The sequence below is a fragment of the Somniosus microcephalus genome, chromosome 10 (genome assembly GCF_052327205.1).
Source record: "Somniosus microcephalus isolate GS21.2 chromosome 10, FLI_Smic_1.0, whole genome shotgun sequence".
Lineage (NCBI taxonomy): Eukaryota > Metazoa > Chordata > Chondrichthyes > Squaliformes > Somniosidae > Somniosus > Somniosus microcephalus.
The window spans coordinates 173609695-173681783 of record NC_140996.1 but is presented as its reverse complement, the minus strand read 5'-3'; the positions used below and the strand labels follow the sequence as shown (position 1 = coordinate 173681783).

The 72089-nt window shown below is 50.5% G+C and overlaps 1 pseudogene; it reads left to right on the top strand.

Annotated features, from left to right (window-relative positions):
• Positions 1-25187: 25187 nt before the first annotated feature.
• Positions 25188-68490, top strand: LOC147111864 (uncharacterized; annotated as a pseudogene).
• Positions 68491-72089: the final 3599 nt, after the last annotated feature.

The window sequence follows — 72089 nt, the reverse complement described above, 5'->3', positions numbered from 1 at the left end:
GAGAGAGAGCGACTGGGGGGAAGAGAGGGAGGGGAGGGGAGGGGGGCGGGAGGGGAGGGGGAGGGGAAGGGAGGGCGGGGGGGAGGGGAGGGGGAGGGCGGGGAAGGGAGGGAGGGGGAGGGCGGGGAAGGGAGGGCGGGGGGAGGGGAGGGGGGCAGGAAGGGAGGGAGGGGGGGAAGGGAGGGCAGGGGAAGGGAGGGCGGGGGGGAGGGGGAGGGAGGAGGGGGAGGGAGGGCGGGGGGAGGAAGGGAGGGAGGGGGGAGGGAGGGCAGGGGGGAAGGGCGGGGGAGGGGAGGGGGGATGGAGGGAGGGAGGGGAGGGAGGGCGGCGGGCGCCCCCCCCGAGGGTCGCGGCCCCCCCGGAGGTGAAGACCGCCGATTGCGCGCGCAGCAGGAGCTGAGACGCGGCGTCTCTCTCGGCCGGCGGGCCCGGTTGCCAGGGCAACCGTGACGCTGACCAAGCCAGAGAGAGAGACGCCGCGTCTCAGCTGCTCCTGCTGCGCGCACCCCCCCCCGAGGGTCGCGGCCCCCCCCGAGGGTCGCGGCCCCCGAGGGTCGCGGCCCCCACCCCCCCCCCGAGGGTCGCGGCCGCCCCCCCTCCCCCCGAGGTGAAGACCGCCGATTGCGCCCGTTGCCAGGGTAACGCTGGACGCTCAGCAAGCCCCGGCAGAGAGAGACGTCTCAGCTCCTGCTGCGCGCGCACCCTAGCGGCGCCGGCTGAGGCTCGGCCCTCCAGCCTTCGAGTGGGGCCGGGAGGTGCCTAGCTCGGGCGTGGGTGCGGAGGAGACGCCGAGGCTTCTAGGCCTACCTGGAAAAACGGGGAAAGGTAGGAAAATTAATGAGATTAGATAAGTTAATTACTTTCTAAATCATTTTTTTTTAAAACAATATGTGTTTTAAAAGCAACGTTTTTTTTTAAGACGCAGAAAGCGGGAAAAAGAAAGGAAAAGTTTGGAATCAAGATGGCGGCGACTCACCTCGGTTCAGAACGATAAAGCCCGGCCACACGTGCACCGATTGGCCCGGCGGCACACGCCAGCAACCCGGCGTACGATTGGTCGAGCTCGAGGTCACTCTGTCGCTAATGAGCGGATAATGAGATGCTAATGAGCGGAATGTTGAAGGTTTTTGGGATACCGCGGGCGCAATTTTAGCCCGGCCGAAACGTAAATATGCTTAAAACCGTCTCGGAAGCATAAGCTTTCTTTGGAGGTAACATGCGCGTAGGTACGCCCTGTAACTTTCGAGTGCATACCCGCAACGCACACGCGATGACAGACAGATAGACAGATAGACAGAATGACAGAAGTACCGATTTATATATATAGATACAGTGAGGTCCAGTTTCACCCAAGGTTCTGAATTTAAGATGATGCAAAGCTAATAACATGAGTCAGATGTGAATTTTCTTTTGCCAGTCACCTTAAATCTGTGTCCTCTGGTTACCGCCCCTTCTGCCACTGGAAACAGTTTCTCCTTATTTACTCTATCAATACCCTTCATGATTTTGAACACCTCTATCAAATCTCCCCTTAACCTTCTCTATGCTAAGGAAAACAAATCCAGTTTCTCTTATCTATCCACATAACTGAAGCCTTTCGTGCTTGGTACCATTCTAATAAATCTTCTCTACACCCTCTCTAAGACTTTGACATTTTATTTTGTAACAATCCATTTTCACAGACACAAGATTCAATGTCTGTGAAGTTGCAATTGTTTTGTATCTCAAAGTGCTCAAGGTCAGAAACGGTTGGCTTTGCTTGAATTTCAGATTGGTTGAATGGAATGTCCTTATTCTTCCTAAAGTCTGGTGCCCAGAATTGACCATAATACACCAGCTGGGCCCTAACAAGTGCTTTATAAAAGTTTATGCCTCTTCCTCCCCTCTCCTGAGCCCGTGGGCTTGCCGATGTGCAAGAAAATAAAGCCTCACCCATATAACATTGTTTTAAGACTTACGACCGTGACCAATCATAACAGTCAAGAAGAGTTGTGTAGTCAAATCCACTCATTTAACATATTACACCAGTACAAATATATCTCCATTTATAAAGCACTTGGGCCTAGTCATTCTGCTGCATTGTACCTGTTTTTCCGGCGTTAAATGGTCTCCTAATCCTCCAATATGGCGGGCAGGAAGTGCATGCTCATTACGAGCCAGAAGTGTGCCACCCACCATATGATAAAGGCCAAAAAATCAGCATGCTGTGCCTACACCTGAAACAGGCGTTAGGCCCTTTGCATATACAAATAAAGGGCCTACCGCCTGTTTGAAGCCCCCACTGCGAGATTGGTTTGCCCTGAGGCAACTGGCACCGATTGCAGTCAGGAAAACCAGTCCGACATGCTGGATTTAAAGATATACTTACCTGAATGTGGAGCCCCACATTAAAAGAATGTGGGCTGCTGCTGGCCGCCACAACACCCGCCCCAATCGTCGTCACTCCCTCTCCCCCTTCCATGATCGCTGTAGCTCCCTAGGCCTAATATCAGGGGCGCCTCGGGCCTCACCATTCAGAATTGTTCCCTACTCCCCCCGTGCTCTCAAAAATGGGCACGCCCGAATTTCTAGGCCTTATATTCATTTGAGATACAAGAGAAATGAATACCTTCTCCTTCATCACTAACGCAATCTATCCAGTTTACAGATACTAACTGTAGCTCTCTTATAAGGGAACATGTTGGAGTAAATTTTATTTTGCAGTGCTCCCACCACAGAGCTTCAAAGATACCAGGAATACACACCAGGAATTCAGGCACAAGCCCACATGATCTTCCATTTATGAAAATGACACGAGTATGAAGAGCTGTTAGCCACTTTATACTCACATAGGCTTTCTTGCTAAAATTAACAAAAGAAGGAAAAAAAAATTGGTATGTTTACAGGCTGACACAAAAATACAAATTAGTCATAAAATAGATCAGTGAGTTTGCTCTACCTGTATAGAGGACATTAAATTGTGTTCACTTTATCACTCTCAGAGATGAACTCTGCTTCCTTTGTAAGAAGCTCCACCTTGTGGTACAACAATGAATTACATTTATATAGCATGAAGACAAATGTCTCAGAGCCTTTCACAACGGAGAGAGATAGGCACGAAGCAAGTAGTGCATGACACTACAAAGGTAAATCAAAAGCAAGTGCTTAGATGACAGCAATCCTGTGTTTTCAAAGGCTGAGGCTGTGAAATTGGACCCGTCAGCGCGGTCATTAAGGTTGGTTTGGAAGAAAAAATGGCAGCTGCCTTGCTTACTTATGCCCACTTCCGACGAGGAACGTGGTGGCCGCCATTTTGGCCAGGTTGGCAGCGCTGCCGTTGCCTGAACTCGCTCAAGATATTTAGATGAGCCAGATCCTGACGTTAACGCTGAATTGACACACAATCTGGTATTTTGGACATCACCGCTCCTTTTAGCGCCCTCCCCAAAGCACACATGGCAGAACATGCATTCAGCAGTACGACTGACCCCTACCAGTGCTTCTTAAAGGGAAACACGCAACTTTCAGGTAAGGTTTTGTACTGGTTTCTTTACATTTTATTGGAGTAGTGGCTTGGTGTAATACATTTAAAAAGTTGTTAAAGTGTGAAGGCTGTGCAGGGAGTGCTGCTGGATGTTTGCAAGACTTGGGGAGAAAATTCAGTTGGTTAGCACCTCCAGTTAGCAACTGGAGAGGCAAATCCAGCGACGCACGCCAAATCTGGCCACCCCTATGAGTTACCGCCAGGAACCTCAGCACCAGGCAGATTGTGACATCAGTGAGCGTGAAATGCTCACTGAGCGCCCGATCTGCAAAATTCATTGTCGCCCCCTTCCTTAGCACCTCGCCCCAACAGCGACAGGGAGAGGAGGCGTCAAGCAGGCGGATGTCAGCTCCAGGGGCGCTACTTAAAGGGATCATGAGTAATGAGCTGCAGCTGTCAGGTTAGTGCTGTTTCACTGCTTCCATGTCAGTTTGACATTGAATTAAACTGTTGCACAGTCATTTAAAGGTTGTTTAGTATCAGGAGTGTTGTGGCTACTAACAATTACTTACATTTATTCTCACAACATTTCAAAGTGCTACACTTGGTTACATTAATGGGCGCTGTATGGCAGTCGACCTCACCCTCCAGGATCTACAGTGGAGGGAGCAGAGGCAGCGAGAAAGATGGGAACATGTGGCCAGAAGGAGGAGAAGGGCCAGCAGGGCTCTCAACAGGAGGCCTTACCCTCCAAGGGTATTCTGAGAGCACTTCTCCTACCTCTAATTAAGCGAGGAGCAGTGTATTAGAAGGCTCCGCTTCAGCAAAGAGGTGGTCACTGAACTCTGCCACCTCCTGCAACCAGACCTCCAGCCTCAGATCAGGGCGACCATGGCTCTCTCAGTGGCAGTCAAGGTCATCGCCGCCCTCAATTTCTTCACCAGCAGATCCTTCCAGTCTGCAATAGGAGATAAAGCTAACATCTCGCAGGTCGCCGTCCATCGCTGCATCCGGGAGGTCACGGAATCTCTCTACAGTAGGAGAAGGGATTACATTTCCTCCCCCATCACCAGAGAGAAGCAGGACGAGTGTGCACGTGGCCTTGCCAGGATAGCGGGATTCCCCATGGTGCAGGGTGCCATTGACTGCACCCATGTGGCTTTGTGGGCACCACATAGCAATCCTGAGATCTTCTGTAACTGCAAAGGCTACCATTCACTTAATGTCAGTTGGTGTGCGACCACAGACAACGAATCCTCAATGTGAATGACCACTATCCTGGCAGCAGCCACGAAGCCTACATCCTGCACCAGACCAGTGCTCCAGCACTCTTCCAGCCACCACGTCAAGCTCATGGCTGGCTGGTCGGAGACAAGGGCTATCCGCTCTCCACCTGGCTCATGACTCCCCTCCACAAATCCATCACTCCTGGCCAGCACTCATATAATAAGAGCTATGCCACCACCAGGAACATCATCGAACAGACCATCGGGGTGTTCAAGCAATGGTTCTGTTGCCTTGACCACTCGGGAGGAGCCCTCCAGTACTCAGCTGAGCGGGTGTCCTATTTCATCATGGTCTGTTGCATGCTCCACAACTTGGCCATCATGAGGGCCCAGCCCTTGCCACCAGGGATTGTAGGACCACATCAGGAGGAGAAAGAGGGAGAGGAAGGGGGGGGGAGGAGGACGAGGACGAGGACGAGGAGGAGGATGAGGAGGAAGAGGAAGGTGAGGAGGAGCAGGAGGAGGAACAGGAGCAGGGGAGGAGGCAGCCGCTCAATCGGCCTTCCGGTCTCATCAGACTGTGGTTCCAATAAATTAAACCCCAGATCCCCATTGCTCACCACATCCCCATCATTCCATTCCTGTCGCAGGCCATATAACAGCGCAAAGCTGAAATGAGAGACATCACAAAATAATCCAAACTGAATTAATAAATTTATCAATAATCATTAACACATCTTTACAACAACAATATTACCTATTCACCTTTGTGCAATCCCTTAGTGCCTCTCATTACTGTGCCTTTGCCTACTCTAGTGCTCCTACGAAGTGTTGGCCCAGTGGCTGCAGCACGGCTGGTGGAAGGTTGCTGAGTGTCCGTGTGGGAGACTTCAGATGGCCTTGCAGGACACCCTCGACCAGCTCTGACTCTGGAATGCCCGGCTGTAGACTGCACCACCTCAGGCTGTGTGGCGGCAGTCTGGGCTGGCTAGACGACAGGCAGTGACAAGGGCAATGGCGGTGTGCCAGTGATGGGAGCAGGAATGCTGTCATCCTGAGAGAGGACAGCAGGCTCCTGCTTGACTGACACACTGCCACTCCCTCAGGGCAGCACCTCAGCATCCCTAGCAATCTGTTGCAGCACAGATTGCTGGCCTGCTGCACCACCATGAAAGCCCCGGTTGACGGTGGTAGACCCAGCCACAATGGCAGCAGTCACAGCTTTGAGTGGCATCAAGCTGAGACTGCATGAGAGCAGTCTGAGATTGAATGCCACCAAGCATTGACTGCATTACAACACTAAGATGTTGTGCCGCTTCCGCCTGTGCTGCAATGTAGCTGCCAGATCGCCCATCATACGTGGCATCAGGTCTGGGTCACCACAGTCTCTCTGGGAGTCGACCATCCTTTGCAGACTGGAAATGATGGGCTCCATGGTGCGTGCAGAGCCTTGTGCAATGCTGGAGGTGGACTCCTCCATGATCCTTACCATTGCCGACAGTCTCTCAGGCACCCTTGCCATTGCACCTATCATCTCCGTGTGCATGCCCATCACCCTTCCTCTAAACGCCTCCCCATCAAGGTCCTCATCTGAGACTTGTGCTGCAGAACTTGCACAGGAACTCGCCCTCCGGGGAGCTGGCCCACGAGCTACTCTTTCCCCCTGGCCTTGCTGCAGCCCACTCGTCCCCGGTGCCTCATCCTGTGCAGATCCCACAACTATACTAACCTCTAAAGAATGCGTATTGCCAGTATCTGAGCTGGTGCCTGTGGGTGAGACATGCAGTGACGCGGTGTGTTCTTCCTCCTCCTCTTCTCCCGCCTCGCTCTCTACAGTGCCCTCAGGGACAGACTGCTCAGGTGCTTGCTTATTATCTGAAAGCATAAAGGCACAAGAGTCGGGTAAAGGTGAGGGGATGGGTGCAGGAGGGGAGAAATGCACGCATACAGCATGATTAGGTGGAAAGTGCGAAACACTTGTGGGGTCAGTGAGAAGTGTGATGTGAGAAGAAGGAGTCGGGATGAACAGACCGTTGTTGTCCCCAAGGGGTCAACGTCACCGGTAGCCACAGCCTCGACCACCTGGTGCCCAATAATCTGCAGTACTCTATTTTACAGCGCAGACAGTGGTTGGGTGTCAGGTTCTCCCCTGCCTGTGCACTCCTGCTCCCTCCTGTTGTGAGCCACCTTGACCTGCAAGAGAAAGGAAAGTGTGTGAGTGAGTCTGCAGCAATGTGTTTGGGAGATGTGCCTGCCATAGTTGAATAGCTGTCATTGTGTGCAAGGTGTGAGATGTGGATGAGTGTTGGTAGGTAGTGATTGTTGGTGGTTGAGTGCTGGGGGTGTGGTGCTTTAGCCAGTGTGTGCAGACTATGGTTCAGATGGTGGGATGTAGCATTTGTTGATGCATTGACTCACCCTGATCACCCGAGTGGGGTCGTTAAATTTCTTCCAGCACTGTGTGTGGGTCCAGGGGACCACAGTGCTGGCAAGATGTGCTGCGCTACCTTCCTCCACATGGTGTGGAAGACTTGCGACGAGGGCCTCCTGCCACTTGCCGGGTACAGCACCGCCCTCTGTCTCTCCACAGCGAACACCAACACCTCCAATGCATGGTCGCAGAATCTGCGGGCTCTCTCCCTGGGACGTGGATCTGCCATCATTACGGTTGCTTGAGTCGTCCAGTTCCTTCTCCTTGACCTGCTGCTGCTGGCTGAGATGATGGTACAGCCAGCAATGATGAGAATGAGGTTCTGCAGCATCAATGAACCTCCCATTTAAAGAGCCTGTGGCAATGATGACTTGTGCTTAGACTGCACCTAATATTAGTCAGCACTTCGAGTTTAATGCCACTGAGCTAGGCCTTTAGCGCTTGATTTAGTGCGCCAATCCTTTCTTTGTGCAATGAGACTGAATTTTGCGTGCAGTCTGAAGCATTAGTGCCTGGTGCTAATTCTCAAACTTTTCAAAAATTACCGCCCATTCTTGGGCTATAGTGAATTTCTCCCTCTTTGACTTTTAAAGGAAGGACAGCACTTGCTCCAAGTCCTGGGGGCTCTAGCTGCAGTCCCCCTTGGGCTGCAGCATGACATGGAGATGGAGCAGAGGCAGCAAAGAGGACAAGCTGGTCGCAGAGGGAGGAGGAGGAGGAAGAGGAAAAAACATAAACATAGAAACATAGAAGATAGGAGCAGGAGTAGGCCATTCGGCCCCTCGAGCCTGCTCCGCCATTCAATGAGATCATGGCTGATCATCCAAACTCAGTACCCTGTCCCTGCCTTCTCCCCATATCCCTTGATCCCTTTAGCCTTAAGAAATATATCCAACTCCTTCTTGAATATATTTAATGAATTGGCCTCAACTGCCTTCTGTGGTGGAGAATTCCACAGGTTCACCACTCTCTGGGTGAAGAAATTCCTCCTCATCTCTGTCCTAAATGGCTTACCCCTTATCCTTAGACTGTGACCCCTGGTTCTGGACTCCCCGGCCATCGGGAACATCCTTCCTGCATCTAGTCTGTCTAGTCCTGTTAGAATTTTATAAGTTTCAATGAGATTCCCTCTCATTCTTCTAAACTCCAGCGAGTATAAGCCCAATCGACTCAATCTCTCCTCATACGTCATTCCTGCCATCCCAGGTATCAGTCTGGTGAATCTTTGCTGCACTCCTTCCATGGCAAGAACATCCTTCCTCAGATAAGGTGACCAAAACTGCACACGATACTCAAGATGTGGTCTCACCAAGGCCCTGTACAACTGCAGCAAGACATCCTTGTTCCTGTACTTGAACCCTCTTGCTACGAAGGCCAACATACCATTTGCCTTCTTAACCGCCTGCTGCACCTGCATGCTTACCTTCAGCGACTGGTGCACAAGAACACCCAGGTCTCGTTGCACTTCCCCTTCTCCCAATCTATTGCCGTTCAGATAATAATTTGCCTTCGTGCTTTTTCCACCAAAGTGGATAACCTCACATTTATGCACATTATACTGCATCTGCCATGCATCTGCCCAATAACCCAACTTGTCCAAATCATACTGGAGTTTCTCGGCCTCCTCCTCACAGCACACACGCCCACCCAGCTTTGTGTCGTCTGCAAACTTGGAGATATTACATCTAGTTCCCTCGTCTAGATCATTAATATATATTGTGAATAGCTGGGGTCCTAGGACCGATCCCTGCGGTACCCCACTAGTCATTGCCTGCCACTCGGAAAAAGACCCGTTTATTCCAACTCTTTGCTTCCTGTCTGCCAACCAGCTCTCTATTGAAGTCAGTACCTTGCCCCAATCCCATGTGCCTTAACTTTACACGCTAATCTCTTATGCGGGACCTTATCGAAAGCCTTCTGAAAGTCCAAATACACCACATCCACTGGTTCTCCCTTATCTATTCTACCAGTTACATCCTCAAAAAATTCTCAAAAGAAGCAGAAGAGGAGGATACAGAAGAGGAGGCAACCCAGACAGTCCATTTATGGCCAGGATATCCAGGATCGAATCATCTGCCTGCAGTACCAGCGACCACAACCCCGATTCCCCTTTCAACATTCATCCCACATCTTACCTTCCCTCTGTTACTGACCATCACAGCGTTCTCTTGACCACGATGCTGAAATAAAAGCCACCACAAAGCAAACATTGCAATCCAACTTTATCCACATATGCATCCAATATTACATCAAAAAATCAACTAATCACCCTTGTGCATTCCCTTAGTGAGTGTCTTGCATGTGCCTTTGCCTATCCTCGTGTTCTTACACAGTTTTACCCCAGTGGCTGCAGCATGGCTAGTGCAAGGCTGCTGAATTTCAGTGGGGGACACTGCCTATGGCCTTGCAGGACGACCTCGAGGAGCTGGTGGCTGGAAGTATGAAATCGAGTGATGGTGTTTCTTCTCCTTCACTCTCTTTCTTCTTGGTCAACCATTGGCTGGGCAGTTTGGATTTCGTGGATGTCTGAAATGAGGAAGGCACAAGGGTAGGGTTGTGGTGAGTGGAGCGGGGGGGAGGGGGGTAAAGCAAGAGGTGCTGCTTACACAATGTGCAGCTTGTAAATCAGAAGAGATTGTGGGATGAGGGGGAAGTGGGATGTGAGAAGGAGGATATCGTATGAGAAAACCAGCATCTTGTATTCTTTCAGCCCCGCCGCTGGCCAAGAGCTCAGTAATGCCCCTGCCAAGAATGGCCAGCACGTCTCCTCCAAGGGGGTGAGTTGAAGCTAGGAATGTGAGGTGCGCCTTGTGTTTGGTAGAAATTGTTGGTAGGTGAATGATGGGGGGTCGTGTATTGAGAAGTGTGTGAGGCTAGTGATACAGTTGGTAGAAGACCGCCTTTGAAGATGCATTCACTGACCTTGACCAGTGGTCTGAGGTTATGAAACTTCTTTGGACACTGGAGCCATGGCCTGGCAGCGACAACTTCGGCGATCTGGTCCTACATCCTTCTTTCTGGAGGGCGTCCTGGCCCCCAGTGGGTAGAGGACCTGTCTTCCAATGTTGACCCCCTGGGTGCCCTTTCCCTGGCCTGTTGATTCATTTGGGTTAGCGCTGAAGCACTTTTACCATTTTTCCAATTTTTAATCAGCAGAAGGCAGCTCACCTTTAAGAGGAGCAGACTGCCTTTAAGAGGAGCAGGCTAGCTTTAAGTTAAGCACGCCTCACTCGAACAATGTGCACTTCGGCCCCCTGCTGAGCGCACAGCCTGTCAGCAGCGCGTTCAGCGCTAGGCTGTGCACTAGAATCATTATAATTTGCAGGCAGCACGAAGATGACGTGCTGCCAGTACTCTTTGAACGGGTGTGGGCATATGTTACATCGTGGTGCCCGCACCCTTTATTTGTGTTAACCAAATTCATGGCCTGAATATTCTAGAAGGAGGGAAAGATTAAGGGAGGTAAAGGCCGTGATTTTGCCAGCGCTCAGAGGGCGGGTTTGGAGGTGGGTCATAGGTTAAAATCATTTTGATTGATGGCGGGTTGCGATCCCACCATCAACCCGCCTCCAAATAGCTTTCCCAAGTGTCGGGTCCCCGATTTGCGAATAACCCGGCACCTAGCAGCGGGAAGTGGATTAAAGGCAATTGCCTGCCTATTAACAAGTACTTGCCAGTAGTTGTCAGCCTATTTTTGAATTTTGCCGCTTCTGGCTCGGGTTTCCCAATGTCCGGACACCATGCCAGGTAAGTGTGGCGTGTTGTGAGTCTGCTGTAATGTTTCTGGATTGATGACAGCTGCAGAAGTGGTGTCAAGGATCCAATGGTGCACATGGTGAGTAACAGAGGGAAAAAAATGTTGGGTACTGCATTTTTAATACATTTAAACATTTCTTTAGGTTAGAAGTTTTTAAATTCATATCAGTGCCATCTCATTGGGAGAACGTCTCTCACCAGTGACAGATCGCTTCTGTCACCTCACCTGCAGCTGTCATCTATTCCAGCCTATGGAGAGAGCCTGGGTGCAAGAGTTCACCTTTGTGCAGTGATTGTCAGTGTTTTCAGCACCTCAATGCTGTCAAACACTGAGAAATCAACTGTCAAAATAAAATTGTGTGTGGTCCCTTTAAGGAAACCAGCAGATGACACGTCATCAAATTACGTCATCTGACCCGCTTCCTGTTAATTTGCCAGCAAGCCCGCAGGGCAGACTTAACAAGGTCAATTAAGGCAAAATCACGTCTGTGGACTGGATGCAGCTGGGGGCGGGACTGGAAGCCGGAAACAACCTGACCCGCACCCTACCCGCCTCCATTAATAAAATCGCGGCCAAGGAGTTTCAGGGGCAGAAATTCCCCTCCTTTGCGCCTCCTGTGGGGGGCACTAATGGGGTGCAAAGGCCTTTTTAAATATTTGAATGAATCCGCACTCACTACACAAACTGGCAACTTGTTCTTCAGTTTGATGAGCATCTGCGAAAAGAAAAACCTTCTAACATCTAACCTAATTCTATGCTTTCATAACTTATACAGGTGTCAGCCTTGCCTCAGTGGTAGCACTCTTGTCTCTGACTCACAAGGTTGTGGGCTCAAGCCCTCTAGTGATAATCCTGAGCCTATCCCCTTTTAATATCGATTCAGCAACAAGGCAAAACAATATTTTGCTATTTACAGCTGTGGTTTAGTGGGTAGTGCTCTCACCTCTGAATCATGTCCCACTCCAGAGACTTGAGTACATAATTCAAACTGACACATCAGTGCCGTACTGAGGGAGTGCTGCACTTTCAGAGGTGCCATCTTTTGGATCAGACGTTAAACCGAGGCCTTGTCTGCTCTCTCAGGTTTATTAGAAGAAGAGCAGGGGAGTTCTCCCTGGTGTCCTGGACAATATTTATCCCCCAACTAACATTAGTAAAACAGATTATCTGGTCATTGTCATATTGCTGTTTATGGGCCCTTGCTGTGTGCAAATTGACTGCCGCATTTCCGTACACAGCAATATAAAAATGTACTTCACTCGCTGTAAAGCACTTTAGGATCTCCCGAGGTCATGAAAGGCACTATATAAATGCAAGTTCCTTCTTTTAGCAGACCAAGGATCAAATATGGAACCTTTCTGTTCTGCCTGGCTCAGCTACACATTGCCGCAGAATTTGTAGGCTGATATGTCCAAAATATAACGCTATTTAAATTTTCTCAGGAGTGTTCTAGCTTGCAGCTTGGCCACGAAAACTACCCACTGCCCCAAACCCGATTACAGCTGCTTTTAAAAAATCTTTACAGTGGCTCAGTACCCCCTCTGCTGACCTTTACTAACATTACATGCATCTTCTTCTTAGGCAGCCCCTCGGAACCGAGGATGACTTGCTTTCTCATTAAAAATGAGTTCGCAGGTGACTGATGAGTCCAATACGGGACCTACAGTCTCTGTCACAGGTGGGGCAGACGGTGGTTGAAGGGGCGGGTGGGTGGAGTGCTTGGGTTGACGTGCGCTCCTTGCGCTGCCTGCGCTTGGCTTACGCTTGCTCCCAGCGAAGAGACTCGAGGTGTTCGGCGCCTTCCCGGATGCTTCTCCTCCACTTTGTGCAGTCTTGGGCCAGGGATTCCCAGGTGTCGGTGGGGATGTTACACTTTTTCAAGGATGCTTAGAGGGTGTCCTTGAAGCGTATCCTCTGCCCACCTAATGGGCCAGAAATTCGTGTCGGAGGCTTCCCGCGGGTGCAAGCCCCCGACCTGCACTTACCTAGCACGCCGGCCGTTGTGCTGTGGGCCCGTGTGGGATTCCGATCTTGGGCCTGCTCCAACTGCCGGCGTGCAGTGCTCGCGTATCCCAGGGGCGCAGTTAGTTCGAAGCGTCCCCTGGGATCACGTGGGCCATGGAGAGCCAATCGTAGCAGGGAACCTCTATTCATAGATTTGACAGGACAGGAAGACCTGTCAAATCTATGAATAGAGTTCGGCCCCAAAACATAACTAAAACTTCAAATAATTATTTTTTAAAAATCACATTTTAAAAATAACTATAAATTACATAAAATAACTATTTTAAACAATAATTTAAATTTTTGAAAAAATTAATTACAGTTTTTAACAGGGCTAAAAATAAACTTACCTTTAAAGTATTTAAAAATAATAAACCTGTGGAAAAAATGTTTTAATTTAACTTAATTCACCACTTACCTTGTTAAAAGCAGGCCTTGTGACTGCTTTTTAAAAGCGTAGCTGCTGGAGACTTACCCTCCCGGAGAAACCTGTAAAAAAAACGGAAGTTCCAGGCGTATGCGCTGCCTCTCCGGCGCACTCGTTCGACCTGCGAACCCTTTCCTTTAAGGGAACGGAAGTTCCGGTTTCCCGCGCATGTGCAGTGCATGCATGAAACCGGCACTTTCGTTGGGCCTACGCGTGAGTACCCAGTGCATACTCACCCGTGGGGACCCGAATTTCTGGCCCATTTCTGGACCCGTCCATCGGAGCTGATCGAGCGTGGTCAAAGCTTCAATGCTGGGGATGTTGGCCTGAGCAAGAACACTCAAGTGCGCCTTTCCTGCCAATGGATTTGCAGGATCTTGCAGAGGCAGCGTTGGTGGTACCTCTCCAGTGCTTTGAGGTGCCTGTTATACAATGGTCCATGTCTCTGAGGCATACAGGAGGGCGGGAATCACTGCTGCTCTGTAGACCATGAGCTTAGTGCCGGGTTTGAGGTCCTGGTCTTCAAACACTCTCTTCCTCAGGTGACCGAAGGCTGCACTGGCACACTGAAGGCGGTGTTGGAGTTCGTCGTCGACATCTGCCCTTGTTGACAGTAGGCTCCCGAGGTGTGGAAAGTGGTCCACGTTGTCCAAGGCCTTTTCGTGGATTTTGATAATCGGGGGGTAGTACTGTGTGACGGGAGCAGGTTGGTAGAGGACCTTTGTCTTACGGATGTTTAGTGTAAGGCCCATGCTCTCGTACGCTTCGGTGAAGGTGTTGACGATAGTTTGGAGTTCAACCTCCGAGTGAGCGCAGATGCAAGCGTCGTCTGCGCAAGCGTCGTCTACATGCATATACCATTGTAAATAACCCTATGGAAAAGACCTGTCTCCTGATTCTATGTGCGTGGAAAGGAACAGTACAAATTAATCAGCTACAACAGTCACTGTCAAGTATAAAGAACAAAATGAGGATATGTGGTGACTGCAGTTATGAAACAGTTCTGGACTTAAATAGAAACATAAAGTGAGCCCCTGAAGGTTTAATTCCACATCAGTTAGACATTGACAGCTGCAACATCACGTGTGCTGCTTTAGACTGATGGGATTGGGCTTGATGTGCCACTGAGATTATTGCTTTGTCAGATCTATTCCAGGGAACCCCAAGATTGCCATCATTAACACCTTTCCCAGAGTACAGAATACTGCTAGGAGGCAAAAAACAATTCTCTTTTATCATATAGGTTGTAATTCAATGTAATTGTAAGCTAGAGGCAAAGGAACAACCTATTATCATGGGGAAAATGTCAGGATAGTTTGACACTGTTTCTGAATAAACCTAATAATTATGGCATACAAGTGGAACATGCTAAGACCAAGACCTTGAAAGCAACTGATATGAACTCTGATGAGTAGAGAGAGCTATGTTAGAAGAAGCAATATCATCCAGAGCTCTTTATAACAGTGAAATGAAATCATGGGACATGGAGGAAGTTGTGAAATATGTGTTACATACAAATACTGCTTTTGGTTTCGTTTTTGGTCATACACGGATCCCTGCTATTATTTACCTGAATTTTCAACTTCAGCTCCTGTTACAGACAGAGGCTTAGAATTTCCTCCATACTTGCGCCCAGAGACACACGTAATCAGGGCCCAAATCTAATCCGCGGCCTAAAAGTTCACAGAATTTTGGCTGTCATCTTCCGTTTTACATTTTGGATGTGTTCTAATGAGTTACATGTGTAAGTACAATAGGGCTAAATCTCTTCGATCTTCTACAACTGTCTATCGATCCCTCTGCCCCCAAGTTACAGAGCTTTCAACACGAGTTTCCTGCACTTGCACCTGCTCAGAGGTTGTCTTAAAATTATGACCAGATTTTCAGGCAAAGTGGGAAAAAAAGTCACTTTTCTGGTGTTTTATTGCAAATTTTTTGAGCCTTTTAAAAAAAATTATGCTCACTGAGACCACCTCTGTATTTTCTGTTTCTTTGAATGCATTTTATGGCATAAGTGTAAGTCACATTGAAAATTGAAAAGCTTTCCTGATTGCAGCTTCTAAAAGATGTGCTTAATGTGCATGAATGATGATTAAATGAGTTGAAATTTTAATTTTCATACCTAAAGAAGAGAAATAGGCGTGAGTTCGGCACTTTCCTTGGGACCTGATTGTTCCGTTAATTCGCTCCCATTTTACGTTTGGCTATGTTCCAGTAAGAAACACAGGAAATTTGGGAGCAACTTGACTTCATAGGATGGGCACGGGTTTGGGGGCATTTTGGGGTCTAACTTTCAGATTGCGCCACATATAGAAACATAGAAGGTTGGAGCAGGAATAGGACATTCGGCCCCTCGAGCCTGCTCCGCCATTTAATGAGATCATGGCTGATCATCCAAATTCAGTACCCTGTCCCTGCTTTCTCCCCATATCCCTTGATCCCTTTAGCCTTAAGAAATATATCTAACTCCTTCTTGAATATGTTTAATGAATTGGCCTCAACTGCCTTTTGTGGTAGAGAATTCCACAGGTTCACCACTCTCTGGGTGAAGAAATTCCTCCTCATCTCTGTCCAAAATGGCTTACCCCTTGGCCTAGAAATTCATTGACGCCACTTTTGGGGCGCTAAAGTGGGGCGTCCGCTAAAGTTTGCGGCCGCCGCCAAATCTAGGTCACTTCTCCGATATTCATTAGCTTCGCCCTACTAGTTCGGGCGAGCGCTAAAACTGCTGCTGGACGCCTCCCTTTGGGCGCTAAGCCAGAGGTGGTGATCGATAGCGCCGAGGCCGGGCGCAGCGCAGGTGCGGCCATCTCGTGATTGACAGCAGACACCCTGGCGCCGGCCAGCTCTTAAGGGGAAAGGGTCGACTGTGTCTGCTGCCACGCCCTGGATAGTGGAGCCCTCCAGCTAGGCCTGAACACTGCTGCTGGACCCAAATAGCGCCTGAAGACATGGAGAAGGCCCGTGAACGTGCGCAGCGCTTCTCAGAGCGTGATCTGAGTGTGCTGCTTGCTGCTGTGGAGAAGAGGCGCCATGTTTTGTACCTGGACAATGGCAAGAAGGCGACGGTCCGCGTCTACAGGAGAGCCTGGAGGCATGTCGCCAGCAAGCTGTCAGCCAACAGCGACGTCCCCAGGACCGGTGCCCAATGCCGCAAAAAGTTAAATGACCTCACATGCATTGTCAGGGTGAGTACCCTTTCCAATGACCTCCTCATCCTTGCATGTGCACCTCACATTATGGGCAAAGGGACCTGAAAGCTCTAATGGCCAGCCTTCATCCAGCAGCTATGGCACAGGCATGAGCATCAATTGCACATTCTGCACTGAACACACTGGCCAAGCTATTCCACCATGGGAGGCATTGCACACCAGATCATGGCGACACACTGGCCAGGCTATTCCACCATGGGAGGCAGTGCACACCAGATCATGGCGACACACTGGCCAGGCTATTCCACCATGGGAGGCAGTGCACACCAGATCATGGCGACACACTGGCCAGGCTATTCCACCATGGGAGGCAGTGCACACCAGATCATGGCGACACACTGGCCAGGCTATTCCACCATGGGAGGCAGTGCACACCAGATCATGGCGACACACTGGCCAGGCTATTCCACCATGGGAGGCAGTGCACACCAGATCATGGCGACACACTGGCCAGGCTATTCCACCATGGGAGGCAGTGCACACCAGATCATGGCGACACACTGGCCAGGCTATTCCACCATGGGAGGCAGTGCACACCAGATCATGGCGACACACTGGCCAGGCTATTCCACCATGGGAGGCAGTGCACACCAGATCATGGCGACACACTGGCCAGGCTATTCCACCATGGGAGGCAGTGCACACCAGATCATGGCGACACACTGGCCAGGCTATTCCACCATGGGAGGCAGTGCACACAAGATCACGGCGACACACTGTACTTAGAGGCCGTCCTTTCTCTTGCAGGCCAAGCTGGCGAATAATCGCAAGAGCCGGACTGCGACCGGGGGAGGACGACCCCATATCCAGCCACTCACCGACCTGCAACATCGCGTGGAGCGCCTCATGGGTGGCCGGGTGATTGGGCCCGTTGCATGTGGAGATGCCGACCCTGTTCTGGGCAGCAATGGTAAGGACATCACCTTTTGCACCTCTCTCGTCCCACTTGCGCATCAGATCTACATCCTTTGCCACTGTCCGACCAATGCGCTGAATGCCACCACTCATGCATCCCGCACTGACGCCCTCTCCTCACTCTAAAGCTACTCTTGTGCCTTCCTACTTTCAGATGGTCAAGAGGAGGTCCCTCAACTTGCCAGTGACAGACCCTCTGAGGAGGAGCAGGAGGAGGAGCAAGAGGAAGGCGGCCCATCAGGGGAACCCTCAGCCGCGGCCACCCAGGCCAATGTAGGGGACACGTCTTCCCTGGAGGGCAGCGTGGCGGAAGTGTCGAAGGGGGTGGGGAGCTCCTGGGACCTGCGTGCTGCAGAAAGGCGGGAGGGGGGTGGAAGCTCGGCGGCCTTCTCCCCAGAGGGGGGATGCGTCGGAGGGGAGTCCAATTGCTGGGCCCAGCGGCCTCCAGCAACGCAGGAAGGGTCGGCCAGCTCGGCGGCCTTCTCCCCAGAGGGAGAGTCCGGCCTCCAGTCAGGAGATGCTCTTCGCCGAGGAGATGGAACGCCTCGAAGACTTGTCTGCGGACTCGGAGCGCCGGCACACGGAGCTCATGGCGGCAGTGGCACGGTTGCCTGAGTCTATCGATTCCCTCTCTCGGAGTGTGGCCGAGTTCGGGCCCTTAGAGGCCACCAGTCGGGCGGAATACCGGGCAGATCTGTCAGCGACTGGCCAGGTGATTAGTGGTGCCGTCCAGTCACTGGCTGCTCTGCTGCGGTCAGTGAACAGGTCAACACGGGCACTCACTGCTGCCACACTCGCTGTGTCAGCCAGGCATCGCCAGGGCACCCGGCGCGCTGCAGCAGCACATCGGTCTGTCCCTCGGCAGATTGGTGCGCATGCTGCAGTGCTGGCCCGGGCGAGTGCCAGTGTCTCAGGTGACCAGCGAGCGCCTGCCATCCACCAGCTTGCCGCCATTCCTCCAGCCGCCACTGCCACTCCCCCAGTGGAGCTGCCAGGAGCTGCTGCAGCAACTGATGCTGGCCAGCCACAGCTGCAGCAATCAACAGCCGGCCGCTCGACGGCCAGACCTCGACTAGGCCGACCCCCAAGGGCATCTGCCGTCACGACATGTGCCCCTCAGGAGCCTGCCCCCAGCCTTGCAGCAGCCAATGGCCTTACTTTGAGGCGGAGCAGCAGGGCGGGCAGGGGCCACCCAAAGATGGCCAAGGCATCGCCCTAGCGGGCCAAATAGTCGAATGTGTGGCCATTTGTGTTTGTTTCTTGAGGCCGAGAATTGGATGTTTGTTTTTTGAAGGCCGATGATGTGATGTTTGTTTTGGACGAAGGCCGAGAATGACGGCCATTTTAGTTGCCCTATTTTGTTAATCCTCCCCAGGTTGTGGGAGCGAGTAATGTGTTTGAGTGTTTTTTGGGGGTTTCATCTGTTTTTGGTTTTCATGTGGGAAGGGCCCAGAGTTTGTACAATAAAGCATTTTATTTATTCACATTGTCCATGTTTGATCTTTGAAGTGTTTGTTGCCTTAACCGGCTGAGGGCTTGCGGAGCGGCTGCAATCATGTTCTATCATTGGCACAAGCCATTCCCTGACAGGGGGCCTAGAAGTGACGTTCAATAAGCCGACGACGGGCGGCCCTTGGACCTTGTGCGTCCCTCCTGGGCTGGTACTCGTCGTCCTCGTCGTCCTCATGCTCCTCCTGCTCCTCCTCCTGAGGTGGTGGTCCAACGTGAGGTGGCAGTGCCTGAGTCCTGCGGATAGCCAGGTTGTGCAGCATGCAGCAAACGACGACGAATTGGGAGACTCGATCCTGCGAATACTGGAGGGCTCCCCCGGAGCGGTCGAGACAGCGGAACCGTTGCTTGAGCACGCAGATTGTTTGTTCTATGAGGTTCCTCGTCGCTTGATGGCTCTCGTTGTATGCCTCTTCAGCAGGGGTCGTGGGCGCGCGGAGCGGGGTCATGAGCCAGGTACACAAAGGATAGCCTTTGTCCCCGATAAGCCATCCTCTTGGGGGAGGCTGTGCCTGGAACATGTCAGCCACAGTTGTCTGTCGCAGGATAAAGGCACCGTGGCTGCTGCCTGGAAAGCGGGCATTGACAGCTAGGATGCGCTGCCTGTGGTCACACACCAGCTGTACATTGAGGGAATGGTAGCCCTTCCGGTTGCGGTACTCCTCGGCATGCTCAAGAGGTGCCCGCAAAGCCACATGCGTGCTGTCAATGGCGCCCTGCACCATGGGGAAGCCCGCTATTCTTGCAAACCCCACTGCACGCTGCTGCTGCTTGTCCAGGGTCATGGGGAAGGAGATGAATTGATGTCTCCTTCTGAAAAGGGCTTCGGTCACCTGGCGGATGCAGCAATGCACGGCGAACTGGGAGATGTTAGCGATGTCCCCAGTAGCGGATTGGAAGGAGCCGGAGGCATAGAAGTTGAGAGCCACCGTCACCTTCACTGCCACTGACAGAGACGTCCTGCGCATCAGCTGTGGCTGCAGATCTCTCTGAAGCAGCCGGCAGATGTCTGCAACCACCTCCCTTCGGAATCGCAGCCTCCTAACACACATCGCGGCAGACATGGTCAGATAGGAGGTCTGCTGGCAGTATACCCTGCGTGGGTAAGGCCTCAGTTGGCGACGCCTGTTGCCCCCTCTGCGTCTAGCCAGGGCTGCCACTCTCTCACGGCGTCTGTAAGCCCTTCTGGCATAAGGCTGAAATTCAGCGTTGCCACCCAATGCAGCCCCCATTATATGCTGGCAAACACTGAGCTCTGAATGAAGGCAAAGATAATTGGTAAGCTCTGGCCTGAGCCAAAAATACCTGTCCAAGTGTTGGTCCAAGCCAGTAAACTCTCCTCCTTGGTCTCTGTCCAAAAAACCGTTGCACAAGAGTGAATGCTGCAAAATGGCTGGCCTTTATACTGCTGGGTAAGTGCCCTTTAATTAGCGCTCCCCCCGGCCCGGCTGGCCTGTGTACCGTTCCACTTCACAGTCGCTCGGGACGCCCGGCGCACAATGGGCCGGCGCGAGTGAAGTTCCGGTTTGGGGCGCACAAAGGGCGTTGCACTATTAAATGACGTCATGATCTGCGCGCGCAGCAGGGCGCGCGCTAAGACTTTGCGCCGGCGCTAAATGTGTCCTGAAGTTGGGGAGAGGCGCAGATCGCGCTGCGCCCGGGTGATAAGCGCCTAGCGCTCGAGATCTACTCCCCCTAAGGCGCTAACGGCTGGCGCGCCCAACTGAATTTCTAGGCCAGACTGTGACCCCTGGTTCTGGACTCCCCGGCCATCGGGAACATCCTTCCTGCATCTAGTCTGTCTAGTCCTGTTAGAATTTTATAAGTTTCAATGAGATCCCCTCTCATTCTTCTAAACTCCAGCAAATATAAGCCCAATCGACCCAATCTCTCCTCATACGTCATTCCTGCCATCCCAGGTATCAGTCTCGTTAATCTTCGCTGCACTCCCTCCATTGCAAGAACATCCTTCCTCAGATAAGATGACCAAAACTGCACACAATACTCAAGGTGTGGTCTCACCAAGGCCCTGTACAACTGCAGTAAGACATCCTTGTTCCTATACTCGAATCCTCTCGCTATGAAGGCCAACATACCATTTGCCTTCTTAACCGCCTGCTGCACCTGCATGCTTACCTTCAGCGACTGGTGCACAAGGACACCCAGGTCTCGTTGCACTTCCCCTTCTCCCAATCTACTGCCATTCAGATAATAATCTGCCTTCCTGTTTTTGCCACCAAAGTGGATAACCTCGCATTTATCCACATTATACTGCATTTGCCATGCATCTGCCCAATCACCCAACCTGTCCAAATCATACTGGAGTTTCTCGGCCTCCTTCTCACAGAACACACACCCACCCAGCTTTGTGTCATCTGTAAACTTGGAGATATCACATCTAGTTCCCTCATCTAGATCATTAATATATATTGTGAATAGCTGGGGTCCTAGCACCGATCCCTGCGATACTCCACTAGTCACTGCCTGCCACTCGGAAAAAGACCCGTTTATTCCAACTCTTTGCTTCCTGTCTGCCAACCAGTTCTCTATTGAAGTCAGTACCTTACCCCCAATCCCATATGCCTTAACTTTACACGCTAATCTCTTATGCAGGAACTTATCAAAAGCCTTCTGAAAGTCCAAATACACCACATCCACTGTGTATGAGTCATGAAAGTTTAAGAAAGAAAATACTTTAAAATATTGGTTAAATAGTATAATACAGTTAATTTACCTGACTGACTTATTGTATTGAGAAACCCCCTATTTTCTTGTTCCAGTAGTATAGTCTGAGATACCCCCTTTATTCTTGCTACAATGGTGCAGTCCTTAAGCTTGTCACATGGTATCCAGCCATTTTACAGTTCAAGCTCCACGAGGCTAGAGAGAAGGTAAAGGCTTTGATGGCTGGAGCAATACAGTTTTTGACCGTGTTTGTTTAAACGTGTTTTGCTTTGTAATTCTGTTTGTAAGGTGTTACAGTAAACAGTTTAAAGACAAAGTTACGTTTTGGAACGTTTTATTTCGACACGCGTCTACTCGTTAAAAGCCTCAAAGCTCAGTGGCTGCATGTTTGGAAATTACGAAGCGCCACTACACACTGGTTCTCCCTTATCTATTCTACCAGTTACATCCTCAAAAAATTCCAGTAGATTAGTCAAGCACAATTTACCTTTTGTAAATCCATGTTGACTTTATCCGATCCTGTCACTGTTTTCCAAGTGCTCTGCTATTACATCTTTTATAATGGACTCTAGCATTTTCCCCACTACTGAAGTCAGGCTTACCGGTCTATAATTCCCCGTTTTCTCTCTACCACCTTTTTTGAATAGCAGGGTTACATTAGCTACCCTCCAATCCATGGGAACTGTTCCAGAGTCTATAGAATTTTGGAAGATGATCAGCAATGCATCTACTACTTCTAGGGCCACTTCCTTAAGTACCCTAGGGTGTAGATTATCAGGCCCTGGGGATTTATCGGCCTTCAATCCCGTCAATTTCCCTAACACCATTTCCCTACAAATACTGATTTCATTCAGTTCCTCCCTCTCATTAGACCCTATGTTCCCTGACATTTCAGGGAGGTTATTTGTGTCCTCCTTTGTGAAGACAGAACCAAAGTATGTAATTAATTGGTCTGCCATTTCTTTGTTCCCCATTATAAATTCCCCTGATTCTGACTGCAAGTGACCTATGCTTGACTTCACCAATCTTTTTCTCTTCACATATCTATAGAAGCTTTTACAGTCAGTTTTTATGTTCCCTGAAAGCTTACTCTCATACTCTATTTTTCCCCTCTTAATTAATCCCTTTGTCCTCCTTTGCTGAATCCTAAACTACTCCCAATCCTCAGGTTTGCTGCTTTTTCTGGCCAATTTATATGTCCTCTCCTTGGATCTTATGCTATCCCTAATTTCCCTTGTTAGCCACAGTTGAGTCACCTTCTTTGTTTTATTTTTATGCCAAACAGGGATGAACAAATTCTGTAGTTCATCCATGCGATCTTTAAATGTTTGCCATTGCCTATCCACCGTCAACCCTTTAAGTAACGTTCCCTAATCCATCCTGGCCAACTCACGCCTCATACCATCGTAGTTTCCTTTATTTAAATTCAGGACCCTAGTCTCTGAGTCAAATAATTCACTCTCCATCTTAATGAAGAATTCTATCATATTATGATCGCTCCCCCCCAAGGGGCCTTTCACAACAAGATTGCTAATTACTCCTTTCTCATTACATAATACCCAGTCTAAGATGGCCTGATCTCTAGTTGGTTCCTCGACATATTGGTCCAGGAAACCATCCCGTATACACTCCAGGAATTACTCCTCCACAGTATTGTTACTAATTAGGTTAGCCCAATCTATATGTAGATTAAAGTCACCCATGATAACTGCTGTGCCCTTATTGCACGTGTCTCTAATTTCCCATTTAATGCTATCCCCAACCTCAGCATTACTGTTTGGGGGTCTGTATACAACTCCCACTAATGTTTTCTGCCCCTTGCTATTTCTCAGCTCTACCCATACAGATTCCACATCATCAGAGCTAATATCCTTCCTTACTATTGTGTTAATCTCCTCTTTAACCAGCAATGCTACCCCACCTCCTTTTCCTTTTTGCCTGTCTTTCCTGAATATTGAATTCCCAGCCTTGGTCACCCTGGAGCCATGTCTCCGTAATCCCAATTATATCATATCCATTTACATCTATTTGCACAGATAATTCATCCACCTTATTACGAATGCTCCTCGCATTAAGACACAAAGGGGGAAAAATTCAGTATCGCCCCGTTTGGGGTACCATTATCGGCCGTGCGCAAAATTTAGCGCCTGGTGCTAATTATCACCTCTGACAGCAAACTTGGCTTTTATCTCCCTGGAGGTGATTGGCGTGCTAAATCAGGCGCTTCACACCTGTCTTAAGGCGCAAAGGTCGAGGAGCGAGGCGCTACCTCAGAGCGCTGGCGAAGCAAGGAAGGGGAAATCAAAATGAACCTGCAAAGTGCTGCTCAGTACTCAAAACTCCTTCACACAGTGTTGAATCTCTCCAGAAGTCTCTCGCTCTCTCTCTCAGAATGCGTGGTGCAAAAATGTCACTGGAAAAAAAAAGGCAGGAAGCGGTCACCTTTAAATAGCACCTTTAAATAGCACCTTTAAATAGCACTTTATGACAGCAAAACACTCCCCTCAATCTGTCGTTGCTAGCGACAGGCGGTAAGGCAGGGGGTGCCACTCAATATCCGGTCCGGGGCATAAACAGGGCGTTGCGCACTCGACTGACGTCACAGTCTGCCGGCGCAGGAGATGGTGGCGGTAGCGATTAGCGCTGCCGCAAAATATCTAGTTAATTTTGCGAGTGGCGCAAACATCTCCGCACCCGGCCTCTAGTTGCTTTGCGCCCCAATTGGCGCCCTCTTAAGGCACTAACGGGAGGCACAAACAACTGAATTTTTCCCCCAAAACCTTCAGGCTTGTTTTTTTAACACTCTTAGACTTTTTAGAATTATTATTTACTGTGGCCATGTTTGATTTAAACCCTTGATTTCTCTGACTGCAACTTTTGCTTTTCTCCTTCCTGTCTTTTGCTTCTATCCTTGCTTCCCTTTCCTCTGTCTCCCTGCACAGGTTCCCAACCACGGAGGATGTTCAGGCCATCAATCCTTTCTATTTAATAATAAAGTATAACACATGTTCAGACAATCCTATCTCTGCTGAGGGAAAGCAAATTGCTAATTCAACATCATTCTTTTTACTTTTAATTCTATACCAACTCTCTTCCCCCAGCCAAGTACCAAGTCGGGTGCAGTACTCCACACCTTTCTCTGCATGGGAACATTGCCGTTTTATTCCTTAGAGATGGGAGGCTAAGGAGGTACCCATATTCAAACAGGATGACAAAACAGATAGGCAACTACCGGACTATTAGAATGGAATCGATTATCAGGAGTAAACATAAGGATTATCAGTACAATAGCAATCTAGTAAGCAGCAATCAACATGGCTTGACCAACCTTCATGATTTCATTGAGGAAACAAAAGCCCAAGGTGACTGGGGTAAACCCTACAAAGCACTTAGGGGGAAACATTGTGTTGCTTTGTGCCTCCCATTAGCGCCCCACAAAACACCTAGCGCCCAGGTGCGGTGCAGCTAATGCCTCCCGCGAAATTCAGCGTGAGGTTAGCGGCGGCAGTAGCCAGTAGCGCCCCACAGCACTGTGCCACCGGTGATGACATCGTCGCCATGCGAAGCACCCCAGTTGCAAACTTGGCTCACGCCCCCGACCTACTGCTGGACGCTATGTCCGACAAGGTTAGGGTACTGTGTTTGCAGCCGCGGCGGTGCAAATTAAATGGCAGGTGCCGGGGGCGGCCTTCTTTTTGGGCCACCTGCCAGCACCTGCCCCCTTTTGCCTCCTCCTGCGGGTTGCCGGCTGCGGTCAGTCAGCCTGGCACTCCTCTTGAGTGCCGGGCTCTTTTGCTGGCACCCCGCTCCCCAGTGGTCCAGCAGGGCCCTGGTACACGCTGTGCTAGGCCCCTCCCTTTTAAACAGGGGAGGGAGGCCAGCAATACCGCGGTGCTACATGCCGGCGTGCGTGGCGCTGTTGCACGTAGCGCCGTGATATTGAATGGTAGCACCCCAAGAGGGAGGGGGAGCCCTTCCAGTAGCGCCCACCTCCTGCTTAGAGAGAGGGGCGCTACCACTCAATGTCCGGCGCGGGGGCACTAACATTTTCAGGGTGCTAAAAGTAGCGCCCCAGCGAAGTTAGCGCCCCAAAGGGGGCGCAACCCAATTTTTCCCCCTTAGACTTCTAAAGGGCATAAAGTTCCACATGAAAGATTACTAATTAAGCTCAAACGTAGGGATTATAGGGAAAGCCTGGATATGTATAAGAAATTGGCTGAAAGGTAGAAACCAATGGGCCTTGGTTAGAGGAGTATAATGAGAGTGGGGCGGAGTGGGGGCTGGCACTGAGTGGATTGCTCCAGGACTTTGTTTTGGTATTACTACCATTTTAATCTATATCAATGACTTGGATCCTGAAACTCAATGCAATTTAGCAGACTAGGAGGGGCAGTGGAATTAAAGGATGGAGCTCAGAAATCACAGACTGAGCTAAACAAAATATTTCAAAGGTCTGAATAGCGGTGGATGACATTTCCTCAACCCCACGCTGCGTTCAGGCGCAAAGCACTTTTGGGGAGGAGCCTGAAACATGCGTTAGGCCCATTGGCTGTGCACATTGGTGGCCTAACGCATATTTCAGGCAAGTGTGCTGGACGACTACAGTGCCCCCTAACAAATATGGCATGCGCCGCATATCCAGCGAGGAATGAGCAGAGTGGGTGAATCTTTTTGAAGAAAGTGGTGAAGCAATAGCACAGAGCAGACAAGAAATTATCGGTCATTGATGCAGGAGTGGAGCTGCTGCTTTACAAAGTACATGAGAAATGGTTGCCCCTTTTGGCCCCAGGAATGTGTGGGAAGAGAGGGCAGAAAGGAGAAAGGTAGCATCAAATATTTAAGTACCTGGGAGTAGATAAGACAGATGTTTGGCAGTCAAAATTTGTCAAAATAAGACCACCCAGCATTCCCTTTACCAAGTAGATGTTCATTTACTTACAGAAACTTTGAGAGGCAGGATAAGCATTTAAGTGTCACTGTATGGGCGCTTTAAACTTCGAGCATCTCAACGCTGCTTCTCTGCTCACATGAACTGAGTGCACGGAACAGCAGCGATTGGACCCTCACGGGAATGGGGCTCCAAACCTTTAAGTTCTCAAGTTCCTTTGAAGGGGCCATTTTGCAAATCCTGGGGGTTGAAAACATATGTTCTAAATTATACCTGGTGCGTTGCAAGCGTAATTTGCAAGATTTCAGAGCGCCAAGGCCTCTGGCTCTCATTTAAATAAATGTAAATGAGCTCTATCGGGACTCAGCAGGTGGATCAGAGAAGCCTAAACAGACACCAGAAATGAAAGCACCTCGAATTTGGGGTTGAAATGGCTTCCACCCCAATTTGCAGAGCTGAAAAAACTATTGTGCTCTTCCCTCACCAAGAATAGACCAAGAACAGTGAATAAATCTGTGGCTTTTATTTCTAATCACCTCTCTTCTTTACTTTCCTACTTTAATTTTACTTTTTTCTAACTTGTCTATCTTCTCTACACTTTGGGGTAAAAATTAATTATGGCCCATTTTCAGGCACATAACTGATGATGTGCAGCGCACCCCCGAACTGGGAGGCCTGAGGCTCACCTGAAATCATTTTAACAATTGCGGTGAGCTGCCGATGCCTGTCGTGGCTCCAAAGGCTGCTCGCCGCTTAGCCACGATTCGATTTGGGCCGTTCGCCTCAGTTAATCCCTCAGAGGGCGGGGAGGAGAACGGGCAGAGGGCGGGGAGGAGATCGGGCTGAGGGCCGAGCGCGGGCACACTCCTGCTCCACGGCTCTACAGAAAGGTAAGTTTAAAAAAATGTACCTGCCTTTTTTGGTGAGGGTCTCCAGCAATCCCTTTAAAGATCACTAGTTAGGTCGCATGGAGAACCAAAAAGCTCAGCGGAGCAGGCCCGACCCCTGATCCACTCAGCGCACTGGATTTCCAGGAAAGGTCTCTAAACAGCCATTTGGCTCCTCATTAACATATTCAAGGACCTAATGCCTGTCTAAGGTGGCCGCCTGCAAAGCCATTTTTACCTAACTGGCAGTGCCCCTAATGCAGGTGCAGATCAGGCACAGGATGTTACAGCCCGAACTTGGTCCTTTATGTCCCAGTTTTCCACCCAGAAAATGGGCGCATGGAGGAATAATTTCTACCCCTTTATTTCTCTCAAGAGAAATGTATATTTAAACACTGGGGCCAAAAATTCATGGCCCTATGGGTGCACTTCTGCTGTAACCCCGACAGGAGAGCAGAGGAAGGGTCGCAAACTAGGCTGGGAATCAAATACGCCGGGTCGCAGCAACCTTCCTGGATGTTTCTTGTAGCCTTTGTTGGGGGCAGAGCCTCTGCCAGCCCTAAACAAGGCCATTGACACAGAGGGGTGATGTGCCTCAATGAATCCGAGACTCGACGTTAACGGAGCAAAGCAAGGCTTTTATTAACTAAGAATGTAATACACAGTGGAGAAGTGTCTCCCATCCAAAGATCTGTTGCACTGCCTGTGAGACAGTGCAGCCTGCTTAAGTAGTGGCCAGGTATGGGCGGAGCCCTACACACAATACAGTACCGGTGGGGAAATGAAACTGAAACTAAACTAAACACACAGAATACAGTGCCTGAGAACACAGAGAATACAGTGCCTGATGAACGGCATATTTCATCACATTCACCCCTTCTATAGATTTAGTCTGTTCGGGGGTTTGATAGTCCTCTGTGACCGACGTGGTGCCGCGGGTGTCGGCTGGGTGTCCCCGGTGGCCTCCTGGGTCTCTGCCGGGGGCGCCGCCAGGGTTGTTGAAGGGGTAGTTGGTGGGGGCACCGTTGGTCGATGTTCTTCCGGGGGTGATGAAAGAGTAGTGGGTGGGTAAGAGTTGCTGTGATTGCTGTTGCTGTTGTTGTCGTGGTTGTTGTCATTACCGGCTGGGGCGACGTCTTTTATGGACACGGTGTCCTCCCTTCCATCGGCGTGCCGGACATTCGCGTATTGGGGGTTGGCGTGGAGTAGGTGCACTGACTCCACGAGAGGGTCCGTCTTGTGGCCCCTCACATGCCTTCGTACAAATACCGGACCCGGGGTGGAGAGCCATGACGGCATGGATACGCCTGAGGTGGATTTCCGGGGAAAGACAAACATTCGTTCATGAGGCGTGGCATTAGTGGCAGTACACAATAGCGACCGTATCGAATGGAGCACATCTGGGAGGACTTCCTGCCAGCGGGAGATAGGGAGGCCCTTGGTCCTTAGAGCTAGAGTGACTGCTTTCCATACTGTCCCGTTCTCTCGCTCCACCTGGCCGTTACCCTGGGGCTTGTAGCTGGTGGTACGGCTCGTGGCGATCCCCCTGGACAGCATGTACTGGCGTAGCTCTTCACTCATGAAGGACGCCCCCCTATCCGTGTGGATGTAGCTCGGCATACCGAACAGACAGAACAGGCTGTTGAGGCATTTAATGACCATGGCGCTGGTCATGTCTGGGCAGGGGAAGGCGAATGGGAAACAGGAGTATTCATCCACAATGTTCAGGAAGTAAACATTGCGGTCGACTGACGGGAGGGGGCCCTTGAAATCTAAGCTGAGCCGCTCAAAGGGCCGTGTAGCTTTGATTAAGTGGGCTCTATCTGGGCGGTAGAACCGAGGCTTGCACTCAGCGCAAGTGCGGCAGTTCCTGGTCAGAGACCGAACTTCCTCAATCGAGTAGGGTAAGTTGCGGGACTTTATGAAGTGGAACAGCCGCGTGACCCCTGGGTGGCAGAGGTCGTTGTGGAGGGTCTGTAGCCGATCCCCGGTGGCGCTGGCACACATCCCTCGTGAGAGGGCGTCGGGGGATTCGTTAAGGGCCCCGGCCGGTAAATGATGTCATACTCGAAGGTGGAGAGCTCGATCCACCACCTGAGAATCTTATCATTTTTAAACTTCCCCTTCTGTTTATTATTAAACATAAACGCTACCGACCGCTGGTCGGTAAGTAGGGTGAAGCGTTTGCCGGCTAGGTAGTGGCGCCAGTGGCGCACTGCCTCCACGATGGCTTGGGCCTCCTTTTCCACGGAGGAGTGTCTGATCTCGGGCCCTTGGAGGGTCCTCGAGAAGAAAGCTACGGGCCGCCCCGCCTGGTTGAGGGTGGCCGCCAAGGCGAAGTCAGACGCATCACTTTCCACTTGAAAGGGAGTGTTCTCATCCACTGCCTGTAGCGTGGCCCGCTCAATATCCTGCTTAATGTTTTTGAAGGCGGCGTGGGCCTCAGCAGAGAGTGGAAAAGAGGATGCTTTCAAGAGGGGGCGGGCTTTGTCGGAGTAGTTGGGGACCCATTGGGAATAATAAAAAAATAACCCCAGGCACCTTTTCAGGGCTTTGGGAGTGTTGGGCAGGGGCAGCTCCCGTAGGGGGCGCAATCGGTCGGGGTCTGGTCCGATTTCCCCATTCTCCACCACGCTGCCTAGTATGCAGAGGCGCGTGGTGTTGAAAACGCACTTGTCCTCGTTGTAGGTGAGGTTGAGTTTTTGTGCGGTTTTCAGGAACCTCTCGAGGTTCGAGTCGTGATCCTGCTGGTTGTGACCGCAGATGGTGACGTTGTCGAGGTAGGGGAAGGTTGCCTGCAAGTGGTGGTCATCGACCATGCGGTCCATTTCCCTCTGGAAGACCGAGACTCCATTCGTCACCCCAAAGGGGACTCTGAGGAATTGGTAGAGGTGTCCGTTCGCCTCGAAGGCGGTGTGCGGGTGGTCCTCTGGTCTGATAGGGAGCTGGTGGTATGCTGACTTGAGGTCGATGGTGGAGAACACCCGGTATTGGGCGATTTGGTTCACCATCTCGGATATGCGGGGTAGCGGGTAGGCGTCTAGCTGGGTGTATAGATTAACCGTCTGGCTATAATCTATCACCATCCGCTTCTTCTCGCTACCCCTCACCACCACCACTTGGGCACGCCACAGGCTGTTGCTGCATTCGATAATGCGCTCCTTCAGGAGCCTGTCTACCTCGGTCGCGATAAACCGCCTGTCCTCCCAGCTGTACCTCCTGCTTTTGGTCGCTATTGGCCGGCAGTTGGGAGTAAGGTTCGCGAATAGCGAAGGCGGCTTTACCTTCAGGGTAGCCAGACCGCACACTGTGAGGGGCGGCTGGGACCCACCGTAATTGAGCGTGATGCTTTGGTGGTGGCACTGGAAATCCAGGCCCAAGATCACGCTCGCACATAGATTCTTCATGATTAGCAATTTAAAATTATCGTATACAGTTCCGTTAATGGACAATTGTACCGCGCAGTAACCCATAACGGTCGATGTCTGGGTTTTATCAGCCATAGAGATGGTGCCCCGAGCAGGGACCACCGTTAGAGAGAGTTGTTGTGCTAGTTCAGGGTGGATAAAACTCTCCGTGCTTCCACTGTCAATTAAACATTTAACCCCGCACCCGTTTACCTCGATGTCCACCATTGATTTGGATAGTGGGTGCGGTCTGGTCTGCTCCACTGTGACCGATGCCACTGTAGGGCCCTGATCGAGACAAGATGGCGTCCACGCTGTCTGCTCACAAAATGGCGGACCCCACGAGGTCGGGCAAGATGGTGTCCAAGATGGCCGCTCCCACGGCGCACACGCGGCGGTGGCGGGTTTTCCAGCGGGGTTCCCTCTGCACACCTTCCCAAAGTGCCCCTTCTTACCGCACTTAAAGCAGGTGGTGCCTTTCGCCGGGCACAGGTTTCTGGTGTGCTTCGGCTGCCCGCAGAAGTAGCAGTTGGGGCCCCGACGCGTCGCGGCTGTCGTAGGGCTTCTGGGGGGAGAGCGGGGCCCCGACGGTGTCGGGCTGCCGGGCGGGGAAGATGCCTTCCAAGATGGCGGCGCCCTTGGTGCACATGTGGCGGCGTGGGCGGCGCGGGCTGAAGAGTAGGCGTCCGAGTTTCTCTGGGCCACATCCAGGGATCGCGCTGTGTCCACAGCCTGTTTCAGGTCCAATCCCGTTTTTTCCAGTAGTCTCTGCCGGATGTAAGTGGAGCTGAGGCCTGTGATAAAGGCATCACGAACAAGCTCGTCAGTGTACACTGCGGCTTTTACATCTTGGCACTTGCAGTCTTTGCCAAGCGTTTTCAGGGTGACTAGGAACTCATCCAGCGATTCCCCAGGTCGCTGTGCGCGAGTAGCGAGCAGATGCCTAGCGTACACCTCATTCGTAGGCTGCTGGTAATGCACCTTTAGGATGTCGCAGGCGGCCGGGTACGTGTCGGCGTCTTGGATGAGGGGGTAAACCCTGTGGCTTACCCAATTCCGCAGGATTCCGAGTTTCATACTTTCGGCGTCCGTAGCGCCTGTGATGGCTACGGAATTGTCCAGGAAGAATTCCATACACTTAAACCAGTGTCCGAAGCGTGCCGATGCGTCCGAAGCATGCTGGTCCAAATCCAAACGTCCGGGTTTCAAGAGTTGATCCATTGCGTTGAAAATTTAGTTAATAAAATTGATGTGCCTCAATGAATCTGAGACTCGACGTTAACGGAGCAAAGCAAGGCTTTTATTAACTAAGAATGTAATACACAGTGGAGAAGTGTCTCCCATCCAAAGATCTGTTGCACTGCCTGTGAGACAGTGCAGCCTGCTTAAGTAGTGGCCAGGTATGGGCGGAGCCCTACACACAATACAGTACCGGTGGGGAAATGAAACTGAAACTAAACTAAACACAGAGAATACAGTGCCTGAGAACACAGAGAATACAGTGCCTGATGAACGGCATATTTCATCACAAGGGGAGAGCCTCCTAAGCAGCGAGTTCCCTCATCTTCAGCCACTCAGAGGTCCAGGGAATCTTTAGAGGCAGGTATGCCCAGTAATAGGAGTTATACTAGTCTCAGAAATGGCAGTTGAGGAGCCCAACTTGTAGATCCAGGTTGGGATCGATGACTGGACCTCAAAGAAAAATGTACAATTTTTAAAAAAAATATTTAACTGCAGCTCCCTAGCTACACTAAGGATTACAGTTTATCTTTACAGCCAATTTTTTTCCCACCCAATTGCTTTTAAATCAAAACAGCTTTAAAAGTCAAGACCTTCCTTTCCATTTCCAAGTTCTGCTCCATTCTTCCAAACATCACATTAGAAAAATGCTGACATCAACAGGTTTGAAGAATCGATCTTGAAACCTTCCACTGGACATCAATCATCCCCTTTAAATGAATGACTGCATGACATGTCAGGATTTCCATTTGAATGCTTCCTCCATTTTAAAGGCATCAGAAATTGGCCAAGCTGTAGCATGCTAAAAATGCCAGATGTCCTTTTCCCTCCCAGAGGAGATTTCTTGTTTGAATTCAAGATACTTTAGTTGTGCTTTAAAATTCCAAGACAGTTCACTTGGTTCCAAATTCAAACACTGTTCCATCTGTTTCAAGTTCCAAGACAGTTTCTTACATTTTCAAATTTTCCCCTTCATCTCCCTCCAAACAAACACTAGGAATGTTCAGAAGTTACTGGATTGGGGAAAGTTATCTCTCCACCTTCCTCTGGACATCCATTGTTTTCTTTAAGTGACCTGTTGCAGGCACAGGACACAGCAGAGTTTCCACCCAATACTTCTTTCAACCTAAATGTTGGCACAGTGCAAAGAAGCCCAAACTAACAGAAGATTATTTTGCCTCCCAGAGCTGCTTTTTCCAGATGAACAAGCTTTTATTACCACAATTTTATATCCAACATCGCAGAATTCATCTTGTATGGCCAAATGTTACTCCCTCACATGTGTTTCTTTTATTAAACAAGACAGTTTTATTAAATTGAGAATACTTCATAATTTGTGACAGTTTATTTCTTTTTCACATTCCTCGACAATTCTTTCCACTTCAAAGCTCCATTTTAGTTTCTTTCGACCATCACAACAACCATCTTTTCTTTTAAATAACCGGCCACAGATCATGTAAGACTTCCTTCGCAACATTTCCTTCATCAAGATAGTGGCTAAGAGGTCATTCTGAATCATTTTAAGACCATTATCCCGCACACATGGCTTAACTAAAAAAATTTAGGTAGATATAATAGCAATATGTAAAGTTTTGCAAATTTCACATGCTCCTTTGAACCTATTCACAAATCAGATGATAAATGTTTAGTAAAATACAAAACACATGGCACAACTAACATTATTATTTATGGGTAGAATGTAAACTTGAGCTGCAAATACAATGTACAAGTTCTGCTGACTAGTTGTAATACTTTAGTTTTCTCAAATGGACCTAAGTATTCACCATGAACTCTGCAATCTATTCAGAGATTCATGGAATTAGAAAAGTCCAGTACACCCAAGCATTCAATATGTCATTTATTATCTGTTCTTCCATGAATTCTGTCCACTTATTTAATCTGTAACGGGAAATTGTACAAAATTTTGCACTTGGCACCTTTCTCTTGTGCCCCAAAGATAATCAAACAAAATTACACAATACCTACCTACACCTGCATTATTCAAGCCTGTTTCCACTTGAACAATTTATATTGCACATAAAATCAACCCTATGTGTTGATCATGGAATTCTGGTAATGATAAATGTGAGTGAGAGATATTATCATGAAATTATTTATGGCATTTATGACTTTGAAGTCCTCGATAACATTTTGCTGCTACAGATTAAAGAAAATTGTTTTGTTTATTCAATGAACAGTATGCATTAAAACGTCTTCCATTTCTCTGCTTTTCTCTGCATCTAATTAAACAACAAAGCATAACTGTGCACACAGTGGCAGGGGACTGGATGCAGGCTGAATGGTGGAAGTTGTGGTCTCACCCTTCTATTGACAACTATCCTCAAATCTCTGATGATATATAAGAGTAAGTGCTTTAATCATGCCTTCAATACCTTGAAAAAACTATCCTTTTTACTAAAAAAAATAGTCATATGTTTGTGTTTAAAGGCTCTGAACAGAGTCGTGCAGAGATTATGGGAGTAACTTTACATAACCTTCCCGTTTTACATCCCACCCGATTTTAATTTCGATTGAAGCGGAGAGGAGGTAAATTCAAAACTACTCTGCCTCAATTGGCCTCAATATTAAACTTTTTTTTTATTCGTTCATGGGATGTGGGCGTCGCTGGCAAGGCCAGCATTTATTGCTCATCCCTAATTGCCCTTGAGAAGGTGGTGGTGAGCCGCCTTCTTGAAACACTGCAGTCCGTGTGGCGAAGGTGGTGGATGTGGTGCCAATCAAGCGGGCTGCTTTGTCCTGGATTCTTGAGTGTTGTTGGAGCTGCACTCATCCAGGCAAGTGGAGAGTATTCCATCACACTCCTGAATTGTGCCTTGTAGATGGTGGAAAGGTTTTGGGGAGTCAGGAGGTGAGACACTCGCCGCAGAATACCTAGCCTCTGACCTGCTCTTGTTGCCACAGTATTTATGTGGCCGGTCCAGTTAAGTTTCTGGTCACTGATGAGCCCCAGGATGATGGTGGGGGATTCGGCGATGGTAATGCCGTTGAATGTTAAGGGGCGGTGGTTAGACTCTCGCTTGTTGGAGATAGTCATTGCCTGGCACTTCTGTGGCGTGAATGTTACTTGCCACTTATCAGCCCAAGCCTGAACGTCATCCAGGTCTTGTTGCATGCGGGCATGGACTGCTTCATTATCTGAGGAGTTGTGAATGGCACTGAACACTGTGCAGTCATCAGCGAACATCCCCATTTCTGGCCTTATGTTGGAGGGAAGGTCATTGATGAAGCAGCTGAAGATGGTTGGTCCTAGGACACTGCCTGAGGAACTCCTGCAGCAATGTCCTCGGGCTGTGATGATTGACCTTCAACCACCACAACCATCTTCCTTTGTGACTCCAGCCAGTGGAGAGTTTGCCCCCCGATTCCCATTGACTTCAGTTTTATTAGGGCTCCTTGATGCCACACTCGGTCAAATGCTGCCTTGATGTCAAGGGCAGTCACTCTCACCTCACCTCTGGAATTCAGCTCCTTTGTCCATGTTTGGACCAAGGCTGTAATGAGGTCTGGAGCCAAGTGGTCTTGACAGAACCCAAACTGGGCATCAGTGAGCAGGTTATTGGTGAGTAAGTGCTGCTTGATAGCACTGTCGATGACACCTTCCATCACTTTTCTGATGATTGAGAGTAGACTGATGGGGTGGTAATTGTCCAGATATGATTTGTCCTGCTTTTTGTGGACAGGACATACCTGGGCAGTTTTCCACATTGTCGGATAGATGCCAGTGTTGTAGCTGTACTGGAACAGCTTGGCTAGAGGCGCGGCTAGTTCTGGAGCACAAGTCTTCAACACAACAGCCGGGATGTTGTCCAGCCTCCCTTCTGCTGATTGCGGCCTCACTCTAGCCCCTTCCGCGATCAGCGTCCCACCCCCCCAAGCCCCGATCTGCAGCCCACGATCCCTTCCCAATTGCCGGGGACCGTCCCCAAGGCTTTCCCACCCGGCAGCCGACTAGCCTGTCAATTTGGCCAGCTGTCAGGTGAAAAATGAAAGAAAAAGATTATAATGCGGTCGTGCCATTTAATTTGACAGGACTTCCGCGTCCCCAGCTTTGCGCTAAGGCGCCCCGCACTACCCCACTTCCCCGTAAATATCAGGGCCATTGTTTCAGTGAGAGAGTGGTAAATCTATGGAACAGGCAAATTAGATAGATTTCTTTCAGAAAATAATATTTTGGAATATAGCATATGAGTAATAAGACATATGGCAAGAGTAGCATGCGTGGGAGCAAATTGTGACTTTGGACTTATGGTTCTTTGTGTTTTCCTTGCCTCATGTTGTAGACTAATTGATAAAGATTGATTGCCATGATTAGTCAACAGCTCTGTTATTGTTGTATCATGTGACTACAAGGACAGCTGGAAGCAAACTAGATGGACCTTGGTCTTTTTTCATCTAGCAATTCCTATATTCCTATGACTCTTAATTCCCTTTTAAGTGGCCTAGCAAGTCACTCAGTTACAAATCAACCACTACAAAACAGATAAACGAAATATCAGATGGACCTATCAGCAATGACCCAGGCATCAGATCAGACCAAAAACCAGGCAATCCCAGCTTGGTTAACCCTACAAAGTCATCCCCTCCAACATCTGGGGGCTGGTGCCCAAGTTGGGAGCACCGTCCCACAGACAGGCACTAGCCTGACACAGTCATACTCACAGAAACATATCTACCAGCCAACATCACAGATTCCTACATCACCATGTCTTATCTCACCAGCAGGATAGACCCACCAAAGGTGGGGGCACAGTGGTATACAGTCAGATGGGCTTGCCCTGGGAGTCCTCAACATTGACTCTGCTCAGTCCAGCAAGGCCAAGGAAATCTCCTGCTTGTAATTATCTATCCCCCTCCCCACCCATAAATCATGTTGTACATCACTTGGAGGAAACTCTGAGGGAAGCACTTGCAAAAAGTAGCTTGATAATGCCAGCACTGACCTAGCTTGTCGAGTCCTGAAAGATTCTTGCCAGACTGAGCCTGCTCTAGGTGGTGAGGGATTCACACTGTTCCACGGAAGCTCAACGTAAACTCGAGGAACAGCACCTCATCTTCCGATTAGGCACTCTGCAGCCTTCCGGTCTCAATATTGAGTTCAACAATTTCAGATCATAACCTCGGCCCCTATTTCATTTTCACTTATATTTTTCCACTCCTTTCCTTCCCCCCCCCCTTTCCTTTTGTTTCTCTCTCACACCTGGCAGCTATCTTTTACCCTGCCAGTACACTTTACACCTAATCACAGCCTATTACCATCTCGTCTAGCTTCTAATCTCTTTTACTTCTTTTGGTTCTTTTATTCTTTTGTCCGATCGCAGCCCTGCCTTCGATCTAGTTCCTTTTCTCTCCAGTTTTGAAGAAGGGTCAAACCCGAAACGTCAACTCAAATTTCTCTCCACGGATGTTGCCTGACTTGCTGAGTTTTTCCAGCATTTTCTGTTGTTATTTCGGATTTCCAACATCTGCAGTATTTTGCTATCGTACAAGGGAATAATCTGTTTGACCTTGTCCTCAATAACCTACGAGACGCAAACATGTCTGTCCACAATAGCATTGGTAGGAGTGACCATCAAACAGACAAAGTTTTGTCTTCACAGTGAGAAGTTGTTTAGTGTGGCACTACCTCCGTGCTAAATGTGACAGATTAAAGGCTGCTCTAGCAGCCTAAAACTGGGTATTCATGATCCGTTGTGGACCATCATCATTAGCAGCAGAATTGTATACCATCACAATCTGTAACTCACGGGCCAGCATATCCCACTTTACGTAAACACCACCAAGCCATGAGACCAACTTTGATCCATGGAGTTAGAGGAGGGTGTACCAAGAGCAGAAACCGGGTTCCTTTAGAATGAGGCACCAACCTAACGAAGTTACTAGACAGAGCTATGTGCATGCTAAACAGCAAAATCCATGGGTTATAGGCAGAGCCCTATAAAAACTGAGGACAATGGAGGTCATTGGAAACCCCTCCAGTGGTTGGAGTCCTACCTGACACAAGGAAGATGGTCGTAGATATCAGGGGCCGATCATCATAACTCCAGAACATCGCTGCTAGAGTTGTTCAGGGTAGGGTCCTTGGCCCAAACATCTTCAGCAACTTTGTCAATAGTAAATTTGTTTGCTGATGATTCTACTGTATTTACCTCCATTTACAACCCTACCAGTAATGAAGTAGCCCATGACACCCCACAGCAGAGCCTGGATAAGATCCAGACTTAGGCAGGCAAGTGCAGGTAACATTTGCACTGCACAAGTGCCAGGCAATGACCAACTCCAACAAGAAAATGAACAACCACTTGCCCCTGACCTTTAGCAGCACCATATTCACCGAGTCTCCCACCATCAACAATATCCTGGGGGTCACCACTGACCAGAAGCTTCATTGGACCAGCTATATCAATACCGTGCTGCAAGAGCAGAGCAGATGCTGGGTGCTCTGTGATGGGTGACTCACCTCCTGACCCCTCAAAGCCTCTCCAAGGCTCAAGTCAGAAGTCTGATGGAATACTCAGCACTTTCCTGGATGAGGAACCTGTAATGTTATCTTAATAACGTAATTACAAGTCTCCCAAGCAGTTGTAGTGGAGTGCCATTTATTCAGTCCTGACTCTGTGTCTCCTAGTACAGTACTTCAAGCATGGCCAAGATGGCGTCGGATCCCGCCCCCGGATATGACATCAGCCATCAACCAGCTGTCAATCAAATCCCGCTGTCTTTACGACAGCTACGGTTATCCATACATCATCCCCCTTCAATGAAGACATAACACAGTAACAACATAACATAACATAACACATAGAACACTTGTTAACATCATATAGAAACAGTCAGTCTAACTACACTGTTGAACTAATTGCAGGTAGGTATAAACCTTACCCACACCCAGGAGTCCATTAACTGTTTACAGTCTTATAAATCCCTGTCTACAGGTCAAGTTTAACTATAGGCTTTCTGGTGCGCTGTGACCTGCGTGGCTGAACGGGTGTTTGCTGAACCACCCCAGTTGTATCCCTTAAGATCATGTCTGCACCACACAGGTCCCTTGTCACATTATCACTACTGTGTCCTTCGTCACTTTGTGGCATTTCCCTCACCTCGCCTCTTTGTGGCATTTCCCTCATCTCGTCATCCTCTCCATCCTCCTGAGGCTGAAAGGACTCTGTGGTTTTCAGTAGGTGCCTCCTGTTTCTGCGAAACACATTGCCGTTCTATGTCATGACACTGTATGACCTGGGGGCGACCTGTTGTAGAATGGTGGCTCTTTTAGGCCATGACTCAGGCCCTTCAATGCGAACTATATCTTTCTCCTGTAGAGGCACTAGTGTAGTGACTGTGCGGTCATGAAGTGTTTTTTGTTTCTGTTGTAGTTTCCGAGCCTTGTCTGCCCACACCTCATCTCTGTGGTCAGGTGTGACATAACTGGGAAGTCGTGTACGGATTTTCCGACCCAGTAAGAGCTCAGCTGGAGACTTGCCACTTGCTAGCGGGCCCGCCCTGTACAACATCAGGGCCAGATATGGGTCAGTGTTGCTGTGTGCTGCTTTCTTTAATAGTCTTTTCACAATCTGTACCCCCTTCTCCGCTTTTCCATTAGCCTGAGGATAGAGCGGACTGGAGGTTACATGATTAAACTCATACTCTGAAGCAAATGACTGAAACTCATGACTGGCATAGGGAGGGCCATTATCAGAGACCAGGGTTAGAGGGATGCCCTGCCTGGCAAAGATTGACTTCAGGTGAGTTATCACAGCTCTTAATGTGGTACTGAACAAGAGAGCCATCTCCGGATAATTGGAATAATAATCAATAACTAACAAATAGTCTTTTCCTTCATAGTGAAATATATCAGTTCCGACCTTTTCCCAAGGTTGTGATGGGAGCTCTGTGGTAATGAGGGGCTCTTTTGTTTGCTTGTAGTGATACTCCTGACATGTAGCACACTTGCTGATCAACTGGTCAATATCAGAGTTCATGTTTGGCCAGTAGAGTGCCTCACGTGCTCTCCTTTTTGACTTTTCTGCACCCAGGTGCCCTTCATGTATCCTGTTGAGCATTTCTCGTCGCATAGAGGTGGGCACTACTATCCTGTCACACTTAAGCAGTAGTCCATTGACCACAGAGAGCTCAGACTGAATGTAATAATATTGTTTACATGACCCTTTCTTCCAGCCCTCTTGAAGATTTCTCATTACTTTACTCAGGACTGGGTCCTTTGATGTCTCTGTGACTATCACTGATAGTTGTTCCTGTGTGGTGGGCAATGCTGCGTAGACCATATCCACATGAAGAGCCACATCCTCTTCTGTTTCACTGTTTTGTGTGGCGTAAGGCGCAGCCCTGGATAGTGTGTCTGCAATGAGCATTTGTGTCCCTGGCACATATGTTAGCTCAAAATCGTAACGTTGAAGTCTCATCATTAGGCGTTGTATCCATGGTGACATGTCACACAGATTCTTCTTTGCGATCCCTAGCAGTGGCTTATGCTCCGCTCCTAGGATAACCTTGGGAAGACCATAGATGTAGGTATGAAATTTTTCACACCCAAATGCCAAGCCAAGGCACCCCTTCTCGATTTGCGCGTACCGGCACTCTGTAGCCGCCATGGAGCGTGACGCATATGCCACTGGTCGCCATCCTCCTTCATCTTCCTGTAGAAGGACAGCCCCTAATCCATTCTTAGAGGCATCTGTGGACACTTTTGTCCTCTTTTTAGGGCAGAAGAACTTCAGTAGGGGTTCACTTGCTAGAATGTATAGCAGCCTCTTCCATTCTCTCTCATGTTCATGTCCCCATTGGAACTCTGTCTCTTGGTGTAGCAGTTTTCTCAGATGAACAGTTTTCACTGCTAGATTTGGAATTAATTTTCCTAGGTAGTTAACCATGCCAAGGGCCCGCTGAACCCCTTTCTTGTCCTTTGGTTTCTCCAAAGCCTTTACCTTTGACTTGTCTGGCTGAATCCCCTCCAAGCATGGCCAAGATGGCGTCGGATCCCGCCCCCGGATATGACGTCAGCCGTCAACCAGCTGTCAATCAAACCCCGCTGTCTTTACGACAGCTACGGTTATCCGTACAGAACCGTAACTCTAGAAGCTGGATGCCACCCAGAATGAAGCAGTCCTCTTTGGTACCTCACCCCCTCCACTACCAGTCTACAGGATGCACTGCAGCAATCAACTAAAGTTATTTCCGCAGCACTTCCCAGATCCATGAACTCTGCCACTGAGAAGGACAAGAGGAGCAATGTTGTCAGAACACCATCGCCTGCAAATTCACACACCATCCTGACTGGACATATATCACTGTTCCTTTATTGTGGCTGGGTCAAAATCCTGGAATTCCCTACCTAATACCATTATGAGAGCACTATCACCACATGGACTAGAGCATATTAAGGAGAAGGCCCACCTTCTCAGGGCACTTAGGGAAGGGCAATAAATGTGGCTTTGCCAGTACCACCCACATCTCCTGAACAAATATTTTAAAAAATTAAACTGCAGCATTAATTTTTATATGTAGTATGTGTTAACTGCCTCATGGTGGCAGAAGAGGCACGCACGTGAATATGTTTCTTAATTCTGCGGTATAATGAGCTGCCTGCATCAGTGATAACATTCAATAAAGTATGCAAGGAGCTACAGAGCAGGTTAAGTGCTTTCAGAAAAAAATTATGCTTTTTGAAAATAAAGGATGTCTATAATATTACAAAATTCATTTTTGAGACAAGAGATTCTGCCGGGAAAATCTAGAATGGAACAATGGTCCTTACCTTATTTAATTCTCTGCCTGTATGACCTTCTCATGTCATTCATATTTGATGATTCGTTTGATGGAAAATAATGAACAAACATTTTAATGCACTTCAGTTAAACAAGAAAATCAATTAATGTAACATTTTCACACTGAGATAAAAAATGAAACTAATGTGCTTCTCACACAAAAGTTTTACTACTGCGGTCATACATTAATGGATACAGACATGCTGGTGATAAAAGAAATGTCCATTTGGTTGTCATGTCTTTAGACTAGCTTCTTAGCAGTAATGTGTGAAGCAGAACAAGGTAAAGCATGTGCCACAGAAAATATACCTTTACAGTTAATAAAGTACATTTAACATCTTGCCAGGAGCCAAATGTAATTCAAACAGACAAGAAAAGGCGTGTGATATCATCCTTGGCATATTTGTAAGTTCAATCTCTTAATTGTCCTGGCTTCTTCAGTTTGCCTTTTCTGCCTTCAGGGTGTTTAAGGTCCCTGAGATATCAATCTGAATAAACCACAAGCAAAGTAGCCTGGTGCTACAAAGCGTACAAAAAACTTTGGGTGACCTGATTACTTAACCTTAAACACTCACTCTTCTGTCACCAAAAGTCTCATGTCCTGTAAAATACTATCATTTACAGTAATTGAAATGAATGAATTATGGTTTATATGGTCAACTTTTGACACATTTCGCCAATGAAAATGCAGTGTATAATAATAGACAAAATCTCACCAAGACAGATCCTGACATATAAAATATTATCTTTGTCATAATCAATTTATGTCATTCCCATCTGGCGGGGGGAGTTGTGTCAGTCAGTGATTTATATTTCCAGTCACACTCATTGGCCTAGAAATTCGATTGCGCAGAAGTAAAACAGGCACCTAAATGTCCAAAATGGCAGGAAACGCACGCCTGTCTGGCGGTGAAAGGCCGCTACCTGCCCTGTTGGATCGGGCTCTTCTGTAGGCATCCAGAGCTTGCTGGAAGTAGTAAAAAGCCTCATTATAATAAGGACCATGTGCATGATTTAGGACTCCTTTGAGAAATTGGTCTGACTCGCCACTTGATAAACTTGTCCAGATCAATCATGGCGCTAACAGTTAGCAAGGACGCTGCAGGAGCGCTATTTAAAGGGCTCATCTGTTCCATACAGGTTAGCAGCTGGTTTGCCATCTGTTTCCCTGCTGTCTGCAGCCACTGTGCACATCCCCTTTAAGAGGTGCTGACTACCTTTAAGTGGCTTCAGAGATGTCCTTTATCCCACCCCCTCAAACAGACGTGCAGTCAATAAACAGAGCGGGTAGCTGGCTGCACGCCTGGCAAATGATAATGAGCTTCTAGCACCAATTTCACGTGGTACCTGCGCCCATGTGAACAGGCCCGTCCTGTCCACTGTTCGGCCTCTCTAGGCCATTATCTGTTATGTACTTTATACACACACAAAAGCTGGTGCTCAGTGTGGTAGAAAGAATACTGAATGTGACAGGCAAGTCTTTTTCATCTGGAGTACAAGGCAGATAATTAATGTGTCTTGGAGCATAATTTCATCCACAAAAAAAGAAGTAAGTTTTTACACTTCTCTATATCTTTGATTTTGTGTCACTGCATCTTCACAGCAACTAACGATACAATAAAGCTTCAACAAAATAGAAAATGCCCTGCTTGCTAATGATCAAACAAATTATTTAATACGTTTTCTAGCAGATATCTTAGAACTGCTCAAACATTTTCCCAGGATTGTTTAGTGGGCTGTGATGTCACCTGGCTAGGAGTCTTTCAGTCAACCCTACACCATACATTGAATTAGAATGCAAATAATTTAAATCAGCTCCTAGGTATACAACAATTCTAATGATGAATTCTGGAAGGCTGCTTGCATTAACTGGATGGGTGGAAGCTGAACTATCGGACCATCAACACATGCAGCTACCTAGTTAGCTTAATGAAGTATCTGCTCTTTTCACTATCAAACTAATACTCCTCGCCATTCCTTGTCTTGTCTTACCTTTGCTTTATTAGCACTTCCTCTTGTAGTGTTGATATAGGGTGTGCTAGTTGATCATCTTTCCTTTCGTGTGAAATTCAATGTTGCTGCCATTTTCGGGCTGCTATTGCCCCCATTTAGTGAATATCGGTCCTATGGTATGTAGCTAAATGAAATTAGTGACAAAGGTCTAAGAATTCGTGTTCGCAATGAAAGTTGCCGGGTAACGGCCGCTGCAAATAGCTGCAACGCAAAGGAGAATAAATTTGTCTCGGGGGGCAGGAGATTGGTGGCGCAGCGCTAACCTTCTGTGCAACACCCTCCTGGTGGCATTAGTGGAGACCTCTGAGGCAAAGTTCCCATCCTGAACTGGCATTCGAGCTTCGCACAGCCTTTGGAAGAGAGGCTGTGGAGCGTGCAAGGAATTGTGGGCAATTAAAAGGGCTATGAATTAAAAGGGCAATGCACTCAGAACTAAATCAAATTAAAATGCAGTGAAAAAAATGCCGTTTTCAGCCCTTACTGCCTTTCAAAAAAAAGTAACATTAAAACGAAGTCCCAAATGTGACTATTCAGCTCTTAAAGCTGATTTCCCTTCCGAACCTCAAAAAATGGGAAAATTGCTTCAGCACTAACACAAATGGCTCACAAAGCCAGGGAAGGGGCACCCAGGGTCTCGCACACAGCACTCCAGCTTTGTGCAGAGGGTCCAAACCGCAAGACAGGTCCTCTACCCACAGGGGCCAGGGTGCCCTCCAGAAAGAAGGGTGTGGGATTACATCACCGAGGCCATCACTACCAGCAGTGTCGCCCCCACCACCTGGCTCCAGTGCCCAAAGAATCTTCATGACCTCAGACCACTGGTCAAGGTCAGTGAATGCATCTTCAAAAGCTGTCTCCTACCAATTGCACCACTAGCCTCACACACTGCTCAGTGCATGCCCCAACCCCCAATCACTCACCTATGAAGGGGGGCATGCTTAATAAATGGTGTTGAACTAGCTAAGGGAGAGGCTGGAAGTCCTCTGGGATGCTAATAGACTCAATGCTTTCCATGTTGAGTCATTGCAGGACAGCCATGAACAAAATAAATAGAATCCTGAGCCAGATCAGTGGCGTGTAAGCATGAGGCATCATGCTAAAGCCGGCCAGACGCTCCTTCTACCTACTGTTCTCAGTTCTGATCACTGAGCCACAAGGGAAACATCCAAGGGCTGGAAGTGATGCAGAGCAGGCCCATAAAACTGATCCTAGCATTACAGGATTCAGGTATGAGGAAAGGTTATAAAAACTCAGACTGTTCACCCATGAAAGGAAACAAATCAGAGAGACCTTATCAAGGAATATAAGATGACATGTGGAATAGAAAAGGTTAATCCGGTAAACGATTTCAAATTAACCTACAGCTCAGGACAAGGGACAGAGAAATAATTTGGTAACAGGTAAGTTTAGAACTGATTTCGAAACACTTCTGCACCAGGCATCGGTGAGCATGTTATTGGCGTATTTTAAAAGAATCTAGGGAAGAGATAACAGAGGCATTACTACACATATTTAATAATTCGTTAGAACAAGGTGTAGTGCCAGGGGACTGGCGGATAGCTAACGTAATACCTATATGTAAGAAGTGAGATAGAACATGTCCAGGGAACTATAGACCAGTCAGCTTAACATCAGTGGTAGGAAAAATAATGGAATCCTTACTAAAGGAGATAATAGAAGAATATCTAGAAACCAAAAATATAATGAATAGTCAGCATGGATTTCAAAAGGGAAAGTCTTGCTTGATCAACCTCATTGAATTTTTTGAAGAGGTAACAGAGAGAGTAGACAAGGGTAATGTAGTAAATGTAATTTATCTAGATTTTCAAAAGGCCTTCGATAAGGTATCACATAATAGACTAATGAATAAGGTCCGAGCATGCGGAGTCAGGGAACAAGTAGCAGAATGGATAGCTAGCTGGCTTCAAGACAGAAAACAGAGAGTAGGGGTAAAAGGTAGCTATTCAGAGTGGCAGAAGATGGGAAGTGGTGTTCCACAAGGATCAGTGCTGGGACCACTGTTGTTCACAATTTATATTAACGATTTAGACTTTGGAATCAAAAACACAATTTCTAAATTTGCGGATGACACCAAATTGGGGGGATAGTCAATACTGAGGAGGACTGCAACAATTTACAAGGAGACATTAATAAACTTGAAGAATGGGCATATAATTGGCAAATGAAATTCAACACAGATAAATGTGAGTTATTACATTTTGGTAAGGAAAATAGGAAGATCACATATTACTTGGAAAATACGAATCTAAGTGGGGTAGAAGAGCAAAGAGATCTCGGAGTACAAATACACAAATCACTGAAAGTAGTGACACAGATTAACAAGGCCGTAAAAAAAAAGCAAACCAAGCACTCAGGTTTATTTCTAGTGGGATTGAATTGAAAAGTAGAGAAGTTAGGCTAAACTTGTATCGAACCTTGGTTAGACCGCACTTGGAGTACTGTGTACAGTTCTGGTCGCCATATTATAAAAAGGATATAGAGGCACTGGAGAGGGCGCAAAAAAGATTTACAAGGATCTTACCAGAAATACGAGGGTATATCTAGCAGGAAAGGATGAACAGGCTGGGTCTCTTTTCTCTTGAAAAGAGAAGGCTAATTTATGAAAGGTTTTGATAAAGTAGATACAGAGTGAATTGAATTGGCTCAAGACTAACTGCTGTGCTGGTGGGGCCCTCAGAAGGAGGTCTAGATGGCTCGTCCACTTGGCACTTCTGGCTGAAGATGGCTGCAAATGCTTCAGCCTTGTCTTTTGGACTCACGTGCTGGGCTCCGCCATCATTGAGTATGGGGATGTTCATGGAGCCTCATCCACCTGTTAGTTGTTTAATTGTCCATTCATGACTGGATGTGGCAGGACTGCAGAGCTTTGATCTGATCCATTGGTTGTGGGATTGCTTAGCCTCATCCATAGCATGATGCTTCCACTGTTTAACATTTATGTAGTCCAGTGTTGCAGCTTCCCCAGGTTGGCACCTCATTTTTAGGTACACCTGGTGCTGCTCCAGGCATGCTCTTCTACACTGAATCAGGGTTGGTCCCCTGGCTTGACGGTAATGGTAGAGTGAGGGATATGCTGGACCATGAGGTTCCAGATTGTGGTGGAATACAATTCTGCTGCTGCAGATGGGCCACAGCCAATGTTCCCTGTAAACTGCGTGGCCGTGCAATGGTTCAGGAAACCCGCGCAGCTGGCTTTCCAGCTTTTCAATACAAAAACCGTGCATACACAGTATTTTGAATGTCCTGTGCAGTTCCTTAAAGCGGCCACGCAGCGCCAAACACAATTAGAGGGAACATTGGCCACAGCGCCTCATGGATGCCCAGTTTTGAGCTGCTAGATCTGTTCTGAATCTATCCCATTTAGCACGCTGGTAGTGCCACACAACACGATAGAGGATGTCTTCAGTGTGCAGCCGGGACTTCGTCTCCACAAGGACTGTGCGGTGGTCACTCCTACCAATACTGTCATGGACAGATGGATGTGCAACAGGTGGATTGGTGAAGATGAAGTCAAATAGGTATTACCCTGGTGTTCTCTCACCACCTGTCGCAGGCCCAGACTGGCAGCTATGTCCTTCAGGGCTCGGCCAGCTCGGTCAGTAGTGGTGCTACAGAGCCACTCTTGGTGATGGACATTGAAGTCCCACACCCAGAGAACATTCTGCGCCCTTGCTACTCTCAGTGCTTCTTCCAAGTGATGTTCAACATGGAGGAGTACTGATTCATCAGCTGAGGGAGGGCGGTAGGTGGTAATCAGCAGGAAGTCTCCTCTCCCACGTTTGATCTGATGCCATGGGATTTCATGGGGTCCAGAGTCAATGTTGAGGACTCCCAGGGCCACTCCCTCCCGGCTGTGTACCACTGTGCCGCCACCTCTGGTGGGTCTGTCCTGCCAGTGGGACAGTAATGTGAAATAAAATTATGTTTGTTATATTATTATGATTGGCAGGATGAGTAATAAACAATAGGAATTAAATACTATTCTTTAATTATGTTAATTAACGTATTAATCCACTGAAACCTTTTAAATAATACATGTATTATATCGCAACTCATCACATCAAAACATTGCAAAGCAATTCAAATAACAAATTACTTTGAAGACAATTATTCTGTAGACAAACACAGCAGCCATTTTGTGCCATGAACGTTCCATGCACATAATTTCTGTTCCCTCTTGTCTGCTCCGAGGTCTCGAGTTGGGAGGGTGCAGACAGGCATTGCTGGGTTAAGTTGAATCTCCACCTGGGCAGGAATGCTCTTCCTAGCATTGTAGTAATGCTGAAGCTAAAGCCATCTGTCCTGATCAGTCATGTTGTGTCCAAGAACTGTTGAAGCACATACAAGTTAGAAATTTGGGGACTGGTTTGGGAAGGAGCAATTCGGGGTATGAGCCATGGTCATGGAGTGGGCTGGAAAGAAGCAGTGAGCTAGGACATGGAGACTGTGCAAAGGTCTGGGAGCTGGGGGATGGTCTGGGCTGAAAGGGAGTGGTAAGCCAGGGTCAAAGCTGTGGTATTGGCTGGTATGGAGCAGGAAGCTCAGTCTGAGAGCGAACTGTTAGCTGCCATTCTATGCCTCAATAATATTACATTATAAATGTTATATATATAATAGGTAGTAACAGACACAGTAAAGGACCTTGAAAACCTTCAATGAAAGGTTGGGTGTGGAGCCTACACCTGGCTCAAGCAAAGTCAGCAGCATGAGGGGGTAGAAGCAGGGTGTGGGGATTTCCTTTGTCAGAAGTTCTCGTACCCTGGGTCTTCAATGGTCAGGCCCACCTTAACTCCCCATGCAAATGGGGCCTACCTAAAGATCCAGTCAAAAATCGTGGTCCAGACCCCTGAAGATTATTTTTTTTAATAATCATTTTATGAGCAGGGACAGGTACAAGATGCGTCTGGGGGAGACTTCATTCCCCCCAGCACTGGACCCTTCACTCCCCCCGGCACTGGACCCTTCACTCCCCCTGGCACTGGACCATTCACTCCCACTGGCACTGGACCCTTCACTCCCCCTGGCACTGAACCCTTCACTCCCCCCAGCACTGGACCCTTCACTCCCCCTGGCACTGGACCCTTCACTCCCCCCAGCACTGGACCCTTCATTCGCCCCGGCACGGGACCCTTCACTCGCCCTGGCACTGGACTCTTCATTCCCCCCAGCACTGGACCCTTCAATCCCCCCGGCACGGGACCCTTCACTCGCCCTGGCACTGGACCCTTCACTTGCCCTGGCACTGGACCCTTCACTCACCCTGGCACTGGACCCTTCACTCGCCCTGGCACTTTACCCTTCACTCGCCCTGGCACTGGACCCTTCATTCGCCCTGGCACTAGACCCTTCACTCGCACTGGCACTGGCCCCTTCACTCACCCTGGCACTGAACCCTTCACTTGCCCTGGCACTGGACCCTTCACTCCCCCTGGCATGGGATCCTTCACTCGCCCTGGCACTGGACCCTTCACTCGCCCTACCACTGGTCCCTTCACTCCCCCTGGCACTGGACCCTTCACTCCCCCTGGCACTGGACCCTTCACTCGCCCTGCCACTGGTCCCTTCACTCCCCCTGGCACTGGACCATTCACTCCCCCTGGCACTGGATTCTTCACTCCCCCTGGCACTGGACCCTTCACTCGCCCCGGCACTGGACCCTTCACTCCCCCCGGCACTGGACCCTTCAATCCCCCCGGCACTGGACCCTTCAATCCCCCCGGCACGGGACCTTTCACTCGCCCTGGCACTGGACCCTTCGTTCCCCCCAGCACTGGACCCTTCACTTGCCCTGGCACTGAACCCTTCACTCGCCCTGGCACGGGACCCTTCACTCGCCCTGGCACTGGACTCTTCATTCCCCCCAGCACTGGACCCTTCAATCCCCCCGGCACGGGACCCTTCACTCGCCCTGGCACTGGACCCTTCATTCCCCCCAGCACTGGACCCTTCACTCGCCCTGGCACTGGACCCTTCACTCGCCCTGGCACTGGACCCTTCACTCATCCCGGCACTAGACCCTTCACTCGCCCTGGCACTGGTCCTTTCACTCGCCCTGGCACTGAACCCTTCACTCCCCCTGGCACTGGACCCTTCACTCCCACCAGCACAGGACCTTTTACTCGTCCTGGCACTGGACCCTTCATTCCCCCCAGCACTGGACCCTTCACTTGCCCTGGCACTGGACCCTTCACTCACCCTGGCACTGGACCCTTCACTCCCCCAGCACTGGACCCTTCACTCGCCCTGGCACTGGACCCTTCACTCGCCCTGGCACTGGACCCTTCACTCGCCCTGGCACTGAACCCTTCATTCGCCCTGGCACTGGACCCTTCACTCGCACTGGCACTGGACCCTTCACTCGCCCTGGCACGGGACCCTTCACTCGCCCTGGCACTGGACCCTTCACTCCCCCCAGCACTGGGCCCTTCACTCCCCCCGGCACTGGACCCTTCACTCCCCCTGGCACTGGACCCTTCACTTGCCCTGGCACTGGACCTTTCACTCCCCCTGGCACTGGACCCTTCACTACCCCTGGCATGGGACCCTTCACGCCCCCTGGCACGGGACCCTTCACTCCCCCTGGCACTGGACGCTTTACTCCCCTTGACATGGGACGTGTCATTTCCCCAACACGGGACCCTTCATTCCCCCTGAACTGGACCCTTCACTTCCTTTTGGCATGGCACCCTTCACTCCACCTGACACGAGACTTCCCAGCCTCTTTGGTGAGTGGGTGGTGTCACCGACGGTCCCTCAGCCCACAATGGCATTTAAATCGTGGGGCCACCCCCGACCCTGTCAACTTTGGTGAGATCAGTGGCAGAGGTCGTAGGCAGCACATCACAGCACTTGCGCAATGCTCCCGCCATGGGTTTCGGTACCAAGGAGTTAACACATCTTTTAAATTATAGGGCAGAGGAATGTCATAGGGCTGATTCAAGCATTCCTGTACTCTGATCACTAGCACAGCATTGCAGATGTTCCACAATTTAACATCAGTCTTCTTCCAGGCCTTCTGCTACCTTTTCTCGGTGGCCTTGGCTTTCTGCTCAGTGTTGGAGATGGCCAATATGAGCCTCCTGCTTTCAGCAGTGCTCTCCAGTCCCCCTTCAGGACCCTCCTCAAGAATGCACAATGCTCCTTTGGTTAACCTAAGCAGCAAAAGAGTTAACCAAAATAGTATTGTGGAATCTTGAGGTGGGTCCAAGCTGGAGGAGAAGAGGAACGCTACTAGAAATGGGAAGTTCCTGCTGTGAGAGCCATCAGTGGTCTCTCATATTTGCCAAACAGCAGCCTTTCATACTGACACTCAGGCCCCGATATTAATCTGCAGGTGACTTCCAAGGGGCGGGGGTGGAATTCCATGGGGCAAAATCCGGATGTCAATTGAGTGGGTCGGAATCTGTGATCTCCACTCAGTTGTACCAATTAATTTTGACTTCCAGGTTTCGCATCTCCAAGCTGTGCAGTGGGCATGATGCGCACCTGGTTAATGTGATCTCAGTTGTATTTAAAGGGACAGTGCACAGATGAAAATGGAGGTGTTCACGGTGGATGCTGCCCCTAGAGCAAGGACAGCTCCCAGATTCAATGATGCATCACTGGAATTACTGCTGGGTGCAGTCAGGAGGAGGAGGGACACACTTTTCCCCAGCAATGGAAGGAAGAAACCTGCTGCTCTCACCAAGAAGGCATGGTTGGAGGTAGTTGAGGAGGTGAGCAGCAGAAGCGTTGTTCCCAGGTCTTGGATGCAATGTAGGAAGTGGTTTAATGACATAACCAGGTCAGGAAAAGTGAGTACATTTGCTGATTCAACTACACCCTCTGCTTTAAGCCCCCACCCCACCAGCCCCTTTCACTCTGTCTTGCTAAGCGTTCTCTATCACATCACTTCTCGCACCCACTCAACTTTCAGCAGCACCCAGCCTTCACTTTGTATGCACTTCATCACGTCCCCATTTATGAATCCATTGTTGACACTCATCTCAATCCTTATGCAATGTGATACAGGTGTGTCATAGTCACCCTCACCAAATGCATTGCATCCATTGGGTGAGTATCTGACCTTCACCCACAGGTCTGTTTTTCGCCCATTGTAGGACAAGAGAGCGCAAAACGCAAGGGAGAGGGAGAGGACTGGAGGTGGGCCGCCACAAATAGTCCAACTCACTTATGCAGAGGAGGCGGTCCTGGAGATAAGTGGCACACCTGCGTCCCTTTCAGTCGGAGATGGAGAGACAGAGAGCTCGCAGATAGCTGGTGACAGAATTACAAATATCACTGACACACATATGCTGACTTCATTTCATCAATGATGGAACTTGAGAAGACTGAAATGATTGTAAAGATTGTAATTTTGCCTTGATTAAATCATATCCCTTTCTTTTGTTTTCCAGGGCCTTCATGCGTACAGCAAGTGTTGCAGAACATCCATGAGGACAATTCCTCAGGAGGACCTCATTCCTTCTGAGGGTGCACCATCACAGTACTGACAGCCATGTACCAGCGCAGATACTCGCACTTCGGTGGGTTCACTTAAACATTTAGTTGGGTTTTCACCTGGTGTGCCACACCTCACAAGTGAGCACAAGCAGACACTGCTGGCAGGGACTGCATCGAGGGTGTGATCCTCTCCAAGCTCTGCTCAGCTGGACACAGATGCTGATCCCCAGGAGCTATCGTTGAGAAGGTGAATGCTCGAGCTGCATCAGCAAAGTAGCCAGGTACTGACAGACATGCCACACATAATCTTCACAATAGTGGAGAGGATAGAGGAATCCAACTCGATCGCTAGTGGATTGATGGTGCAGGGAATTGCGAGAATGGCTGCCATGGAGAGAGATGCTGCCTCCATGGAGCTTCAAGCATGACTCTCAAATGAGTCAATGCAGGCCATGACCACGGCCGTGCAGACTTTGAATGCCAACTTGTCTGCCACCTTAAACAGGATGACAGGGACCTTATCTGTGGCCTGACAATGCGTCTCTTATCTCCATCAAGTTGATCTCCAGCAGAGTGGTAGGAATGAGGTGGCACTGGTCCAGGAGAGGAATGATGGCAAAAGGGGGCATGGAAGTAGGAACTCCAGTCAAAGCACTTCCACTTCTCACCTGTTGCTCCCCCCAGCCAGTACCCGACAGGCTGCCTCATCTCACAGTGGCGAAGTCTGCCCCTGCACAGGGGCTCCAAAACCCAGGGGGCATAGGCCAAAAGCATCTCAGCAGTCAAGACAGGGATCTGAGCAGCATATCTCTGCCTCTGCTGAAGCCACATGGGATGTACCACGTAGAAGTGGTAGGAACCGTAAGTTGAAGAAATTGTACTTTACCAAGGTACATGGGTATTTGGCAAAATCTTATTACAATAGCAAAATACTGTGGATGCTGGAAATCTGAAATAACAACAGAAAATGCTGGAAGCACTCAGCAGGCCAGGCAGCATCCATGGATGCTGAGTGCTTCCAGCATTTTCTGTTGTTATGGCAAAATGTTATGTTGTTAGGTTTCCTTTTTTTTATAATGCCACGTAAAATTTATTGATTAGCACCACATCCACATCTTGACCATTATTGCATCTCAAGGGCCAACTCGTCCTTTCACTTGTTTCATGATGAATGTCAAAGCTTGACGCGACCCATTGGGTGAATGTGCAATGGGTGGATGAGTGGTTGAAGGACTATTTAGTGCAACAGGAGGGGGGGTTGGTGCTGGTGGTGGGAGCGGACCACAGGATTTAATTTGTTATGTTTCACACTAGGTAAACCTTTGTGATATTAGGGCATCCATGGCAGCCGAGCAGCAATGTAAGCGGCGGGTCTAGTGATGGTTGCCCCATCTTCATTCGCCTCCTCCTGCTCCTCATCCTCATACGGAGCTGAGTGACGAACCCCTTCATCCTCCTCCACCTGTAACCTTCTCTGCTGCGCAATGTTGTGCAGGACGCAGCACACCACTATCATTCTGGGCACTCGCACTGGCAGGTACTGAAGGGCGCCTCCAGACCAATCTAGGCACCTGAAGAGTATCTTCAACGTTCCAATGGCTTACTCCTCGTGGTCATGTGGCTCTCGTTGTAGTGCTTCTGCGCCTCATTGGTGGGGTTCCTCAAGGGGTCATGAGCCAAGTTTGAAGGGGGTATCCCTTGCCTCCGACGAAGTCTGCTTCCTGGAACAAAAGATCTGGGATGTTGGATTGCCTCAGTATGAAGTCATCATGACAGCTCCCAGGGAATCTGGCGCACACCTGCATGAACCTTTTCTTGTGGTTGCACACCAGCTGCGCATTGATGGACGAATATCCCTTGAACTTTTTAAAAACTCTTGGCTGTTGTGGCGGTGCTCGTATTGCCACATCTGTGCAGTTGATGGCACCCGTACCTGGGGAATCCAGCTAGAAAGGCGAATCCGAGTGCCCGCTTATTCTGGCTATTGTCATCACACGGGAAATGTACATAATTGTCGGCCCTAGCAAACATGCCATCAGTGACCTGCCTTATGTATTTATGAACAGCCGACAGGGAGATCCAGGATATGTTTCTGGTAGCTCCCTGGAAGGATCTGGAGGTGAAAAAGTTGAAGGCGGTGCTCACTTTCAGAGCCACTGGCAATGCATGGCCACCAGGTCCAGCAGGGAGCAGGCTGCAGATGTCTGTCACCACCGCACATGACAACCTCAGCTTGCGGAAGCACTGCTCTTCCGAGAGGTCAAGGTAGCTGAGCCTCTGTCTGTAAACCCTGTGCCATGGGCAGTGCCTCCTGCGACCTCGGCACCTCTCCTGTGCACCTCTCACCTGTGCCCCTCCCCCCTGTGCACATCCCACCTGTGCCCCTCCCCCCTGTGCCCCTCCCACCTGTGCCCCTCCCTCCTGTGCACCTCCCTCCCGTGCCCCTCCCTCCTGTGCACCTCTCTCCCGTGCCCCTCCCTCCTGTGCCCCTCCCTCCTGTGCACCTCCCTCCTGTGCACCTCTCCTGTGCCCCTCCCTCCTGTGCCCCTCCCTCCTGTGCACCTCTCCTGTGCCCCTCCCTCCTGTGCCCCTCCCTCCTGTGCCCCTCCCTCCCGTGCCCCTCCCTCCCGTGCACCTCTCTCCCGTGCCCCTCCCTCCTGTGCCCCTCCCTCCCGTGCCCCTCCCTCCCGTGCACCTCTCTCCCGTGCCCCTCCCTCCTGTGCCCCTCCCTCCCGTGCCCCTCCCTCCCGTGCACCTCTCTCCCGTGCCCCTCCCTCCTGTGCCCCTCCCTCCTGTGCCCCTCCCTCCTGTGCACCTCTCCTGTGCCCCTCCCTCCTGTGCCCCTCCCTCCTGTGCCCCTCCCTCCCGTGCCCCTCCCTCCCGTGCACCTCTCTCCCGTGCCCCACCCTCCCGTGCCCCTCCCTCCTGTGCCCCTCCCTCCTGTGCACCTCTCCTGTGCCCCTCCCTCCTGTGCCCCCCCTCCTGTGCACCTCCCTCCTGTGCACCTCCCTCCTGTGCCCCTCCCTCCTGTGCCCCTCCATCCTGTGCACCTCCCTCCCGTGCCCCTCCCTCCCGTGCACCTCCCTCCTGTGCACCTCCCTCCTGTACCCCTCCCTCCTGTGCACCTCCCTCCTGTGCACCTCCCTCCTGTACCCCTCCCTCCTGTGCACCTCCCTCCTGTACCCCTCCCTCCTGTGCACCTCCCTCCTGTGCACCTCCCTCCTGTACCCCTCCCTCCTGTGCACCTCCCTCCTGTACCCCTCCCTCCTGTACCCCTCCCTCCCGTGCCCCTCCCTCCTGTGCACCTCCCTCCTGTACCCCTCCCTCCCGTGCCCCTCCCTCCTGTGCCCCTCCCTCCCGTGCCCCTCCCTCCTGTGCACCTCCCTCCTGTACCCCTCCCTCCTGTGCACCTCCCTCCTGTGCACCTCCCTCCTGTACCCCTCCCTCCTGTGCACCTCCCTCCTGTACCCCTCCCTCCTGTGCACCTCCCTCCTGTGCACCTCCCTCCTGTACCCCTCCCTCCTGTGCACCTCCCTCCTGTACCCCTCCCTCCTGTACCCCTCCCTCCCGTGCCCCTCCCTCCTGCGCACCTCCCTCCTGTACCCCTCCCTCCCGTGCCCCTCCCTCCTGTGCCCCTCCCTCCCGTGCCCCTCCCTCCTGTGCACCTCCCTCCTGTACCCCTCCCTCCTGTGCACCTCCCTCCTGTGCACCTCACTCCCGTGCCCCTCCCTCCTGTGCACCTCCCTCCTGTACCCCTCCCTCCTGTGCACCTCCCTCCTGTGCACCTCACTCCCGTGCACATCTCTCCTGTGCCCTTCTCTCCTGTGCCCCTCCCTCCTGTGAAACTCCCTCCTGTGCACCTCCCCCCTGTGCCCCTCCCTCCTGTGCTCCTCCATCTCGTGCATCTCCCCCCGTGCACCTCCCCACCGTGCACCCCCCCACCGTGCACCTCCCTCCCGTGCAGCTCCCCCCCGTGCACCTCCCCACCGTGCACCTCCCTCCCGTGCAGCTCCCCCCCGTGCACCTCCCCACTGTGCACCTCCCTCCCGTGCAGCTCCCCCCGTGCACCTCCCCCGGAGCACCTCCCTCCCGTGCACCTTCCTCCGTGCACCTTCCTCCGTGCACCTCCCTTCCGTGCAGCTCCCTCTTGTGAACCTCCCTCTTGTGCACCTCCCTCCTGTGCACCTCCCTCCTGTGCACCTCTTTCCTGTGAAACTCCCTCCTGTGCCCCTCCCTCCTGTGCACCTCCCTCTTGTGCACCTCCCTCATGTCCCTCCCTCCTGTGCCCCTCCCACCTGTGCATCTCCCTCCCATGCACCTCCTCTCCGTGCACCTCCCTCCTGTGCATCTCCCCCCCGTGCATCTCCCTCTCATGCAGCTCCTCCGTGCACCTCCCCCCCCGTGCACCTCCCCCCCCGTGCACCTCCCTCCCGTGCAGCTCCCCCCGTGCACCTCCCTCCCATGCAACTCCCCCCCGTGCAGTTCCCTCTCATGCACCTCCCTCCTGTGCACCTACCCCCTGTGCAACACCCCCCCCCCCGGAGCACCTCCCTCCCGTGCAGCTTCTTCCCGTGCACCTCTCTCCCATGCACCTCCCCTCCGTGCACCTTCCTCCCGTGCACCTCCCTCCCGTGCAGCTCCCTCTTGTGAACCTCCCTCCTGTGCTCCTCTCTCCTGTGCACCTCCCTCCTGTGCACCTCTTTCCTGTGAAACTCCCTCCTGTGCCCCTCCTACCTGTGCCCCTCCCTCCTGTGCCCCTCTCTCCTGTGCCCCTCTCTCCTGTGCCCCTCTCTCCTGTGCCCCTCTCTCCTATGCGCCTCTCTCCTATGCACCTCTCTCCTGTGCCCCTCCCTCCTGTGCCCCTCTCTCCGGTGCACCTCTCTCCTATGCGCCTCTCTCCTGTGCCCCTCTCTCCTGTGCCCCTCTCTCCTATGCGCCTCTCTCCTATGTGCCTCTCTCCGGTGCACCTCTCTCCTGTGCCCCTCCCTCCTGTGCCCCTCTCTCCGGTGCACCTCTCTCCTATGCGCCTCTCTCCTGTGCCCCTCTCTCCTGTGCCCCTCTCTCCTATGCGCCTCTCTCCTATGTGCCTCTCTCCGGTGCACCTCTCTCCTGTGCCCCTCCCTCCTGTGCCCCTCTCTCCGGTGCACCTCTCTCCTATGCGCCTCACTCCTGTGCCCCTCCCTCCTGTGCCCCTCCCTCCTATGCGCCTCTCTCCTATGTGCCTCTCTCCGGTGCACCTCTCTCCTGTGCCCCTCCCTCCTGTGCCCCTCTCTCCGGTGCACCTCTCTCCTATGCGCCTCTCTCCTGTGCCCCTCTCTCCTGTGCACCTCTCTCCAGTGCACCTCTCTCCTGTGCCCCTCCCTCCTGTGCCCCTCTCTCCAGTGCACCTCTCTCCAGTGCACCTCTCTCCTGTGCCCCTCTCTCCTGTGCACCTCTCTCCAGTGCACCTCTCTCCTATGCGTCTCTCTCCTGTGCCCCTCTCTCCTGTGCACCTCTCTCCAGTGCACCTCTCTTCTATGCGCCTCTCTCCGGTGCACCTCTCTCCGGTGCACCTCTCTCCTGTGCCCCTCTCTCCTGTGCCCCTCCCTCCTGTGCACCTCCCTCCTGTACCCCTCCCTCCTGTGCACCTCCCTCCTGTGCACCTCCCTCCTGTACCCCTCCCTCCTGTGCACCTCCCTCCTGTACCCGTCCCTCCTGTACCCCTCCCTCCCGTGCCCCTCCCTCCTGTGCACCTCCCTCCTGTACCCCTCCCTCCCGTGCCCCTCCCTCCTGTGCCCCTCCCTCCCGTGCCCCTCCCTCCTGTGCACCTCCCTCCTGTACCCCTCCCTCCTGTGCACCTCCCTCCTGTGCACCTCCCTCCTGTACCCCTCCCTCCTGTGCACCTCCCTCCTGTACCCCTCCCTCCTGTGCACCTCCCTCCTGTGCACCTCCCTCCTGTACCCCTCCCTCCTGTGCACCTCCCTCCTGTACCCCTCCCTCCTGTACCCCTCCCTCCCGTGCCCCTCCCTCCTGCGCACCTCCCTCCTGTACCCCTCCCTCCCGTGCCCCTCCCTCCTGTGCCCCTCCCTCCCGTGCCCCTCCCTCCTGTGCACCTCCCTCCTGTACCCCTCCCTCCTGTGCACCTCCCTCCTGTGCACCTCACTCCCGTGCCCCTCCCTCCTGTGCACCTCCCTCCTGTACCCCTCCCTCCTGTGCACCTCCCTCCTGTGCACCTCACTCCCGTGCACATCTCTCCTGTGCCCTTCTCTCCTGTGCCCCTCCCTCCTGTGAAACTCCCTCCTGTGCACCTCCCCCCTGTGCCCCTCCCTCCTGTGCTCCTCCATCTCGTGCATCTCCCCCCGTGCACCTCCCCACCGTGCACCCCCCCACCGTGCACCTCCCTCCCGTGCAGCTCCCCCCCGTGCACCTCCCCACCGTGCACCTCCCTCCCGTGCAGCTCCCCCCCGTGCACCTCCCCACTGTGCACCTCCCTCCCGTGCAGCTCCCCCCGTGCACCTCCCCCGGAGCACCTCCCTCCCGTGCACCTTCCTCCGTGCACCTTCCTCCGTGCACCTCCCTTCCGTGCAGCTCCCTCTTGTGAACCTCCCTCTTGTGCTCCTCTCTCCTGTGCACCTCCCTCCTGTGCACCTCCCTCCTGTGCACCTCTTTCCTGTGAAACTCCCTCCTCTGCCCCTCCCTCCTGTGCACCTCCCTCTTGTGCACCTCCCTCATGTCCCTCCCTCCTGTGCCCCTCCCACCTGTGCATCTCCCTCCCATGCACCTCCTCTCCGTGCACCTCCCTCCTGTGCATCTCCCCCCCGTGCATCTCCCTCTCATGCAGCTCCTCCGTGCACCTCCCCCCCGTGCACCTCCCCCCCCGTGCACCTCCCTCCCGTGCAGCTCCCCCCGTGCACCTCCCTCCCATGCAACTCCCCCCCGTGCAGTTCCCTCTCGTGCACCTCCCTCCTGTGCACCTACCCCCTGTGCAACACCCCCCCCCCCCCCGGAGCACCTCCCTCCCGTGCAGCTCCTTCCCGTGCACCTCTCTCCCATGCACCTCCCCTCCGTGCACCTTCCTCCCGTGCACCTCCCTCCCGTGCAGCTCCCTCTTGTGAACCTCCCTCCTGTGCTCCTCTCTCCTGTGCACCTCCCTCCTGTGCACCTCTTTCCTGTGAAACTCCCTCCTGTGCCCCTCCTACCTGTGCCCCTCCCTCCTGTGCCCCTCTCTCCTGTGCCCCTCTCTCCTGTGCCCCTCTCTCCTGTGCCCCTCTCTCCTATGCGCCTCTCTCCTATGCACCTCTCTCCTGTGCCCCTCCCTCCTGTGCCCCTCTCTCCGGTGCACCTCTCTCCTATGCGCCTCTCTCCTGTGCCCCTCTCTCCTGTGCCCCTCTCTCCTATGCGCCTCTCTCCTATGTGCCTCTCTCCGGTGCACCTCTCTCCTGTGCCCCTCCCTCCTGTGCCCCTCTCTCCGGTGCACCTCTCTCCTATGCGCCTCTCTCCTGTGCCCCTCTCTCCTGTGCCCCTCTCTCCTATGCGCCTCTCTCCTATGTGCCTCTCTCCGGTGCACCTCTCTCCTGTGCCCCTCCCTCCTGTGCCCCTCTCTCCGGTGCACCTCTCTCCTATGCGCCTCACTCCTGTGCCCCTCCCTCCTGTGCCCCTCCCTCCTATGCGCCTCTCTCCTATGTGCCTCTCTCCGGTGCACCTCTCTCCTGTGCCCCTCCCTCCTGTGCCCCTCTCTCCGGTGCACCTCTCTCCTATGCGCCTCTCTCCTGTGCCCCTCTCTCCTGTGCACCTCTCTCCAGTGCACCTCTCTCCTGTGCCCCTCCCTCCTGTGCCCCTCTCTCCAGTGCACCTCTCTCCAGTGCACCTCTCTCCTGTGCCCCTCTCTCCTGTGCACCTCTCTCCAGTGCACCTCTCTCCTATGCGCCTCTCTCCTGTGCCCCTCTCTCCTGTGCACCTCTCTCCAGTGCACCTCTCTTCTATGCGCCTCTCTCCGGTGCACCTCTCTCCGGTGCACCTCTCTCCTGTGCCCCTCTCTCCTGTGCCCCTCCCTCCTGTGCCCCTCTCTCCTGTGCCCCTCTCTCCGGTGCCCCTCTCTCCTATGCGCCTCTCTCCTGTGCCCCTCTCTCCTGTGCCCCTCTCTCCTGTGCCCCTCTCTCCTGTGCACCTCTCTCCAGTGCCCCTCTCTCCTGTGCGCCTCTCTCCTGTGCATTTGCTGATCCCACCATAGAATGTCGTCGCTGCCGTGGATGGTGATGGTCTTCCTCTTCTGATGTGCTGTCAAACACATCCAAGGCCCCTCCCATCCTGATCTTGTCAATTTGAAATCTTCAAAGATTGGAAAAAGCTTTATCAACACAAACACTCTCTGCAAAACATTTGCCAGAGGGAACTGAGACAGCAGCTGCAATAAGTGAGCATTTATCCAAAAGGAACAATGACAAGTATAAATACCCACCTGAACTGCTCCTCAAACGCACCGCCGTTAAACTCGGAAGTGGGTGCATTGGAGCCGGGTTGTGCGCCCGCTCTAAAAATCAAACATTTTTACCCTCCACCCGCTACCAACCCACCTGTTCTTGGGAGTTAAAACTCCCCCATCAGAGTTTCTCCGAGAGTTTAATGTGATTGTAACTTGCCAACTCCATCTCCCAACATTCAGTCATGCACTAACTGATACCAGCTATTTTTATTCCTTATATTAGCAAGAGATATCAGTGAATTATGAAGTAGAAAAGCTAGAAAGAAAGGTCATATTGCATTGTTCATATTTATGATTCGAAAGTGGATTTATTTTCTGATTTATTTTCTCCTTCTCTCCAGCGAACAGCTCACACCTCCCCATTGCTTCGTGGGTGAGTTCAGGAATTCGATAACAGTGGCGATCTTCTCTGTGAGTCACATCACAAACTCTTTGCCGGTGGTCTAATGTTGCGCACTCTGTTACTGACCTGCTTATCAGTGCAATGCCAAGGGAGTGCTGCATTGTCGCAGACACAATATTTGGATGAGATGTCTGTCTACCTCCTCAGATGGGTGTAAAACATCCCATGGCAATTTTGAGGAAAAGCAAAGAGCTCTCCCAGTGTCCAGGCCAACATTCCTCCCTCAACTAACACCACCAAAAATAAGATTAACTGGCTAATCACTTAAATTGCTATTTGTGAGACCTTATTCTGTACAATTTGGCTACTAAGCCTGCTGACATAATAGTGACTACAACTCATTGGTTGTGAAGCGTTTTGGGACATCACGAGGATGTGATGAGACACGACATAAATGAAAGCTCTGTAGGAACGGAGGTTCCTAGCTGAATAAAGTATTCGACTCGATGAATCAAATCAACAGGTTTTAATGAACAACGAAGTTAGCAGGGAAACTACAGGAGAAACAGTATACAGGTCTATACAGCTTGCTGGGCACTCGACGACTACTGGAAGATTCTGGAAGCTGACGTCATGACGTCATGACGTTCTTCGCGCCACTGGTGGTCATGTGAGCAGCGTCATGACGTCATCACACGGAGTGCAGGAAAACGCCATACAGTACAGTTAACAGGCAGTTTAAAGGTGCAGTCCGCGGTTGCACTATACTGTAGTTAAAGGGATTATTAATAATTGTTCTGAGACCCTTGGTGGCTCTGCCACAGCTCTTTCTTATATCCTGACCTATTTTAGAATGCTTGTATTGCATTTCCAATACAAACTATTTAAAAAAATATTTCTGTAGTTCTTGTAGCAGTGAATACTAGTTGAAGCTGCTTTGTGATCTCTTATTATCACTAGTGTTAGTTGCAAGTTAAAGAGAATAAAGCTACTCTGAAATGAAGGGGTGGAAGTGTTTGTGTGTGTGGTGGATCAGAGGGCACGAGGTATGTTCTTGACTTGAAGCTGTCAATATCTGTTTTAACTAAAGCAGTAGCAGACCTTCCAACCCAAGGAAAATTTTATGAAGGTGAACTTGCGGTATTTCGCACCTGGGTAGTTGTGGTAAACCACTGTATTGTATATTGCCACCTCTGGGTGGCGCTGTGTATGGAGGCATGCCTCAGCTGACTCCACCCACCACTGTGTGGGTTTCGTTCAGACTTGTTCAGTCACTCACGAAGAAGCATGGTCTCTTCTTAGCTAATAAAAGCCTTATTCATCTCTTCTTTCGACTCGTCATCTCTTCTTCGACTCATCACCTTTTATGAAGTAATTGATAAGCGTATCAATTTTATTAGCTAAAAGTTAAATGGCGACACCTGAGGAGCAACAACAGCAACGGATACAGCAGACATTGCTGAGAGCCCTCAGACCACCACGCCTGGACCTCGACCCTCAAGAGGTGGGTGCATCAGCCAAGTTTGAACACTGGCTGAGCTGCTTTGAATCCTTCCTCGCAATCTCACAGGTTACAGAGGAGGATCACAAACTGAAAATTTTGACCGCCCAGGTGAGCCATCAAGTATATATGCTAATCCGGGACTCTAATACGTACGTGGCAGCCCTCGAGCTACTAAAAGGGCAATATACGCGCCCAGTGAACACAACTTACGCCCGACACCTCTTGGGATCCCGCAGGCAGCAACCGGGAGAATCGGTAGGGGCATTTGCACGGGCGCTACTGGCACTCTGCAGAGACTGCGATTGTAAAGCGGTAACGGCTGTGGAGCACGCGCAGGGACTCGCCTGTGATGCCTTCGTCAGGGGCCTCCAGTCAGACCACACCCGGCAGAGACTGCTAGAAAGCAAGGAACCCGACCTGAAGACGGCCATTGCCCTTGCGCTCTCGTTAGAGGAGGCCCACCGAAACCTCGAGGCATACCCCCGTAACGGCGCCGAGACATGGCAATCGAAACCGTGGGACACGGGACCGCCGCCCCCGGCACCAACCGCTGCAGCGACCCAACCGAGACAGCAGCCTCCGGTAAGAACTGCTTCGATGCCCAGTAACCAGGCCCAAAAATGCTATTTCTGTGGCCAGTTAAAACATCCCAGAGCGCACTGCCCAGCTAAGACAGCTACCTGCTCGGGCTGCGGGAAGAAAGGCCATTACGCTAACGCCTGCAAGGGGAAGCCAGCCAGCAGCGCAGCGTGCGGGCCGTGGGAGCAGCCATCTTATCCGCCATTTTGTGTACCCCCGGCCGCATGGCATCCGCCGCCATCGTATCCAACGCACTCAACCGCCATTTCGTCACCGGAACCGACCACCGTCTCGGCGGATGACTATAGTGACTCACTAAGCCACATACTGGCCTCCGTGACGCTGGATCAAGCCCTCCCTCACCATCTATCCAGCTCCATGATGGATATCGCGGTAAACGGCCGCGCCACCAGTTGCCTGATCGACAGCGGGAGCACAGAGAGTTTCGTCCACCCCGACACGGTACGTAGCCACTCCCTCACGATTCTGCCAACGCACCATCGCATTTCTATGGCGTCCAAGTCCCAGTCAATGGACATCAGCGGCAACTGTGTGGTGACCCTGTCAGTAGGGGGCACTGAATATAAAAAATTTAAACTGCTAGTCCTGCCCCGTCTTTGCGCTGCCGTCCTGCTAGGGTTGGATTTTCAGTGCCACCTTAAGAGTGTCACACTAGCATACGGTGGACCCCTCCCCCCACTCACAGTCTGCAACCAACAACTTTTAAATCGCCCGCTGCAAACCACCTGCAGCCTTTCCACATTAAAAGTCCCCCCCCCTCCCATGTTCGCTAACCTCACCCGCGACTGTAAACCCATCGCTACCAAAAGCAGGCGGTACAGTGCCGGGGACAGAGCTTTTATCAGCTCTGAGGTGGAGCGGCTATTGAAGGAGGGCATTATCGAAGGTAGCACTAGCCCCTGGCGAGCCCAGGTTGTAGTCGTTAAAACCACTGCAAAACGCCGCATGGTAATCGACTACAGCCAAACCATAAACCGGTACACCCAGCTGGACGCGTACACCCTCCCTCGCATATCTGATATGGTCAATCAGATTGCGCAATACAAAGTATTCTCCACCATCGACCTTAAGTCAGCGTACCACCAGCTGCCCATCCGCCATGAGGACCGCCAGTATACTGCCTTCGAGGCAAACGGCCGCCTCTACCACTTCCTTAGGGTCCCCTTCGGCGTCACCAACGGGGTTTCGGTCTTCCAAAGGGAGATGGACCGAATGGTTGACCAGAACGCGCTGCGGGCAACCTTCCCCTATGTGGATAACGTCACCATCTGCGGCCACGACCAGCAGGACCACGACGTTAATCTAGCAAATTTCCTCCGTACGGCCCAACGGCTGAACCTAACGTACAATAAGGAAAAATGTATGTTTCACACCAAGCGCCTGGCCATCCTCGGCTGCGTGGTGGAGAACGGAGTCATCGGGCCCGACCCCGACAGAATGCGCCCCCTAATGGAGCTACCCCTTCCCCACTGCCAAAAAGCACTGAAGAGATGCCTGGGGTTTTTCTCCTACTACGCCCAGTGGGTGCCCCTCTATGCAGACAAAGCCAGGCCCCTCATCAAAGCCACCTCCTTCCCCCTGACACCAGAGGCGTGTGCAGCCTTCACTCTTATCAAGAACGATATCGCGAAGGCCGCAATGCACGCGGTGGATGAGTCCATCCCCTTCCAAGTGGAGAGCGATGCCTCCGACTTCGCCCTAGCCGCGACCCTTAACCAGGCGGGCAGACCCGTGGCCTTTTTCTCAAGGACCCTCCAGGGCCCCGAGACGAGACACTCCTCCGTCGAAAAGGAGGCCCAGGCTATTGTAGAAGCGGTGCGTCACTGGAGGCATTACCTGGCCGGGAAACGATTTACCCTGCCCACTGACCAGCGTTCAGTAGCTTTTATGTTTAATAATAAGCAGAGGGGTAAAATCAAGAACGACAAGATCTTGAGGTGGAGAATCGAACTCTCCACCTACAATTATGATATCTTGTATCGGCCAGGGAAACTCAATGAGCCCCCAGATGCCCTATCACGTGGTACATGCGCCAACGCGCAGAGTGATAGGCTGCAGTCCCTCCACAATGACCTCTGCCACCCGGGGGTCACCAGGTTTTTCCATTTTATCAAATCCCGTAACCTGCCCTACTCCATCGAGGAGGTCAGGACCATGACCAAGAGCTGCCAAATCTGCGCCGAGTGCAAACCGCACTTCTATAGGCCGGACAGAGCAAGCCTGATCAAGGCCACCCGCCCCTTCGAACGCCTGAGCGTCGATTTTAAAGGGCCCCTCCCCTCCGCTGACCGCAATGTGTACTTCCTCAACATAGTTGATGAGTACTCCCGTTTCCCCTTTGCCATCCCTTGCCCAGACATGACCAGTACCACGGTCATCAAGTGTCTGAATGACATCTTCGCTCTGTTCGGGTTCCCCAGCTATATACATAGCGACAGGGGCTCATCGTTCATGAGCGACGAACTTCGGCAGTACCTGCTAACAAGAGGTATCGCCACGAGCAGGACCACCAGTTACAACCCCCGGGGGAACGGCCAGGTGGAAAGGGAGAACGCGACGGTTTGGAAGGCAGTCCTCTTAGCACTAAAATCTAAGGGCCTTCCGACCTCCCGCTGGCAGGAGGTCCTCCCTGCAGCGCTCCACTCCATTCGGTCACTGCTTTGTACTGCCACTAATGCGACCCCTCATGAGAAAATGCTCGTTTTCCCCCGGAAGTCTACATCGGGAACCTCGCTACCGGCATGGTTGACTTCTCCTGGGCCCGTCCTACTGCGGAGGCACGTGAGGACGCATAAAACGGACCCCCTGGTCGAGCGGGTGCACCTCCTACACGCCAACCCCCAGTATGCCTGGGTGACATACCCAGACGGGCGGGAGGACACGGTCTCCATACGAGATCTCGCACCCTCGGGTACCCCTGAATTACCACCGTTATCCCCCTTACCACCGTTATCCCCCTTACCACTGTTATCCCCCACCACCCCTCCCAACCCAACCCCTGCAGACGGCATGCCAAAGCCCCAGGAATCTTCGCCAACCACCCAGACACCAGACCCGACGTCGGATGCTGCAACACCACCGCCGCCACCACGACGATCAGGACGTCAGACAAGGCCTCCTGATAGACTTAACTTGTAGTACCCTTCACCCCGCCGGACTTCACATTAAACAAGGGGTGAATGTGGTAAACCACTGTATTGTATATTGCCACCTCTGGGTGGCGCTGTGTATGGAGGCATGCCTCAGCTGACTCCACCCACCACTGTGTGGGTTTCGTTCAGACTTGTTCAGTCACTCACGAAGAAGCATGGTCTCTTCTTAGCTAATAAAAGCCTTATTCATCTCTTCTTTCGACTCGTCATCTCTTCTTCGACTCATCACCTTTTATGAAGTAATTGATAAGCGTATCAGTAGTTTATTTAAATCAGTGTATAGCATCGTTTGAATGCACCAATGATGAAAGTATTCCCTTTGTTGTGGGATCTCCAGCATTTAGAAGCTTATTGCTAATGTCTGTATATGATAACTCAATTAGGAGGTACTCTTTTGAATAAGTATAAAATCCCAAATTTATAAAATGTTCTACTAGGTTTGGGAGTGTAAGATAAATGAGGTTTAGTGCCTTTAAGGCTAACTTTGAACATCAGTTTTGGATATGGAGAATTTTAAGACATAGACAATTTAAAAAGGATGGATTCTTGCCTGTGTTACTTTGAATGGGTGAAACTGTTCGTTTAGACTAGAGTTAAAGAGCACAAGTAGGTATAATGCAGACAGATTTCCATTATGAGACTGCATACATCCTCCATACTGGATTAAGTGAGACTGGACAAATGCATTACCACCACAAATCTACATACCCTTCTCCCCACTATATTATCAGGCATGGGACAGATGTACCACCACATGAGGTCGCATAGCTCTCTCTGCACTAGATTACTATCTAATGAAATCAGCACTTACCTTTGTTGCAGTGGCCCCAGCACCAGATGGCAGCCACTTGCTTGTGATGATGAGGAAACTACAGGGTTGGGAAAATGGCATTACACAGCTGCATCGTGCCACATTTTGTCCCTCTGTGAATGGGCATGACCATTGTATTTTTAAAGGGACAGGCATGGATAATCTGAAGTACTCATGTTAGGTAAAATTCAGGAGTTCAGTGATATAACCTGAGTTTCCACAGTTCAGAATTCAGTTCAGGACTCATCCCTATGGGGTTTAGTAGATTGATACTTGACTTGTTAGAGCAGATTAAGACGCAAGATAAAATAATTAACAGGGAAATCCAATATAATATCCTGAGCAGAGAATCAATAATTTGCAAATATTTTATTCAAACAGTCTTTAATAAAATTGGAAAAGCAGACATTCGTTGTATCTCTGAACTGCATTTTAGATAGCGAGAGAACAGTGCTGATAATTTGATCTCAAGCAATCTCAAACTTTTCATTTTGATATTTGAGTAAAAATAATTGCACCTATTCTGAGCATGCCAGTGGAAGGTCAGAAGGTAGCTTAGTTACTGAGACATCAGACCCACGAGGCTCCTGTGGCCATTTGATCCACATACAGGTAATCCATGATCCTGCACTGACAGTTAAGTGATTCTAACATAAACTACATCTCAGAGAAGTGGAATGCAGATAAAAGCTTTATTTGTCTTCAGAAAAAAAAAACTTGCTGAAAATCTGTCTATTATACAGTGCAGACCTGGATGAAAGCTGACAAGAGCTGTTTGATGTGAGCGAATGCCCCTGTGCTATGTAAAAGCCAATGACCCAGCTGCCTTCAATGGCAGAATGCGGGCATTCAGTCACTGAGAAATCCAGTTATATGATAGATGACTGCACTGAACTTGCCCTTTTAAACTGTGGGGATCATAACTTGGGGAAGTCCTTTGTTCTGGCCAATGATGTCAGCAAGTTGCAGTCGTCAGGCTGACAACCAAAAGACAGCTGAAATGGGGGGACTGTGCCTTCAGTGCAATGCAGTAGCACAAAGGTTTGCTTATAATTTAGTTCTTGTGAATGAAAATACTTTTTTGTGTAGGAGTATATTTATCATTAGCTCATGTCTTTTTTTTCGTTGTCATGGTAATTCATAGCTAGGCAAAACTGCAGTCTTTCAAAAAATTGTAGGTTTCTTTGAAGACCTGATCTCTTATAATATGTTTCTCCAGTGAAATACGTCAAGCAGGGCAAAGGAGATGAGAGAAGCAAGTACACAGAGCAAAAGGCAGAGTGTGTGAAGTAAGAGTTATGAAAGGAAACCACAATCCAATAAAGCTGCATAAGACCTCTTAAAGGAATTCAGTAATGCATATCATTAAAAAATGTCAGTTTGCCAACATATTTCATGCAAAAACAAGTGGGAGTGAGAGAAATGGTGAGCAAGAGAGCCAGCAGGAAGCACCGCTGTAGATTGTTGTTAGGTGCCTAGCTAGTTCATCAAGAATTCACATTGAAATGCTACATTTGTACACGTAATAATGACTCCTAAGCTTGGCCCTCCCCGGTTAAATTTTAGCTTTAGTGATTATTTAAACACTGTAATGGGGAGAAGGGAAGACCCTAAAAATTGGAGATTTTAAAAAAAACTGATGCAGTAAGGGTTGTATATTCTTTAAATATTTTACATTCAGGATTTTTTTAAGTTTTGGTTATAGTAGGATTAATAGCTTTTTTATATTATACCAGAAACATTTACTATGGGTTTGGCTTTCTCCTTTACGCAAATAAAGGGTTAATTGTCATTATGCTGATGAAAATAACAAAGCTAAATCAAAATGACAGATGCACGCCATTTTGCTTCTGAAGTTTCCATTCAATCTGAAACTATTAATGTGAATGAAAGCAAAGCAGCCAATCGAGTGCCGCCTGTAATAATTCTGCTTTCTCACTTTTCAAGCACCTAAATTGACATAAACTGGCGTAAATGGTAAATACAAAAGATGCTGGAAAACTGAAATAAAAACAAAAGGTCATAGACCTGAAAGGTTAACTCTCTCTCTCCACGGATGCTGCCTGACCTGCTGAGTGTTTCCAGCATTTTCTGTAAATGGTAAATACTTTGTTTATCCAGCTGTGGAGAATGAAAAACACAGTGTGCACGGTGCCGCAAAGACCTTTCATGTTGGAGATCGGAACAGAGGCTGGGAATTGCCCCAGAGCTGCTCCCGCTGCACTGCCGCAATTTTGCCGGCAAGTGTGGCAGAAACCATTGGCGAAGTCACGGTGGGAGAGTAGGACCAGCTCTGAGGAAATTCCTAGGCATGGAGGTCCAGTTCGATTCACCTGGAATTTTCATGGGGGGGGGGGTTCTCCCAATCTACTGCTGTAACCTCAGCGGAGGATCAGCAGAAGCCCTGGTGAAGCGATGTGAACAGCTAAAACCGGTCATCTACATCATTTCTCCAGCAGGGTTGCTGCCGATATTCCACCAAAGTCACAACCATGGTGTCAGCAAAATCATTGTGACCTTTTTGGGCTGTGGCAGCAGACAATGTGTAGCAGCAAACAATGGCAGATTTAGGGGGAATGCAGCCTGCAATCTGACTCCAGGTGACAGACCCGATCCAGTTCTCTCCAGAAACCCAACTAGATGACTCCCACTGGCAGCCATGATCTGATCTAACTCCCACTGGCAGCTATGATCTGATCTAATTCCCACTGGCAGCCATGATCCGATCGAACTCCCACTGACAGCCATGATCCGATCGAACTCCCACTGGCAGCCATGATCCGATCTAACTCCCACTGGCAGCCATGATCTGATCTAACTCCCACTAGTAGCCATGATCCGATTGAACTCCCACTGGCAGCCATGATCCGATCTAACTCCCACTGACAGCCATGATCCGATTGAACTCCCACTGGCAGCCATGATCCGATCTAACTCCCACTGACAGCCATGATCCGATTGAACTCCCACTGGCAGCCATGATCCGATCTAACTCCCACTAGTAGCCATGATCTGATCTAACTCCCACTGGCAGCCATGATCCGATCTAACTCCCACTAGTAGCCATGATCTGATCTAACTCCCACTGACAGCCATAATCCAATCTAACTCCAGGTGGCAGCCATGATCCGATCTAACTCCCACTGGCAGCCATGATCCGATCTAACTCCGACTGGCAGCCATGATCCGATCTAACTCCCACTGGCAGCCATGATCTGATCTAACTCCAGGTGGCAGCCCTGACATGACCCAACCCAACTCCAGGTGGCATATGACAGTCGAATGAATGACCTTACAGCTGACAACAACATCAACTTGTATTTAAGAAGCACATTTAACGTAGGTAAACATCCCAAGGAGCTTCGCAAAAGAATAATCAGACAAAGATTGACACCAAGCCAAACAAGGAGCTATTAAGAGGGGTGACTAAAAGTTTGGTCAAAGAGGTAGGTTTTGAGGGTCTTAATGGAGGAGAGAGAGGCAGAGAGATTCATGGAGGAAATTCTAGAGCTTAGGGCCTAGACAGCTGAAGGCACAGCCGCCAATGGTGGGGCGAAGGGAGTGGGGGATGCGTAAGGGAGCTGAAGGAACAGAGAGCTCGTGGAGGGATGTAGGGCTTGAGGAGGTTACAGAGATAGGGAGGGGCAAGGCTATGAAGGGATTTGAACACAAGGATGAGAATTTTCAATTGGAGGCATTGTGGATCAGGAGCCAGTGTAAGTCAGCGAGCACAGGAGTGATGGATAAGTGGGACTTTGTGCGGGTTAGGTTACAGGCAGCAGGAGTTTGGATAAGCTAAAGTTTATGTAGGGTGGAAGATGGGAGGCCGGCCATGAGAGCATTGGAATAGTCAATTCTGAAGATGACAAAAGCATGGATGAAGGTTTCAGCAGCGACGGAGTTGGGCATTGTTATGGAGGTGAAAGCCAGCAGTTTCTGTGATGTACAGGATTTGGGGTTGGTAGAGCAGTTCAGGGTCAAATAGGATGCTGATGGTTGTGAACTTTCTGGTTCAGCTTGAGTCAGTGGCTGGGCAGGGGGATGGAATCATTAGTGAGGGAAGTTATTTGTGGGGGTCCGGCAATAAGAAAGAGATAGAACTAGTGGTAACAACTTCTAAAGCAATTAGGAAAGAGAATCTCTACAGACAACAACATTTATATAACAACAGCAGCTTGTATTGATATAGCACCTTTAATGTAGTAAAACATCCCAAGGTGCTTCACAGGAATATTATAAGACAAAAAATTTGACACCGATCCACATAAGGATAAATTAGGGCAGGTGACCAAAAGCTTGGTCAAAGAGGTAGGTCTTAAGGAGTGTCTTAAAGGAGGAAAGAGAGGTAGTGAGGCGGAGAGGTTTAGGCAGGGATTTCCAGAGCTTAGGGCCGAGGCAACAGAAGGCACGGTCACCAACAGTTGAGCAATTATAATCAGGGATGCTCAAGAGGGCAGAATTAGAGGAGCGCAGATATCTCGGGGGTTGTGGGGCTGAAGGAGATTACAGAGATAGGGAGGGGCGAGCATGAAGGGATTTGAAAACAAGGAAGAGCATTTTGAAATCGAGGTGTTGCTTAACCAGGAGCCAATGTAGGTCAGCGAGCACAGGGGTGATGGGCGAACGGGACTTGGTGCGGGTTAGGACACGGGCAGCCGAGTTTTGGATGACCTCAAATTTACGTAGGGTAGAATGTGGGAGGCCAGCCAGGAGTGCGTTGGAATAGTCAAGTCTAGAGGTAACAAAGGCATGGATGAGGGTTTCAGCAGCAGATGAGCTGAGGCAAGTAGGGAGACAGGTGACGTAACGGAGGTGGAAATAAGCGGTCTTAGTTATGCTGTGGATATGTGATTGGAAGCTCATTTCAGGGTCAAGTATGATACTACGGTCGC